This window comes from Eptesicus fuscus, chromosome 12 (assembly GCF_027574615.1).
Source record: "Eptesicus fuscus isolate TK198812 chromosome 12, DD_ASM_mEF_20220401, whole genome shotgun sequence".
Lineage (NCBI taxonomy): Eukaryota > Metazoa > Chordata > Mammalia > Chiroptera > Vespertilionidae > Eptesicus > Eptesicus fuscus.
Genome location: NC_072484.1, coordinates 30974193 through 31024965, shown reverse-complemented (window position 1 = coordinate 31024965; position 50773 = coordinate 30974193). Strand labels below are relative to the sequence as shown.

The window sequence follows — 50773 nt, the reverse complement described above, 5'->3', positions numbered from 1 at the left end:
GGCAATGGGTAGAAATATGCTTAAATTCTGTCTTCGTTTTAAGTGGTTTACTTTTCCCACTCTTATCTCAGAACATTTTAAGTTCTTGTTTCCTTTCTTGCCCTCTTTTTTTTTTTCTTATAGTTTCTTGTTTTCTCGTTTTTTTCCACTTTATGGTCCTTTGGAGTCTTATTGTTTCAACTTCAAACATTAATATATTGTTGAGTAAACCAGAGCATCTTGAAAAGAACAAAGAAATTCAACTCCTGGATGTAAATCAATAATCCCACACTTCTCAAATTCCTATGTTTTAGAAAAGAGGTGACCTGTGTTCTCCTTTCCTAGCTTGGCCCACCTTTTCCAATTCATTGTTTTTACCCCCTGATCCCATCTCTCTCTCTCTCTCTCTCTCTCTCTCTCTTCAGCCTCCCTCCTCTACTTATTGACCATATTACTAAGAGAACCCTTTATAGGATAAAATAATTAAAATGTAAACAGGGATTAGGGGTCAGGATACATTTAAACCAGGTGTGATTCACAATCTAATAGAGCTCTGTCATGTGTTTATTATTTTGTATTTTAAATAAGGGTTTCTTCTTTACAAAAAATAATTTGAATTGAATAAAACATTGAGCTAGAAGATAATCTGAGCGTTATTTTATAGAACAAATGAAAAGTGTTTTTGCTTGCTGTCAATTAGTGCTAAAAAGTTTTTGTAATCAAATTTTAAATATCTTTTAATGTTCTCTCTTGTTCACTAAATGCAACTAAGGAATACAGGCAGCATGTTCTACACACATGTGCTTATGAGTAAGCGAGGGCCATTGGCCAAAATCTGGCTTGCAGCTCACTGGGAGAAGAAACTCACAAAGGCCCATGTATCTGAATGTGATCTAGAGATAATCATTGAAAAGATTATTTCACCTAAGGTATGTTATTGTTTAAATATAGTATGTAGCCCTAACCGGTTTGGCTCAGTGGATAGAGTGTCAGCCTGCGGACTGAAAGGTCCCGGGTTCAATTCTGGTCAAGGTCATGTACCTTGGTTGCGGGCACATCCCCAGTAGGAGGTGTGCAGGAGGAGGCTGATCGATGTTTCTATCTCTCTATCCCTCTCCCTTCCTCTCTGTAAAAAATCAATAAAATATATTTAAAAATATATATAGTATGTATTTGCCATGACTTACAGAGAGGAAAGGAATTAAAATACATTATATCATGAAACATATTTCCAAGGATGTTTTATTTCTCAAATGGTCTCTCTTTTAGTTCCTATAGCATTTATCATGTGTGTGTGTGTGTGTGTGTGTGTGTGTGTGTTATATACATATATATATATATATGAACTGTTTTATGTTTATCATAAATAGGTTGGACTCTGAAGGATAACGGCCATGTCTTATACATATTTTGTAATCCTTTCTCATCCTCTATCAGATTACTGTGTACATAGTAGTATCAAATAAGTATTTCTTTTAAAAAATGAGTGAATAAATGAGAGTAGAAAAAAAAGGATTGAATATAAATGAGAATATGTATGAAAACACTTCATAAGCAATAAAGTATTATGTTCATTATAAAAACCATAACAAGCTATTAGAATTTCCACCAAAATAGTATTTTAATATTTTATAGGTTAAGTTTTCTGCTTGAGAGAAGGACAAATTATAATAAAAAAACCCCAACCATGTATAAGGCAGTGGATTAGGCTTTATGTTCATTAGTTTTTTAAATCTTCATAACAATCCTATTCGATGCACCTCTTTTTGCTTCAGTGAAGTATGGTATTTAAGAGTGTGGACTTTTAAGTTGGTCAAATTTAAATTTAATCCCTGTTCCATCCCTTAATAGTTGTGTTACTTTGGGCATACTACTTAACATATCTGAGTCTCAGTTTTTTCTTCTGTAAATAGAGGTTGTTGTCTAAATTAAATTAATTAATGAATCAAAAGCTCTCAGGACAATGCCTGGCACAGAAGAAGTATGTAATAAATTGTAGCTATTATTAATAAATTGAAGTTCAGGAGGGTTAAATGACTCAGCTTTAGCAGTTGAGCCAAGGCTTGAACCCAAGTCAGCCTGACTGCAGACTTTGTATTCTTCCCATAAAGCCCATAATAGCATACTTCACTTAATGCCACATTAGATTATCTTCATAGAAGAAAAAAAATGTTAACTATTTTACTAGGTGAGGTAGAAGTTAAGCGACTCACTTGAAATAAGAATACAAAATGTCTGATTTTAAAGAGAAGAAATTCTTATGGTTTTATAATTGTCAAAGAACAGAGTTTGTGAATCTAATTTTTAATATTCTAATACTTTAAAAATTATTGAAAGGTGAAAATTGCACTTCGAACTTCAGGACATCTTCTTTTGGGAGTTGTTCGAATCTATAATAGGAAGGCAAAATACCTTTTGGCAGACTGCAGTGAAGCATTGCTTAAAATGAAGATGACATTTCGCCCAGGTATATGTCTTGGTTCCCTTTCGCATTTTTATTTTGGGTGGGCTCTTTTAATTGGCGGAACTCCATAAATCCAGGTTGAGTAAGTGAAAGGAATCTTTCTTTTGACCGAACTAAATTTCCATGGTTAAGGACAAATTATATTCTTTCCTTCATTCTTCTTCTTTGTTTGTAAGAAAAGGTTATGCTTTCAAAAACGTGTAATGTTTCTGTGTGTTTATGTAAGAAATATACATAAAGCTACCACACTTATGCAACACACTCTGATGTTCAGTTTTAAATGTGTTACTTTGTTTGCCATATCTGTTTTTGCCTTTTGAGATAAATTAGAAATAGTGTAATTGACAAAACCTAGATATCAATAATTGTCATTGTTTTCAGAATTCTCAAGACTCCTTAAATAGCATGCTATTAATAAAATATTTTTTAAATATTTTGATATCCCAAAGTGCTAGAGATTTACATATAATATAAATATAATGTCTTTAAATTTAATTTTAAGAAATCATTTTCCATCTTGTATTATGGTTATTTAGTTACAGGCTTTGCCTCTCACACTGGTCTGTAAGCTCCTTGAAGGCAATATCTTTGTCATTTATTTTCTGAATTTCTAATAGTACTTTTCTCAGTGCCTTGTACATACTATTCCCTCAATTAATATTTGTTGAATCAGGATTGACAGGGTTTTTTCTTTATTTAAAATATTTATATAATCTCTATGTAGATTTAAAAATTATATTGAATATGGTTTATTTGTTCATTATTTCCTTTGTTCCACAAATGTTCATTGCCCCCATACTTTATGTGAAACACTATACTAGGCTCTGGGATACAAGGACAAACAAGACAAATAGGTCCCTTATGGTTTGGTGAGGAAATCAGATAATGAAGCAGTTTTTAAATTATTACCATAATTATAGATTGTGATTATGCTGTGAAGGAACATAAAAAGATTACTGCAACAGAAAATAACAGTACATCTTATTTTAGTTAGATTAGTCAGGAAAAAATTTTCTGAGAATAGAATTTAAGCTCAAACTTGAAAAATGAGAAATACCCAGTCATCTAAAAAGTCCCTGAGGGAATAGCATTCTGGGCAGAGGGAACTGTAAGAGCAAAGGTCTTGAGGCGAAAAAGTGCTTAACTTGTTCAGGGAACAAAAAGACCAGTATAGTGAGAGAGGGAAAGAGTGTCGTTAGATGATGCTGATAGGTTTGTAAGGCTGCAGAGGCCCTGATTAAAAATTGGGATTTTATTTAAATGCACTGGGAAAGTCACTAAATCATTTTAAGCAATGGAGTGATCTGATCTGATTTTGTATTTAAAATATCACTCTGGCTGCTTTGTAGAGAATGGACTGGAGAGAGGCAGGAGTGGGTACCAGGAAACCAGTTAGAGACTAAGCAGGAGTCCAGTGAGAGAAAGTCTTATTTAAATAAAAAAGATTTAGTTGGGAGTTTCTATTTTGCACAGCATGGTTACTTATTGAATGTGGTTTTTTATTCTTTTCAGGACTAGTTGACCTTCCAAAGGAGAATTTTGAAGCATCTTACAGTGCTATCACACTGCCAGAAGAATTTCATGATTTTGAAATCCAGAATGTGAAGTAAATTATTTTATTTTCCTTCAATTTGACTTTCTTGATGTTTTATTGTTTTCATCTTCAGATATCATGAATGCAAATGGAATGTAGTTAACTGAAGTAAACATATAGACTAAGACTTAAATTTAGTGTGAAATTTTAAAGAACTCCAAACAAATATCATTATATTTGCTAAATTTGCAATATTGATAGTATATTCATCCATTCATTCAGTAAATATTTATTGAGTGCCTTCTATATGCCAGACACCGTTCTAGGTACTGAGGAGATAGCAATGAGTAAACCATAGCTCCTGGCATCATGAATCTTACATTTTAGTTGGAGTAGACAGACAATCCTACCTAATAAAATAGTAATATGCAAATTGACCGCACCTTCGCTATGCCCAAGCCACGCCCATCAGCCAAAGCCATGCCCACCAGCCAATCAGGCGAGTATGCAAATTACCCAACAAAGATGGCGGTTAATTTGCATATGCTGAGGGAGGAGTGAAGACTGAAGACAACTTAGAAGGAAGAGGGAGGAAAAGCGGAAAGGAAGGTGGCTGCCAGAGGGAAAGCCCGGGCGGGGCGGAGCGGGGCGGAGCAGGGCGGGCGGCAGCGGCCCACAGATGCAGGCGTGGCGGCCACAACGACGGCAGCGGTAGCGCACGCGGCCGCAGCGGCCGCTTGCAGGATTCCTCCTGCAAATGGGCTACTAGTAAACAAATAAACAAGTAAATATACATTATGACATGAGATGATCATCATTATGAAGAGAAATAGAAAATAAAATAAGTAATAGAATGGTTAGGCAAGACTTTTCTAATAAGGTCAGAACAGAAACCTGAAGGAGGTAAAGGAACAAATCATTCAATAATGTGAGGAAGAATATTTCAGGTAGAGCAAGTGGAAAGAAAGGTGCTAAGGCAGAGTACACTGGGCATTTTCAAGGAGGCAGGTGAGACTGGAGTGCAGTAAATGAGGGTCTGAGTGGTAAGAAATGAGGTCAGAGAGGTAGCTGGGAATGCAGATGTAGGGTGTTGTAGGCTACAATAAGGACTTTTATTTCACTTGGGGAGCACAGGAGGGTTTTGAATAGGTGAGTGATTGCACTTGACTGGATTTCAAGTGCTCTCTTTGGCCACTCACTATGAGGGCAAAAGGGAGGAAGCAGAGAGCCTGTGAGAAGATTATTGCAGTAAGAAGTCCAGGTGAGAGATGACAGTGTATGTCATTAGTTCTCAGTCTTCATTTATATCAAGGCAGTAACAGTCAAATTATGAATACATTTTGAAGTCAGAGCCAACAGAATTTGCTGGTTGGATATGGCTTTAAGAGAAAGAGAGAAGTGAAGGATGACTATATGATTTTTGGCATGAGAATGGAGTTACCACTTAATGATATTAGGATAACTATGGAATGGCCGGTTTAAGAGGGACAGTGTGAAGGAAGTAAATTGGGTTTTGAACGTACGTTTTGAGGTAACTGTTATGCATCTAAGGGGAGTAGGTAGGTAGTTGAATATCTGGGTCTGAGATTCAGGAAAGAGGTCTGGATGGGATGTATAAATTTGGGAGTTGTGAATATTTAGATGAACTTCAACCATGAGTCATAGGATCTCCCAAGGGAGTAAGTATAGAATTTAAAGGGAAAGTGGGAGTATGGGAGAGAATGAGATCAAGATCTACAGACTGAGCGTTGGGTCATTCCTAATAATTAACAGTCTGGGAGATGAGGAAGGATAATAAAGGAGATGGAAAAGGAGCAGCCAATGGGATAGAAAGAAAATCAAAAGAGAGTGATATCCCAGAGGCCAAAAGTAGAAAGTTTTCATAAGGAGGGAAGTTAACATCTATTTCAAATGCTATTGGTTGGGGTAAGTAAATAGGACTGAAAGTTGACCATTGGACTTGGCAACCTGGAGGTCATAGGCATGTATAAGAAACTAGTGTTTATAAATAACTAGTGGCCTGGTGCACGGAATTCATGCACGGAGGGGGGTGTCCCTCAGCCCGGCCTGCACCCTCTCAGAATCTGGGACCGCTGGCTCCTAACCGCTCACCTGCCTGCCTGCCTGATCGCCCCTAACCACTCTGCCTGCCGGCCTCCTCACCCCTAACTGCCCCCCACGGCTGGCCTGCTCACCCCCAATTGCCCACCCCCCCGCCAGCCTGCTCGCCCCCAACTGGTCCCCCCTGCTGGCCTGCTTGCCCCCAACTGCCCCCCCGCCGCCAGCCTGATCACCCCCAACTGCCCTCCCCTCCTGGCCTGATTGCTCCTAACCGCCTCTGCCTTGGCCCCACCACCATGGCTTTGTCCGGAAGGACATCTGGAAGGTCTCCCAGAAGGTCTCCCGGTCTCATTAGCATATTACCCTTTTATTAGTATAGATACTATTGAGAAAATAAAAATCTTTATTTTTATAATAAAATCTGTTTTTTGTTTTAGGGATGTTTTTGTTGTTTTGCAATATACTACAAAACATGTTCTGTTCACATGTTTTCCTCAATTTTATATTCTCTATAGTGCTATTGGTGTTTTAGAAAAATTTACTCAGAACCAAAGCAGACCAGAAGAAATCACACTTAGAGAAGATTATCACAATGTCCTACTTTTCCAAGCTGGGAACTTTGGTGAGAATATTTGGAAAATCAAAATTACCTCATAATCAATTATATAGAATGTCCCAAAAAATGTATGTAGACACTTTGAATAATTATAAAGGCAATGTTTATTAAAATACATTTCATTCTTAAAATTGAGCTACCAGCTGTTAAAGTGTGTATGCATTTTGGGGGGACACCCTTTATTTGTGGTTTTGTATTGAAATCATGCCAATAGAAATAGCTACTTCTGTGCCAGTAGAAATATCCTTAAAATGAATCTTTTGATGTATAAATTTAACCCCTAATAATATTTTCCTCGCCTTTTTCTAGTATATGTGGGAAGAACGTGTCCTTAGTAGACCAACAAACCTGGGTTCGAATATGGGCTTTCTCTTTGGATTTGCTGTGTGATACTGGACAAATTACCTAACTTCTCTGAGCCTTACTACCCTATCCCTTACTGCTTTACTCCCCTAAATTGGGATACTCCTAGCAACATCACAGGGTTATTTTCCTTATACCCTCCTTTAATCCTTTCTACCAATAAGTGATATTTCTATTCTTCAAAAACTAATTTAAATCTAATGTCCTTCAAGAAATGTTTAATATTAATCCATCCTATTCTGATTACAATATAAGATTGAAGACAATGATTATTTCATTACTTGTTTTTGTGTAATCTCGGGTTCTTATTAGAAAATACACTATATTCCGTGAACTTACAGACAGAGAGACTAAAAAGGCAATCCCATTTACCATTGCACCAAAAAAATTAAGATACCTAGGAATAAACTTAACTAAGGAGGTAAAAGACCTATACACAGAAAACTACAGGACACTGAAAAAAGAGAGAGAGGAAGATGTAAACAGATGGAAGAACATACCATGTTCATGGATTGGTAGAATCAACATCATTAAAATGTCCATACTACCCAAAGCAATCTATAGATTCAATGCACTCCCCATTAAAATACCAATGGCATATTTCAAAGACCTTGAAAGAACTCTCCAAAAATTCATCTGGAATAAAAAAAGACCCCGAATAGCCACAGCAATCCTGAGAAAGAAGAATAAAGTAGGCGGGATCTCAATACCAGGTTTCAAGCTGTATTACAAAGCCACTGTTCTCAAAACAGCCTGGTACTGGCACAAGAACAGAGATATAGATCAATGGAACAGAATAGAGAATCCAGATATCAACCCAAACCACTATGCTCAATTAATATTTGACAAAGGAGGCATGAACATACAATGGAGTCAAGACAGTCTCTTCAATAAGTGGTGTTGGGAAAACTGGACAGATACATGCAAAAAAATGAAGCTTGATCACCAACTTACGCCATACACAAAAATAAACTCAAAATGGATACAGGACTTAAACATAAGACGGGAAACCATAAAAATACTAGAGCAATCCACAGGCAGCAAAATCTCAGACATATGCCAAAAGAAATTCTTCACTGACACTGCCCCTAGGGCAATGGAAGCTAAAGAGAAAATTAACAAATGGGACTACATCAAAATAAAAAGCTTTTTCACAGCAAAAGAAACCATCAACAAAACAACAAGAAGGCCTACTGCATGGGAGAACATATTTGCAAATGGCATCACTGATAAAGGTTTAATCTCCAACATCTACAGGCAGCTTATACAATTTAATAAAAGGAAGATAAATGATCCAATAAAAAAATGGGCAACAGACCTAAATAGAATCTTTTCAAAAGAAGACAGAAGGAAGGCCAAGAGACACATGAAAACATGCTCAATGTCACTAATTATCCGAGAGATGCAAATCAAAACAACAATGCGGTACCATCTCACACCTGTCAGAATGGCTATCATCAACAAATCAACAAACGACAAGTGTTGGCGAGGATGCGGAGAAAAAGGAACCCTTGTGCACTGCTGGTGGGAATGCAGACTGGTGCAGCCACTGTGGAGAACAGTATGGAGTTTCCTCAAAAAACTGAAAATGGAACTCCCATTTGACCCAGTAATCCCACTCCTGGGAATATATCCAAAGAAACTAGAAACACCAATCAGAAAGGATATATGCACCCCTATGTTCATAGCAGCACAATTCACCATAGCTAAGATTTGGAAACAGCCTAAGTGCCCGTCAGCAGATGACTGGATCAGAAAACTGTGGTACATCTACACAATGGAATACTATGCTGCCATAAAAAAGAAGGAATTCTCATCATTTGCAGCAACCTGGATGGAATTGGAGAACATTATGTTAAGTGAAATAAGCCAGTCAATGAAAGAAAAATACCACATGATCTCACTCATTTACGGATAATAAAGAACATTATAAACTTGAACAAAAAGACAGATACAGAGACAGTAAAGCATCAAACAGACTGTCAAATTACAGGGGGAAAGTTAGGGAGAGGTGGGGGAGATAAGAGATCAATCAAAGGACTTGTATGCATGCATATAAGCATAACCAATGGATGCAAAACTCTGGGGGGTGAGGGCATATATGGGAGTGGGGTGGGGGGTGGCAATGGTAAGATATGTACATGTATAATACCTTAATTAAAAAAATTGACAAAAAAAAAAAAGAAAATACACTATATTCCTAGCTCAGTGCTAGGAATATAGTGTATTTTCATAAATGTTATCTTATTGACCACGACTGATTTTGGGGAAGGGAGTGCTATCAAGCTGTACCTGAAAAATGTGGACATATTTTTAGTTCTTTTTGAAAGTCAGTCTTTTTTTTTTTTTTTTTTTTTTTTTTTTGAGCAAATCTTTTAGTCCAGTACAATGAAGGTTGCCTTTTTAAACTCTTACTTTCTGGAAGTTGTGTGCCTACAGAAGAATTTTCAATCTGAGTAGTACTTCATGATTTTATTTACTGACTAGCACTAACATGGGTTGTTAGAGGATTGATAGGAAAGACCAAGCTCTGACCCTCTGGGATTTCAGACTCCCGGACATAGAGATTTAAACCCAGGGAAGGGAAAGAATATGTGCTCTCAGTCAATCGGGAAGAAGGCTAGTTTGAAGCAGGGAGTTTATCTGGTGCTGTAAGTGTCTTAGGAGTTTTCTGTCATAAACTTCCACTTGGCAAAATATTTTACCAGTCAGAATTCTAACACTGATACTACCCTACCACCAGCTCTGCTGAGTTCAGATCCTGGCTTTGTCATTTATTAGAGTGTGACTGTGTGCACATTACAAAACCTTTGTGGGTGGGTTTCCTTGTTTGTACAATAAGGATTATAATAGTATCTTCCTTTGCAGAAGGTAATGCACATAATAAGCATTCAGTTAATGTCAGCTAATTTTTGTCTTTTTACTGTTTTATCTCCAATTCCCCGCATATTGCCTAATACCAGGTCATTCAATAGGTTTCTATTGAATGAATGTAGTAAGCCCATTCTTTTCATTCCTAAGAAGGCAAACACGTTTCTTATTTTCTAAACCCCCGTTATGGATAAACAACGCAAGCAAGTATCCTTGAAATAATAATTGGTCAAGCAGGACATGACCTACCTAAAGTAGAAGAATTATTAAACTGTACCACAGCTAAAAGCTCTATCCTGATGTTTTGGCTTTCTTTTTTCTTATTGTATTGGAAAAAGTGTTAGACTGGAAATCCAGTATCCACTAATTAACTGAGTGGCTTTAGTTTAATAATTCAACAAAGTGTTTTAGCTTTCATTTTTCCTTACCTGTAAAATGAGGGGAAGGGGCTATAGAAGATGATATATGAATTTCCTTCTAACCCGAAAATTCTGTGTTTTTCTGATTAACTCAGTATTCATGATATGTATGTATTTAGGGGTGGAAGCGGAAATCCTCAGAAGCCATAGCTTCTTTGATGACAACATCTTGCTGAATTCCAGTGGTCCTTTAGTTGAACATAGTTCTGGAAGCCTCAATGCAGAAAAATCTCTGCTCTATGACAGTGGAGATGGATTTGGTGATGAAGGGGCTGCAGGAGAAATGATTGGTATGCTGTCTGGTTCTATAGAAATTGGGTATTTGTTTCTATGAAATTACTAATGTATTAGTAGATTTATTAGATCCAACTAAAATTTTAGGTATGCTTAATATAAATCCACACATTTTTTACACAAGTTTTCAAAGTTTGTAATATATTTAAACATTTAGGCTAGGTCTAAGTAAATAGTCATCAGTTTATATGTTCTATATAAATATAATGTGAACTACTGCTTGTTTTAATTTTTAAAATTTTCTAATTTTTAGAAGGGAAAGAATGAGGTTAGTATAGTCCTCACAAAATATACTAGGTCATATACCAAAAACATTGTTTTCTTTAACAGAAATTGTGGGAGGGCTATTCTACGGGATCTGTCCAGCATTTTATGTCATTTTTTAGTTTTTATATTATATGAAAGTATAATAGGGTAGACAAAAACTAGGAAATCCAAATGCACATATTTTAAAGATATTAACTATTATACATCAAATGTTTTTTTTAATTCTCTGGCCTACATTAAAAGGCTGGTTATGGCAAATTTCTGGAATTTTGAAAATATGAAAAAATAGTGGCTCTACCTTAGATCTCTATCAAAGGAGTTTGAACACTTTTATTTCTTGATCTGAAACTAAACATGGCTTTGTAACAAGGCAACTATCTTAGTATTAGTATAGTATTTCCTGAAATCAAACATCTAAAAATGTATTTTAAATAAAGGAAAGAAAATTAAGTATATAAAATTCAATGTCATCCTGCATGAAATGTGATAATCTATGTATCCAATCAAATCTAATTAAGTAGGATTAATTTATTCTTGTATCCTTTCACAATGCTTTGCATATAATAATTCCAATCAACCTTTAGTGAACAAATGATAGATTCAACTCTGTATGACAACAGTATTTATTGTGTTTTTCAAGACAACCTACTACAAGATGATGAAAATATCCTGTTAGAAGACATGCATTTGAACAAAGAAGTTTCCATGCCTCCTGAGCCTCCCGATACTGTAGTGGGTATGTTGAAATTTTCTTTGTGTAGAAAGTGAACAGTGGCTAATATTCAAATTAAGCTTCCGAACTTCTAGGTTTAAGTAGCAGTATAGTATATTGGAAGATAATAAAAAATGTCCTGCAAACTCTTAGTATGAGAGTCAAAACAATGCAGAATAAGATACTGGGTTCTGAGAAAGACACAATAGTAGTTATTTAACAAGGTATGAGAGAACATTTGAATACTTTCCCAAAATACTGTGCTTTTGAATCATTAAAACAACATATGGCCGAAACCGGTTTGGCTCAGTGGATAGAGCGTAGGCCTGCGGACTCAAGGGTCCCAGGTTCGATTCCGGTCAAGGGCATGTACCTTGGTTGCGGGCACATCCCCAGTAGGGGGTGTGCAAGAGGCAGCTGAGCGATGTTTCTCTCTCATCGATGTTTCTAACTCTCTATCCCTCTCTCTTCCTCTCTGTAAAAAATCAATAAAATATATTTTTTAAAAAAACATATGTTACATGGTAAAAACATCATCAATGTTTGTCATTAATATGGTTATTAATTATATTAATGCCATATTAATATGGTTTGACAACCTATATACAATTTGAGAGAAATTACAAATGGGAGGATATTTTCTACTTGAAATTTATGTGAAGGTACCTCAAATGATTTGAGGTCTTTTAGTCTGCTTTATTTTTGAGCATTAAAAGTATTATTGGCTTCACTTTCATGTGATATTTGTTTTCTAACACAATAGTAGAAATTTAAAATGTTATAAGAGATAGACAATTATAATTTAGTTATGTTTTCATGGGTCAACTAATAATTAAATGATTTAATAGATTATAAAAATTTTAGCAGACATATAGTCACATTTAATTCAGTTATTTGTTATGGTTAGTAACACTGTTTTCACTTTCACTGAGACTATAGTCACAGTCACATCTAAGTCCAGCCTTAGATGTCACATGTGCAAAAGAGGGTGATGACACTTGACTCACCTAGACACTGTGGGTCCCAGATCATATAATAGCTGAGCCGCTTCAACTCTATTAAATACATGATTCTAGTAAGAATTCAGATGTGGCTCCAGATGGCAATATAAATATTCAATTAGTTTATCTTTCACTTTAATTTTCAAATAGTCCTCTAGCTATTATTTTTTATAATTCATTTTATGGTGATGTTGATTAGTAGAACCGGATAATCCAGAGTGTATACATCTACTGGAAAATGAAAAAATGTATGAAACCACATTATCAAATGAAGAGGAAGGATTTATCCTTGATCCAATTGATACTTCAGGTCAGTCATTCATGTTTTTATTTTTGACATCTACTATCTTATTCACTGTTAAATATTTGAATAATATATGAAATATTTTAGGAGGTTGTCAATCTAGTAATAACATTTGTAATATAAAGGGAAGAGTGTGAAGGAATTTTGAGATGACCCTTTCATTATATTCCGTTCTGGTCAAACCATATTTCCAGTTTGGGAAACTGGAAAATTTTAAACTGAGTTCAATTTCAGTAGTTATTGAGCCATTACTCTGTATTGGGCACAAATGAAGAAGGCATAGTTCTTGCTATTAAGGAAATTAAAATTATATACACTGAGTGGCCAGATTATTATCATCTCTGAATGCATAATAATCTGGCCACTCAGTGTATATCCTATATAATAAAAGGCTAATATGGAAATTGTCCCCTTGACCAGGAGTTCAACCAGCAGGCAGGCTGGCCAACTGCCCATGCCCCCTCCCCCTGGCCAGGCTGGCCGGACCCCACCCATGCACGAATTCATGCACCGGGCCTCTAATACACACATACACACACACATACACACACACACACACACACACACACCCCGAGTGGCCAGATTATTATGCGTTCAGAGATCATAATAATCTGGCCACTCACTGTATATATACATTTAATTTTTATATATATATACTAGAGGCCTGGTGCACAAAATTCGTGCCCAGGGTGGTGTGTCCCCCAGCCCAGCCTGCACCCTCTCCAATCTGGGACCCCTTGAGGGATGTCCAACTGCCCGTAGGATTGGGCCTAAATGGGCAGTCAGACATCCCTCTCACAATCCAGGACTGCTGGCTCCCAACTGCTCGTCTGCCTGCCTTCCTGATTGCCCCTAACCACTTCTGCCTGCCAGCCTGATCACCCCCTAACCACTCCCCTGCCAGCCTGATTAATGCCTGACTGCTCCCCTGCCAGCCTGATTGCCTCTAACTGCCTTCCCCTGCAGGCCTGGTCACCCCCAACTGCACTCCCCTGCAGTCTTGATTGCCCACAACTGCCCTCGCTTGCAGGCCTGGTCCCTCCCAACTGCCCTCCCCTGCTAGCCATCTTGTGGCGGCCATCTTGTGGCAGCCATCTTTGACCACATGGGGGCAGCCATCTTGTGTGTTGGAGTGACAGTCAATTTGTATATTACTCTTTCATTAGATAGGATTTAACACATAGACACAGACAAAAGTATGGTGATAGCCCAAGGGAAGTGGGATGGGGAAGGTTGAAGAGGGCAAAGGGGAGATAAATGAGGATGGAAAGATACTTTACTTGGGCAATAGGTGCATGATGATGTATACATATGATATTTTGTTGAGTTGTACACTTGAAACCTGTATTGTTAACCAATGCCACCCCAATAAACTCAATAAAAAAAGAAGCTTACAATCCCATCAGGAAATAAATAAACACATAAATGAATATCAAATAAGGCATAATAAAAGAATCAAAAGAGAGGTACTATCTTTTCTACGATAATGTTTAACCTCAAGCATGTTTTTAGGAATAACAATAAATATGAATCTAGTATATAACTAAACCTTTTAATAAGGCACTAGTTTTAAGTAACATATTTGATATGGATTTCAGTTTATAAACTGAGACATGTCAGGAATAAAGCATTCAAATTTTTCTTTACCAAATTCAATTCTGAGCCTCTATCCCATGGGGCTAGCAAGAATTTCAGGCCTCCCTTATCTGCCCGAAGCCATGTGGTATCAAAAATTGGGGGAAATATTTGACAAGTGGTAGGGAACCTCTGGTTATCAACCACACCAGTTTGTGGCGCCCACTGTCCCAGCCTGCATTCCTTCTGGAGTCATCACATAGCCAGCTCCTCTAGGATCCTATTCCAGGATTTTACTGAGGCACATCAGCCATCTGGTTTCTGTTCTTTCCGGCTCCATCTGATCCCAGATCTTCACATTCTTGGAAATCTAACCCTCCCTCCCCTTTTACATCTTTACTAAGGAAAAACGTGACTTTTGCTTTCTACCTAGTAAAATTTCCTATGGGAACGAGAGCCCATGGCTACCCACTTAGACTTTGTGTATGAATTTCAGTGGGGAAGGGAAAAATATGCTGGACAAATACAAGTCAATGTTTCAAAAGTTATTCTGTTGTGTATATATTTTAAGGAACCTCAGAATTGATTGACTTCCTCATCAATATACCCTCTGCTCTACATTTTCTCAGTTGTCCACTAAGTAGGTCAACAGAGTCTCTCCTCAGAGCCTTTGAGAAACTCCTCAAAGTGTGTGAACTCTTGGCTGCTTAGTCACTCTAGTTGTGCAAAAACTTTGTAAAGCATAATTTTCAGTAGAGAGAAGGGAATTTTCTCTCTACTGTAGGTTGTATTGTGGTAGACATTTCTTAGATATGCGGTGCCAAGAAGATTTTACAAAGCTGTACAATCCATCACATTTGTGCCTATTTCTTATATTTAGATATTGCCTGGAAAAGGAAAAACAAAAAGAGGAAGTTGCTCATAGATCCCGTCAAGGAGATCAGTAGCATAACTATGCATAAACAGCTTACTTTCTTTGCTGACACTCTCATGGTTTTGGAACTTGCGCCTCCCACCCAAAGACTGATGATGTGGAAAACAAGGGGAGGAGTGGATACACTTCTGTCATCTGCTACCCAGGACTTGATTCATACCGAACTGAAAATGGTAATAGTTTTCCATCCTTTTCCATGGGGGCAATGTTTAGTTATAAATAAATAAATACATATTTACACTCATATAGTCAAGAACTTAAACTTGTAAAAAATACCTCCTTATTTTTAATTAATTTGCTGGATGTGTGTGCATGAATTATAATTTTGACTTTTTAGCATATCTGCTTGTATTTATTGGATTGATTTACTTGCACAAAATCTAGAAACAAAAATGTGTATTTTTACAGTTGTTTACAAAATGCTTTCTGTCTTCTGGCTTTAAACTTGGAAGAAAATTGAGACAAAAGGAATCAATAAGGGAAGAAACGGGGGGCAGAAACATAGTAGGTAAGACATCCTACTTCTGTTGATGTTGAGGGGAACGTTGCAGAAACAAAAATTTCCTTTTACATTTCAAAATGAGAATGGGATCCATCTTTATATTCCAAACTACAAATGCTATCTCTAGAAGAATATTTGAATTTAAAAGAAATTGTTATGTAAGCATTGTATTTTTTCAGCTTTGTGGATTAATTTTTGTCCACAAAGCTACATAAAAAGATGAAGTTTATATACAGTGTGTACTACTCTTAATCCCACACCTTCCCACTGCCTCCACTCCAAAGGCAGTATTCACAAACCTCCAACAAAGAAAATTTTCATATCTAGTAGGATAATGTTTCACTTTAAAACAACATGAAAAGCCGAAACCGGTTTGGCTCAGTGGATAAAGCGTCAGCCTGCGGACTCAAGGGTCCCAGGTTCGATTCTGGTCAAGGGCATGTACCTTGGTTGCGGGCACATACCCAATAGGGGGTGTGCAGGAGGCAGCTGATTGATGTTTCTCTCTCATCGATGTTTCTAACTCTCTATCCCTCTCTCTTCCTCTCTGTAAAAAAATCAATAAAATATATTTTTAAAAAAAACATGAAAAAAGTCACTTAGTGATAAGAATACCATTTAAACAATATAGTTAACCTGAGACAGATATTTCCATACACCCAGAGGATACATGGAGTATTAACAGTTGCTGATTATTATTGTGACTATTATAAAGGAACTAGAGGCCCAGTGCACAAAATTCATGCATGGGTAGGGTCCCTAGGCCTGGCTGGTGATCAGGGCTGATCTATGGGGCGACTGGCAGGGTGATTGGGGCCCCTGCTCGCACCTGCCTTGGTCTGGCACTGCCCGCTTGCCGGCCCCACCCCCCACCGCCATTGGGACCTGCAGGCTGGGGGCAGCTCCTGCATTGAGCGCCTGCCCCCTGGTGGTCAGTACGTGCCATAGCAACCAGTCTTTCCGCTGGTCATTCCGCCATTTGGTCTATTTGCATATCAGGGTTTTATATAGATAGGTAATAAAACCAACTTATGTGATGAGTGAGCCTCTGCTTCCTGATCACCTTTCCTGAAATCATTACAATAAGCCAGTTGGAGAAAGATAAATATCACATAATCTCACTCATATGTGGGATATAATGATCAACATAATTTGATGAACAAGAATAGATCGATCTAGAGACAAATGGTAGGGGAGGGGGTTAGAGAGCAACTAAAGGACTTATATACATGCATGTTAGCATAAGCAATGGACACAGACACTGGGGAAGTGGGGGCTTGCCTGGGGTGGGAATGGCTGGGGTGGGGGGTTAATTGGAGAAAAAGGAGACATATGTAAGACTTTAGACAATAAAAAAAAAATCCACTGAATGATATACTACTAATAAGTGGGCTTGAACTGTCCATGTTGTCTGTGAGTAAATGTATGGGGGTAAGTGCTGAGGAGATAGTTGGTGCAGGATGGGGAGTGGAGGTGAAAAAGTGGCAGATGTGAGGAAAGGGAAGATAAATATGTGACATAGTTTGTACACACTTGTTTAAGTGGATTACAGTGTCAGAAGTTTTCTTTTATAACAATCATATTTGAATTTAAGTTGGAAAGATATTTTGGTGAAATCTTTTTTACTTCCTTAATAATTCAGAGACCTCCATGATGAAAGGTTCAAATTCCCAGCAAGTGTTAAGTCAACCCAAAACTTGGAAGGATGTGACTGAGGGATCTAATTATAGCTTTCATGAGGATACTAATAAAAATATTAGCTCTGAGGTAAGTTAACCAGAGAATCATAAAGATATTATTTTTCTGACAATATATATTAAAGGAATGTTGAGACTAATTACTATCTTCTTACATTTATAGTGTATATTTTCATCTCATACTATCCTGTAATTTCTTTAGTATGTAGCAGTACTACAGGATAAAACATGATTTTCATCTGTAGAACAGTATTTTCTAGAAGTTTAGGATAATCACAAGAAAAGTAGTTTCATACTGAAATAGTATTTTGTGTGGTGCATTAAATAAGTGATTGTACTTGAATCTGGTTATATGCCGGGAATACTACTAGGCCCCAGTCTGTCATGGAATCTTTTAGGACTCTAGACAATACACCTGTGTTTTGATTTTGATCTAAATTCACCCTTCCCTCCTTTAAGAATAGTATGTTTTGGACCCACCAGTTACCTTAGCTTTGTATCTGAAAGACTATCTAGAGATTCCATGACCAAAATAAAATTTTAAACATTTCTTTATTTGAAGACATAACTTTTACTTGAAAAACATTGTTATTTGAAAACATAGTTGGAAACAATGTACTATAAAATATTTTTTCAATTGTCACTTTATTGGCTGTACAAATGTAAATATTATAGCCATACCAAATAAAAATAAACCAGTGCTTTTCTACTCTGTCCCATCATCACTGTACTCTGATAACCACTCTGGGAATTCAGAGTCAGCCCACATTGAAACTGAATGCCCTGGAAGGAAAGACAATTTCATAATGCATTAAAAGAGAATGTGTTTTACTAAATATTAGATAACATACTGGATATTGAGATACTGGGATACTACTCTCTTCTTTATTTGGGCTCAGGCATTTCTTAGAGCACAACTACTGAAAACTGGGATTAAGCAAGCTTGTTTAGTTTATGACCTTTTTAACATTAATAAAATTGATTTCACTCTAGCTGGTTTGGCTCAGTGGATAGAGCGTCGACCTGTGGACTGAAGGGTCCCGGGTTTAATTCCGGTCAAGGGCACATGTCCAGGTTGTGGGCTCCATCCCCAGTAGGGGGCGTGCAGGAGGCAGCCAATCAATTATTCTCTCTCATCATTGATGTTTCTATCTCTCCCCTCCCTTCCTCTCTGAAATCAATAAAAAAATTTTTTAATTGATTTTCCCAAGTGTTGGAGTGAAGGAAAAAGATTGATGCACTGTTTTTTTTTAACTTTTACTCCTTTATCCTATGCTCATGCTTTACCCCTCAATTTCATTCTTATTCTGCTTCCAAAAATGGTAAACAGATGTGAAATATAGTCAGGAATGAGAAAACAATCAGTATGAAGGGACAGGAAAATATTGATCCTAATTAATCATTTTCAACTCTTCATAAAACAGAATTTTTATGTAGAGTAACTGAAGAATTGAGAGTATCTAAAATGTAGAATATTCATAAAAGTTAAGAGAGAAAAACATGTTTCCACAAATATGTATATTAAATAATAAAATGCAACTCCTTATATTCACTAAAGTTTTTTAAAACTGAAGTGAAAAAATCAAGTAAGAAACTGTTGTAGGAAGCTCCTAACTTAGTCAAGATCATCGATGACAGACACCTGGGTATGAAGCTTGGCGACGGGTTGAAGATGAAAAAGGCTGACAGCTCAATGAAAAGGGGAGAGGGTGGGAAATGAAGAATTCCTGGCTTGCTTTCTTTCCTTCTTCCTTTATGTCTCTGCTCCCCTTCTGGATATAGTTTTTCTTCCCTTTTGCCAGTGACAGCTCCAGCAGTGGTGGTACGAATCCTGTCATGGCCCTCGGGGGGATATAATATCCCTTTCCTCATTCTCACTCTCTCTGCTTGCAGATCTCCTCATTCTGCCACCTGGTACTGGCATGAGAATAGAGGTAGGGGTCTGGGGCTAGATAAAATGCTTCAAAGGAAAGTGACCTCAGCCACACAGCAGCACAGACTTTTGACATGAGATCTGCAGTGGCAAGAGAAATGGGAGTGACAAGGATAGGAAGCAAGGGGGCAGGGGCATGCAAGTTCTTCTTTTGTAGGAGGCATGTGGAAAACAGGAATATTTAAGGTGGCGGCAGCCTACCTGGGATATAGTATTTTAAATTAGTTTTATAAATGAGCATTCATGTGATTAAAACATTTAACAAAATGAGATTGTTCCTGTGATGATGACTACTACTGTGATAACTTACCTATTTTTTTCTAATTTGCTTTAGCAGGATATTGTTTCGTTGGCTGCTGAGGAATCCTCTTTAATGAATGTTACCTTGACACAAGGAATTGAAAATTGTTCAGTTGAATCGGTAAATATATGTATAGTCTTGGAAATGTTCTTAAAAACTTTGTTCCTAAATGTCTAACACCTTATTTACCTAAAAATTTGTTTTTAGAGTTATAATGTTACTTTCTAAAATTATAATTTATATTAGTTATCTCAACAAATGTGTGTGTGAGCCGTTTGATAATACAATTTCAGAATTGCTTTGGCTTTTTTATTTTGAAATAATTTTAAAGGAAGCTGTGAGAATTTATGCTTATCAAAAGTAGTAACAGATTAAAAAGGTTGACAATCACTGTTTTAAGTTATTCTTATAAAATCTCTAGAGAAAGAGTTATAGTAGGGGTGTGGCCTAGGGCATTGGAAATTTTACTTTAGGGGACTTCTGGTCAAGATAGTGGTGTAGGTAAATGCAATACTCTCATCCTGCCACAACCACAAAATTACAACTAAACTATAGAACAACCATCATTCAGAACTGACTGAAATCTGGCTGAATGGAAGTCCTACAACTAGGGAATTAAAGAAGAAGTCACACTGAGACTGGTAGGAGGAATGGAGATGCAGAACCAGCTGATCCCACATCCATGTCTGGCAGATAAAATCAGGAGGGATATCTTGGCTGAGGAGCAGGAGGTCCCAGCTCCAACCAGGCCCCCCAACCCAGGGTTCCAGTTCCAGGAAGGGAAGTCCCATAAGTTTCGGCTGTAAAAACCAGCAGGGATTGCCTCAAGTGAGCGTAGGCCTGCCCAGTGAAGGGTCTTGGGTTTGATTCCTGGTCAAGGGCACATACCTGGGTTGTAGGTTTGATCCCCTGGTGCATGCAGGAGGCAGCCAATCAGTGTGTCTCACATCTATGTCTCTCTCTCTCTCTCTCTCTTTCTCTCTCTCTCTCTCTCTCTCTCTCTCTCTCTCTCTCTCTCTGTTTCTCCTCCTGTCTCTGTCTCTCCCTTCTTCCTTTCTTCCCTCCCTCCCTCCCTTCAACTCTCTCTAAAAAGCAATGGAAAAAATATCCTCAGGTGAGGATTAACAAATAATAACAACAACAAATACAGCAGGGATTGAAGCTGAGGGAAAGGGAGAGCTACTGGAGTACCAGGCAGTTCCTCTTAAAGGACCCACACACTGACTTACTCAGACTCTCTCTGAACTCCAGCACTGGGATAGCAGCTTGAAAGGCACCAGGGACATGTGGAGAGGAACTGAATTGTCTGCCATCAGGGCAAGAGCTGGACCGATAAAGAAATCCCAGATAAGAAAAAGCTAAAGGAGTTCATCACCACCAAACCAGTATTGTATGAAATGTTAAAGGGTCTTCTTTAAAAAAAAAAAAAAAGAAGAAGAAAATTAAAAATATGAGCAATAAAGTGGCAATAAATACATATCTATCAACAAATGAATGTAAAAGACAAAATAAACGAACAAGCAGAATGGAAACAGACTCATAGATACAGAGAACATTTTGATGGTTGATAGAAGGGAGGGGATTAGGTGAAAAAGGTGAAGAGATTAAGAAGTACAAATTGGTTATTACAGAATAGTCATGGGGATGTAAAGCACAGCATAGGGAATATAGTCAATAATATTCTAATAACTAAGTTTGGTGTCAGATGGATACAAGATTTATCTGGTTGATCACTTAGTAAGTTATGTAATGTCTAATCAGTGGGGTGTACACTTGAAACTAATATAATAGTGTATGTCAACTGTAATTTAAAAAAATTTAAATGATTACAAAAGGAAATCCATATATATAAGAAGCCAGGGGTTGTCACGACTGAAACAACTGGATGGTCTACCGAACAGGCTTTGTGGGGCAACCAGGCTGGCAGGGGGGTTAGTGAGGGACAACCAAATGACCGAACAGCAGGCTGCATGGGGTGACCAGGCCAGTAAGGGGGCCGTTAGAGGCAACCAGACTGGCAAGGGGGGCAGTAAGGGGTGACCAGGATGGCAGGGGGGGCAGTTAGGGGTGACCTGGCTGGGAGCAGGGGGCAGTTAGGGGCAACCAGGCCAGCAGGCAGAGGTGGTTAGGGGTGATCAGGTAGGCAGGCAGGTGAGTGGTTAGGAGCCAGTGGTCCAGGATTGTGAAAGTTATGTCCGACTGCTGGTTTAGGCCCAATCCCTGGAATTGGGCCTAAACCAGCAGTCGGACATCCCCCGAGGGGTCCCGGATTGGAGAGGGTGGAGGCTGGGCTGAGGGGACCTTCCCCCCTGACCCCGTGCACGAATTTTATGCACCAGGCCTCTAGTTTTACTATATTTATCAAAAAATGTATGGGAATCTTTTTCCCAAAAGATTATATGGCTTAAAGCCTATATCTATATAAGACTTGTAAAGATCAGAGAAAGAAGATAGCCTGCTCAAAGGGCCACAAGTCAATAGCAAAACTATCTATATATATAAAAGCCTAAGTGACCAGCTGACCGGCCAGTAGCTATGACACACAATGACCACCAGGGGGCAGATGCTCCTACTGGTAGCTATGACACACACTGACCACCAGGGGGTAGACGCTCAACGCAGGAGCTGCAGCTCTCAAGTGACGCACAGGGAACCAGAGAGGAGGGAGCCCAATTCTGGGGTGTGTCATTCAAGAACCACCCTCTCACAATCCAGGACCCCTCAGGGGATGTTGGAGAGCTGGTTTCAGCCCGATCCCGCAGCCAGGCTGAGGGACCCCACCGGTGCACAAATCCGTGCACCAGGCCTCTAGTTATAAATAATGCTGCAGTGAACATCCCAGGCTATATAGATCTGTCTGCACCTCTACAGTTACTTCATGATATGAAATTATTAGAGCAAAGAGTATGATCATTTTTAGAACTCTTGATATATATTGACAAATTGGGGTGTTTTTTTAAAGAATTTTATCAACTTACATATTTATCAGGAGTACATGAAAGGGCTTGTTTTCCTGCAGATGTACCCTATTATTTTTTTAACCTTTACTAATTTGATAAATAAAAAATGAAATCACAGAATCACAAAAAAGGCAAAGCTAGAAGTAATGTTTGACCTGCCTAACTCAATATATATTATTATCTTCTTTCTTTAGTTTTTGTCCAGAATGCTAAAAGCATTTTTTAAGATTGTAATAAATTTTAGCAGAAGTTTCTTGGTAAATAATATCAAAACATTGAATGCTTGATATTTTAAATAATCATTATGATGAGTTCTAAGGTTATTAGATTAATTTTTTTCATAGGTGGGAAACAGACTGAATTCTCTGGATAATCTAGAGCAGAATAAATACCTGAACTTTTTACCTGAAACATTTAAATAGCTGAGCCTGAAGTGGGTTGATTTATGTTCTCTTTTCTCTTTGCCTCTATAGACACAGGTTATTTTTGAGCAAACCACAACACAGCACAAGTTCAGCTGTTTTAATAATCCACTGGGCTTTCTACACAAAGGATTCAGTTGTAGGGTGTCCAGATAGATCAAGTGGACAGGCTTCATTCACAAAGCACACAAACTATTTCTTCTGAGCCTTTTCCTGGTTAGTTTAGTTGTGCAATATAGGTCAAGCTTCAGTCTCATGGATCTTTAACAAAGGGTTGGACCATTGCTTTTTACATTTGAAAAATAGCATTTTGTGTATTTAACAATAAAAATCAACATTAGTAATTGGATGAGCTCATTTATCCAAGAACAGACCAGAAAGGAATAAACATCCATTGTAATTGGAGGGATTGGGAAAACTTTTCAGAATAAAGTGACCATATTTTCAAATTCTCTTTGGAATGGAAGAAAGGATACAGCATAGGTAGGATCGGGAAGCCATAAAGGCTGGTGGGGATGGGGACTCAGCAGTCCCCTTAGCCTCAAATAATTTAAAATGTCAGACAGGCCCTGGCTGGTTTGGCTCAGCAGATAGAGTGTCGGCCTGCTGACTGAAGGGTCCCAGTTCGATTCCGGTCAAGGGCACCTGCCCAGGTTGTAGGCTCGATCCCCAATAGGGGCGTGCAGAAGGCAGCCGATCAATGATTCCCTCTCATTATTGAGGTTTTTTCTCTCTCCCTCTCTGAAATCAATAGAAAATATTTTTTAAAAAGAATAAAATGTCATACAGAATATTCTGGAGTTTTCTGAAATCACCTTGGAGTCCATGTAATGGAAAACACTTATAGGAAGTACCCAGGCTCCAGAGACATACAGTGAATCCATGAAAAGGGTGACACAGATGCTGTTGTGTTGCATGGTCAGAGCTAGCCTAGGGAACGTATAAAGTAGGTCAGATTTGGGCCACTTTCCTTCCCCCAACTCTTTGTAGGCCTGCTTTTCTATCAGATTCAACAGCACCTTTCTTATGTCCAGTTCTGTTCTCAGCTCCTAAGGTGTTAGTTGATAAGGGCTTAGAGTGGGTTCCTGTGAAGGGATTTCAACTTTACAGTTTTTCAATACTGAGGTGTTGCTAGAGGTTTAAAAACAGAAAAGAATGAATCTGTTCAGATAACAATAGGCAGTGGGTTGATCTCTTTTGGACAAGGCACCCTCAAAATCTGAAAGGTTTCTAACCCAATTGTACACAAACTACTAAACATCAGTTATTGTTAAGAGCTGTATCACCAAGTTCAGATAAAGGCCTTTATAAGGCAGTATATATATATATAAATAAATAATTGATTTTTACAGAGAGGAAGGGAGAGGGATAGAGAGTTAGAAACATCGATCAGCTGCCTCCTGCACACCCCCTACTGGGGATGTGCCCGCATCCAAGGTACATGCCCTTGACCGGCTGGAATCGAATCTGGGACCTTTCAGTCCGCAGGCTGATGCTCTATCCACTGAGCAACACCGGCTAGGGCAACAAGGCAGTTTTTTTTATAGCTTTATGTTTACTCCTGTTAACTGAGTTAAATTAACCAGAGCTGAAATAAGTCCTAGCTAAAAGTGGTGATCTTTGCTGACTGTTTTTCAAAGCAAGGGTCCAATGCCCTGGATGCATTACCAGTAAAGTCAGCAGAATCTCCTACTCTGGGGCCCCTTATCAGAAGATTGCCTGGGGCAGATGACATGATACTGTATATGTAGAACTCTAAAGATTCCACCAAGAAACTACCAGAACTGATAAATGAATTCTTTAAAGTAGCAAGATACAAAATAAATATCCAGAAATCAGTTGCATTTATATACATCAATAATGAATTATCAGAAAGGAAAAGTAAGAAAACAATCCAATTTACAATTGTATTAAAAGAAACAATACCTAAGAATAAATTTAACCAAGGATGTAAAAGATCTGTATTCAGAAAATTATAAGACACTGAAGAAATACATTGAAGAAGATACAAATAAGTGGAAGTATGTACTGTGTTCATGGACAGGAAGAATTAACATCATTAAAATGTCCATACTATCCAAAGCAATCTATAGATTCAATGCAATTCCTATCAAGATTCCAATGGTGTATTTCACAGAACTAGAACAAATATTCCAAAAATTTATATGGAACACAAAAGACTCCAAGTAGCCACAGCAATCTTAAGAAAGAACAAAGTTGGAGGAATCATACTACCTGATATCAAACTATACTACAAGGCCATCATAATCAAAAATGCATGGTGCTGGCATAAAAACAGACATATAAATCAATGGAGCACAATAGAGAGCCCAGAATAAACCCACACCTTTATAGTCAATTAGTATTTGACAGCCTGGCCAGTGTGGCTCAGTGGTTGAGTGTTGCTCCATAAATCAGAAGTTCATGGTTCCATTCCTGATCAGGTCACATGCCCAAGTTGCAGCTCAATCCCCAGTAGGGGATGTGCAGGAGGCAGCCAGTTAATAACACTCTCTCATCATTGATGTTTCTGTCTCTCTCTCCCTCTCCCTTCTTCTCTCTGAAATCAATAAAAACATATATATTTTTTAAATGTTTGACAAAAGAGGCAAGAACATGCAATGAGGTAAAGACAGTCTATTCCAGTGGTCGCCAACCAGTGGTCCACTGGTGGTCCGTGAGATCCAAAAGGTTGGCGACCACTGGTCTTTATTCAATAAATTGTGTTGGGAAAATTGAACAGATAACTGCAAAAAAATGAAATTGGACCACTTTTCTTATACAGTACACAAGATAAACTCAAAATAGATAAAGGACTTAAGTGTTAGCCTTGAAACCATAAAAATCCTAGAAGAAAACACAGGCAGTAAAATATTGGACATTTCTCATAGAGATATTTTTTCTGATATATCTCCTCAGACAAGGGAAACAAAAGAAAAAATAAACAAATGGGACTACATCAAACTAAAAAGTTTTTGCACAGCAAAGGAAACCATCAACAAAATGAAACAGACTTGCCCTGGCTGGTGTTTCCAAGTGGTTAGAGCATCTGCCTGCACACTGAAGGGTCTCAGGTTTGATTCCTGGTCAAGGACACGTACCTGGGTTGCAGGCTCCAGCCCCAGTCCAGCCAGTCGGGACACATGCAGGAGGCAACCAGTCAATGTGTCTGTCTCTCTCACATTGATGTTTCTCTCTCTCTCTCTCTCTCTCTCTCTCTCTCTCTCTCTCTCTCTCTCTCTCTCTCTCTCTCTCTCCCTCCCTCCCCCCTTCCACTGTCTCTAAAAATCAATGGGAAAATATCTTCGGGTGAGGATTAACAAAAATAAAAAATAAATTAAAAAATAGAAGCAGACTCATAGATACAGAGAACAGATTGACAGCTGTCAGAGGGATATGGGGGTGGTGGGCTGGGTGAAAAAGATAAAGGGATTAAGAAAAAAACAAACAAAAAAACCCTCCTAATCACAGACAACAGTATTGTGATTACCAGAGGGGAAAGATGGGTGTGGGTGGAGGTAGAAGAGAGTAAAGGGGGGATAAGTGACTATGGAAGGAGACTTGACTTGGGTTGTGAACACACAATACAGTATACAGGTAAAGTATTATAAAATTGTACATCTGAAACCTATATAATTTGATTAACCAGTCACCCTAATAAATTTAATACCATTTTAATGAAAAGAAGGTAACCTGGGGAATATAGACGTAATACTACAGAGGTTGATCTATATTTGAATTCTAGTCTTGTTCTCTCTGTTAATCAGACTATAAGCTCCTTATTTGGCAAGGCCCGGTGTTATAATTGTGTTTCTTATAGCAGCTACCACCAAGCCTGAAAAATAGTAAACATTCAGTAAAATTTGGTTAAGTGAAATATTTTATCAATCATTCAAACAGGAGTCATTGGAAAATGAACAAAATATTGAGGCAAAGAGATGGAATCGGAGAATATTTTGGCTGTTAAATGATTTGCGGGTAAGATGGTAGGGTTTGTTAACCCTATTTTTATTTTTAAAAATAAGTAAAATGTTAACTTCAGTTTTCTAGAGGTCAGTAAAAATGAAACCATTTTTCATTATGTTTTTATTGAGGCCAGATTTACTAGAGTGAGATGATTTTGAGCAATATATGCAAGGCTAAATATGGGAGTCTGTTTTTTGTGCCTACATCAAAACAGTTCTAATTAGAAGCTCTAAGCAACTTCTTACCCATTCTCATGCCCTATCCATCTATTTTATGTCCCATTCTTATTTTTAGCATACTATTAACAAATATTCAATGTGGAACTTAATTTATAACAGTTTAAGAGTGAACCATAATTTTAAAATTTAACATATTTTTATCAAAAAAATACATGTATGTAATTTTGAAAGTTTAAATAGTACTGTGCTATGAGGCTGAAAAGGAAACACAGAAGTCCTTTGCCCTCCCCCTTCTTATCTCTAAGTCCTGCTCACCAAAAGCAACTATATTAAGCTGTTTCCTTTAGTATTTATGTCCATATTTCTAATGACTTGTTTTACTGCTCTTTCTTGATATTTTAGCTTTAAATTTTATGTATTTACTTCTTTCTAATGAAAATTTAGCTTAATTACATCTCACCCCTCCTCAGTATATTTTAGCCCAGTATTCAGTGCTTACAATGTTACTAGTATAATTGTAATAGTTACAAAGCAGGTTTGATTGTGACAGAGAGACTAAATATCAGTGGCTTCAAAAGATAGACTCTTTTGGCTCTCAGGTAAAAGTACCATCTGGCATGGCAGCTGTTCTCACAAACTTGTCAGAGACCCACCTTGCCCTTTATTCCATTTTCTTGGTCCTCATGATCCAAAATGGCTTTGCTGCATTCCAGTCAGCAGCAAAGTTTTCTTTAAGGGCACAACCCCGTTATTGTGTGTATCATTTTTCTCATTTCATTGGCCAGCTCTTAGTCACCTTGTCACATCTCGCTGGGAAATGTAGTCCTTGTCTGACAATCTTGGGCCCAGGTAATAATTCTATTACCAGGGAAGAAGAGGAGAATGGATATCAAGGGACAACCAGCAGTTGCTGCCACAAAGACTATGTTAAAAATTAGTTCACATCGAAACTTCATAGTGTAATTACATTTATTTTCTTGTCAACTGTATGAGGGGGTAGGTAATCATTCTTTTTTTTTCTTTTTCCTAGTGTCTATATATCCATTCATTTTATTTTTCTTGAAGCCATTCCTCCTGGAGCTCATCATCCTTTTGTTCTACCCTGGATTAGTTGCTCTCTAGGTCTGCCCCACAGTTTTTGTCTTGGGACATTCCTTTACCATAGCATGGGATTCCTTTGTCTCTTTCCTATGTTGATTCCTGTTTCTTGATACTTTGATTTTCCTTTGGCTAGCATCCTCTCATAATTTCCTGAGATAAGGAGTGCATAGGAGACCCTACATACAAGACTGAAAATTTCTTTATTTTACCTTTAACTTGTTTGGTTGTCTTTGAACATAGTTTGAAAATGTTATCTCTCAGGTGTTAAAGGCTTTTGTAACATTTCTAGGCTTCTTGGTTGTTATTGAAAAGTCAGATGCTGTTTGGTTGGTGATCTTTGTAAGAGACCTTTATTTTCTCTCTGGAAACTTTTAGATCTTTTCTTTATCCGTATTGGTCTGAAATTTCATGATGATGTGCGTTGATATGAACCTTTTTTCATTTATTGTTCTGAGCATATAGCAGGTTTTTTATTATGAAAGTTCATGCCCTTAAGTTCTAGGGAATTTTTTTTTCTTGGATTTTCTCCTTGTTGTTAATCTATCCTCTCTTTCTGGACTGCCCAATGGGACCAGGGGGTCAGATGCAGGATCTCCTAAATTGCACCTTCAATTTTTAAAAAATCTTGTGTCTCCCCTTTATTAATTTCCTTTGTTGTTGTTTTTCTACTGTTCAGATTTCTTTATCTTTCAATCTCTTGAATTTTATTTTTGCTTTTACCTTTTTTTTGTTTTCTAGGAGTTTTTTCTTAGGTTTTAGGTGGGATTTTATTTATTTGTTTGTTTGTTTTATAGCATCCTAATCTTATTACTTATTTTTTTAACAGCTTTATTGAGGTACGATATATAAGAACCCATACCTATTTAAAGTATGCAGGTAGATAAGATTTGGCATATGTATATACCTATGAAACGATCACCACAATCAAGATAGTGAACATATGGACCTAACCAGTTTGGCTTAGTGGATAGAGCATCAGCCTGCAGACTGAAGGGTCCCAGGTTCAATTCCGGTCAAGGGCATGTACCTTGGTTGCGGGCACATCCCCATTAGGGGGCGTGTAGGAGGCAGCTGATCGATGTTGCTAACTCTCTATTCCTCTCTGTAAAAAATCAATAAAATATGTAAAAATTTTTAAAAAGATAGTGAACATATGGCCCTCGCCGGTTTGGCTCAGTGGATAGAGCATTGGCCTATGGACCAAAGGGTCCCGGGTTCAATTCCAATCAAGGGCATGTACCTTGGTTGCAGGCTCCTCGGGCCCTGGCCCTAGTTGGGGCTTGTGCAGGAAGCAACCAATCGGTGTGTTTCTCTCACATCAATGTTTCCCTCTTTATTTCCCTATCTCTTCCACTCTCTCTAAAAATCAATGGAAAAATATCCTCAAGTGAGGATTAACAACACAAAAAAAGATAGTGCACATATGTACAATCCCAAAAAGTTTCCTTGTGCCTCTTGATAATCCCTTGTCCCATCTCTCCCATCCCCAAGCAAGCCACTGCTCTGCTTTCTCTCATGTCATCCTAATCATTTTTACAGACGTAGTCTCTTTTCTTAACTTTTAGAGGTTATAATTTTCTTTTGCTCCCTGCATTATTTCCGTTTCCTTACTGATTCTCTTGAATTCTTTCATTTTTGCTCTTGAGTGTCGGAAATTTTACTCAAATGTCTGATAGACCTTAGGTTACCTGTTTTTATTTAAGAGTGAAACACCAAAATCTGATTGAAAGTTATATAAGCACTAGAGGCCCGGTGCATGAAATTATGCACTGGGGGGGGGGGCATCCCTCAACCCAGCCTGCGCCCTCTCGCAGTCCGGGAGCCCTCGAGGGATGTCCGACTGACGGCTTAGGCCCACTCCCCCGCTGTGGGAACACACTGACCACCAGGAGGAAGCTCCTGCATTGAGCGTCTGCCCCCTGGTGGTCAGTGTGCATCATAGTGACCAGTCGTTCCACCATTCGGTCAATTTGCATATTAGCCTTTTATTATATAGGATGGGTGGTGCTTGTAGACTTGTGGTCTTCATCATGAGGTAATTGGGTGGTTTCCAGCCCCCCTTCCCCCCCACACACACACTGATGTCATTATCTATAGGTGTTTTTTTCTCAATATGGACAGTTTTCCCAGCTTAATCCTCACATCTACTGCCTAGCATGTATAAGCATGATGCCCATGTTTTGGGAACCAAAAGTGGGTCAGGGAGAGGCTGACTCTCTTATTGTTTAGAGTACACATTACACTTACCCCTCGTCTGTGGTTTGACACTTCTCTACCATCCACAGTGCCTGGTGTCCCAAGGCTAGAGTCTCAGCCCAATGGTTGGTGTCTCCAGAAAAGCATCTTCCTGCCTCTTTCATTTTAGAGGGGTTTCTGGGGGAAACAGAGTAAGCACGTATGTTCAGTCTTGCACATTTGCCCCCTCAGGTCATTTTTCAAAAGGGTTCTTAAAGTTGAAAGGACTGTCCCTGCTCTCTCCCAGGGGAAAGAGCCTGCTAGGGTGTAGCTGTGTCTTGGTTCTGTGACTTGGTGGAGTGGACCTGAGGGTCTAACAGCTCCCAAGTAGACTTCCAAGAAACTCTCCTGTTTTCAGCTTCACTCCGTATCTCCAGCTCATCATACACTGTTGCCTCTAATCCCCGAGGTTCCCAAAGGTTCCATAGCTCAAATTGGCGTGCTTTCTGTTGGCTTTCCTCCCTGTCGGCACTTGGGTTTCAGCTTTCTCCAGTCTGCAAGGTCCATCAGTCTTCCACTTCCCTTGTCCTTATTTCCTTTCTTTGTTACCTTTTATTTCTTCTCCTTCATTTTAGAGGGGTTTCTGGAGGGAACAGAATAAGCCCATTGTTTAACCTTACGTATTTGTCCACTCAGAGTGGTTTTCAGCGGATTCTTGAAACTGGAAGGGCTGTCCCTGCTCTCTCCCAGGGGAGAAAGCCACCTAGCTCACGTCGTATCTCCTCAAGAGCAGGAATAAACGAAGGCTTGTCATGCCCTCTCTGAAAGGTCGCCAAGCCTGGGCCACTTCTTTGGTTGAGATAAAGTATTTAGCTTATTAATTTGTTAAATGGTATGAACTGGTAAAAAAAATACACTTGTATATGATATTTCTAAAAATGCTTCACAACTACCCAAGAAGTACGGTACTCACAGGGAAACATGGCCAGCATTTCTAACTAAAAAGTGTGCTTCTATTCTAGGAATCTGATACCAAGTACAAGTCTTCATAAAAGGAGTTCTCTTCATCCATAATTTAAACACTTTATTTTACCTCAATTTTTTTCTAGTAGGTTCACAGGTACCCTATGATGAAACCAACATCTTTTTAACCTGTGCAAAGAAACTGGGAGATGTGTATATAGTGATATTGCCCCGTTACTGAGATATACAAATAGAATTCTATATTTACTACCAGAATTTCATCGTCACCACCATCCCCCAGTGCCTTTAAGGACGAGGAGCCGGATAGCTTATAATCTTCGTTGCATTAGGAGCCTCCCAAAGTCCTGTGGCTTTTTTTCTCCCTGCAAGTCTAAATTAATTACACTTTCCACAGGAGCCATTTATGTTAACATCAATTTTTTAAAAGACCTAACAATTGTGTAACACGTTAGGGATTTGTATAACGCTTTAGAGTTCTTTTGCATGCATTTCTCAATGAACCAAGCTTGTGCTCAACGACCTATATGGTTTTTAAGCTTACTCATGAGTCATTTGCATTTCTCTGTGTGAGGATCATGCCAGTATTTTGTTGCTCATTGTGCATGCACGAGCCTGCTCTACTTCTAATGACCTTGTTTGCCTTTCCTTTTCTCTTTTCTAATTCTTTTCCCAGGAATCCCACAAGACGGGGATGAAGTACTTTAGTCTGATGACTCTCTGCAGAAATAGTGACCGAAAACAAGCTGCTGCCAGATTTTATAGCTTTCTTGTCCTAAAAAAACAGCGGGCTATTGAGCTGAGCCAGAGTGCCCCCTATGCAGATATTATCGCTACAGTGGGACCAATGTTCCATAAAATATGAAGGAAATTCAGGACATGCAGATTTATGTCATCATTGGAATTTCTGTATAGATTGTTCGATTTAATGCAGCAGCCGCCTGGAAGCAGCGGAAGGTCTGATCCCTTTCATAGACAAGCCAAACTCCCCTTTCTTCTTTGTAAGTTCAGAATAATCATAGCCAGAGCTGGAAACGAATAGGTTCACAGAAATACTAAATTATAGCTGAGTAATAGTTTTAACTTAGCTGACTTGAATGTATACCATGTACCATTTCCCTGACTTGAATTCTGCATTTAGAATACATTTTGAAAATATTATATGCCTTCAGGAAACATTCAAGGATGTTAAAAGGCTACTTTACATTGGAATATTTATTTTAAATTTATGGGACTGATTAATAATTAATACTTTTTTATTTCCCCACAGACAATAATTTACTTATTTTTACATTTTTATTTATTTCAGAGAGGAAGGAAGAGGGAGAGACAGATAGGAACATCAATGATGAGAGAGAATCATTGATTGGCTGCCTCCTGCACGCCCCCTACTGGGGATTGAACCCGTGCCTGGGCATGTGCCCTTGACCAGAATTGAACCTGCTGGACCCTTCAGTCCATGGACTGATGCTCTATCCACTGAGCCTAACCGGCTAGGGCCAGACAATAACTTATTTGATTCAAATGCATAGCATCCTTGATTTGACCTAGTGCCATGGTTTTCAATCGAATATCTTAATTGAAGAGTTATAAAATTCATCTTTGTTTTAACTTATCTGAGTGGCTGTTAGTCAGTCTATTTATAGGTCATTTAACCTTTTTGTTCACTACTTAATGATTATTATAATCACCATTCATGTGTCAGTAAAACTAAGTATATTTCTTATGTTAAAAATGTTAGCAGATATGTTGTCTGCAGCTGGAATTCAAGTGAAGGTTACTAAAATAAATGTTCTTTTACTTGGTGTTTACTAAGCATTTCTTACATTAAAACAATTTTTTTTCTTATTTGGAGTTTGCTAGGAAATTTTCATATAATGCTCTGTGAAGCCTGTGATACTCTCTAAAATACTGTTATGCTACAAACTAAATTCTAAATGGCTTCTTTGAGTATATTAACCATAAGATTTAAATGTCAAATTGCCTTTTTTTAAATTTAATATACAGAAAAATTGACTTTTTCATTTTGGTGCACAGTTCTTTCCATTTTAACACATATGTAGGTTCCTGTGACCACCACCACAAGCAAGATGCCAACAGTATCATCAACCAAAACAACTGCCTTGTGCTGTCCCTTCCCAGTCACAGCTTTCTCCCGTTCTAACTCCTGGCAACCACTCTACTACAGGACTATAGTTTTATTTTTTATTTTTCCGTTTCCATGTAAGTAGAATCATACAGTCTATAATCTTTTGGAGACCGGCTTATTTCACTCCGTGTAATATCTTTGAGATGGGTCTGAGTTGTTACATGTAGCACATAGTGCTGCTTAGTTCTCAGCATCTTTGCTTATTTCCTGTCATTTTGCTGATTTCCTGTTGCTGAGAAAGGAGTGTCCATGTCTACAGCTGTCATTGTGAATCTGTCTGTTTCTCCTTTCAGTTCTGACAGTTTTCGCTTCATGTATTTTGAAACTCTTTTATTAGATGCGTTCACATTTATAATTATTATGTCTTCCTGGTGAAGTGGCCCTTTTATTGCTGTATAATGGTTCTCTTTATCCCTAGTAATTTTCTTTGCTCTGAAGTCTTTCTTTTCTTTCTTTTTTTAAATTGAAATATAATGGGCATACAATATCCTATTAGATTCAGGTGTACATTATAGTGATTTGATATTTACATATAGGGTGTTCCAAAAAATGTATACATATGCTTTGAGTAATTATAAAAGCAGTGTTTATTAAAACACATTTCATTTTGGAAATTGACCTGTCAGCTGTTAAAGTGTGTATACATTTTTTGGTATACCTGTACGTTTACAAAATTATCACCACAATGACTTAGCATCGATCACCAAAGTTATTACAATATTACTGACTGTATTTCCTTCCCCATGCTGTACATTATATCCCTATGACTTACTTTATAACTGGAGTTTGCACCTCTTAATACCCTTCACCTATTTCACTTATACATCCATTCCTCCTCCCTCTGGTAATCACCAATTTGTTTCCTGTGTCTATGAGTCTGTTTCTGTTTTGTTTGTTTGTTTTGTTTTTAAGATTACACATGTAAGTGAAATCTTATGGTATTTGTTTCTCTCTGCCTGTAAAGTCCTTTTCTCATATTAAGCCATCCAGCTTTCCTTTGATTAGCATTTGCATGGTATATCTTTTTCCACCTTTTACTACCTATCCTATATAATAAAGAGCTAATATGCAAATGGTCATCATACCCTCACACCGTAATGCCCTCACACAGTAACAGCTCAGACACTCAACATTGGGGAGAGAGGAATGGGGACCAGCCAGGCTGCAGCCCAGAAGAGGGACAAGCCACCTGCCCCACAGTCCTGGGCGCCAGCACCTGCAGCTTCGGCCCTGGTGAAGCCACCTGCCCACAGTTCCCTGCAGCTGCAGCCAGCCCGGGCCAAGCCAGCCAGGTCCTGGGTGCCTGCAACCGGCCGGAGGAGGGAATCCTCAGTCCTGGGTGCAGAGTGAGGCAGAGGCAGTTAGGGGTGATCAGGCCAGCAGGGGAGCAGTTAGGGTTGATAAGGCCAGTAGGGGAGCAGTTAGGGATGATCAGGCAAGCAGGCAGAGGTGGTTAGGGGTGATCAGGCAGGCAGAGGTGGTTAGGGGCCATCAGGCAGGCAGTCAGGCGAGCAGTTAGGAGCCAGCGGTCCTGGATTGTGAGAGGCAGTCGGACATCCCTGGAGGGGTCCTCGATTGGAGAGGGTACAGGCCAGGCTGAGGGACACCCCTCCCCCCCACGCCGTGCACAAATTTCATGCACTAGGCCTCTAGTATCATTATATTTAAACTGAGTTTCTTGTAGATAGCTCCTAACTAAGTAATTTTTATCCATCCTGATAATTTCTGTTTTAACTGATGTGTCATTAAACTATATATTGATATTGATATGGTTGGGTTTAGACCTACCATTTTATTGTTTGTTTACCATTTGTTCCTGTCTTATTTTGGAAAATGTGAACATTTTTCTAGAATTCCATTTTAATTTATCTGCTGATTTTTACTATATCTTTTGCTATATTTTTAAATGAATGCTCTTAAAAAACTACAAAACACATGTTTTAACTTTTCACATTTACCTAGAATCAATATTTTACCACTTCAAGTGGAGTGTAGAAACCTTGCATCACATAAGTTCCTTTATACTCCCTCCTTTGTATTGCAATTAATTTTCTTACATTTTACATCTACTACATTGAAACCCCATCAGACAATGTTGAGAGTTTTGCTTTCAACTGTCAAACATATTTTAAAGAATTCAAGAGGAGAAGAATAGGTTATTAAATGTATCCAGATATTTACCAGTGTTATTGTCCTTCTTTCTTTCTTCCTGATGTTCCAAGTTTCTTTTTATATAATTTCCCTTCTAACCAAAAAATTTTCTTTAGCAGTTCTTTCAGAGCAGGTTTTCTGGCGATGAATCCTCTTACTTTTTCTTTATCTCAGAATGTCTTTACATCATCTTTATTTCTGAAGGATATTTTTGCTAAGTATGTAATTCAGGACCACAGCTACTCTGATGGGAGAAGTTTCTTTTCCCTCAGAGCTTCAGGCACCTATCGGTCCCTGTTGTCACAGCCACCACTGCAGGATTGGAGGCTGGGTCATGAGACAATGGAGAAGAGACTAAAACAGAAAAGAATAATTATTTCCTCCACTCACCCTGAGCATCAAGGGGTCTCCTTTCCTGATCCTCAAGTCAGAACTAGGGAGACTCTTTGAGAGCTCTGTTTATTCCCTAAATTCCAGATTTTGGCTGCCTTGGAACCAGGCCAGGGGATACCAGAGGATACAAAAATGGTAAATTCACTAGTTCGGTGGCCTTCTTCCCCAATTTGCCTGCTAATATTTTCTCTTCAGAGTCCTCAAGTAGTTGCTCTATGCATTTTGTTCAGGTTGTATTACGGCATTCAGTGGGAGCAGTTTGTGCTTAGCAGTGGAATCAAAATCGCTTTGAAATTAAACAAATTTAAGTATTTCCCAATTAGTACAAAACAAAACTACTGATTTCTTTAGAACAAGTTTGCTTTACGCTTAAAATCCTCATCTGCAATTTACATTATAACTTAGCACTAGTTCTTTGTTTAATCACATGTTTTATGACGCTGAGGAGAGAATTATTTATTGCCTAACGCCATTCCAGATGGGAGTATTGTGGGTGAAAGTACTCTAGCTTCAGGGAAATTCCTTGTGGAGATTTCTGGGAAATGTAGTCTTCTAAGCACCAAGCAAAAATACATGGGGGTCAGCCAAAAAGGTATATTTTTAATGAGGATCAGAAATTACCTCCTGATTTTAAAAAACAACAACACATGGCTTCCTTTGATTTTACTTTAAGTGTAAAAAGGTCACTTATATAATTTAGGTGGGCCTTAGGGCAGATAAAACATTTCATCAATTAACTTGCTAATATAGCAATAGGTGTTTTTTTTTAGACATCAGGACTCCTTTCACATGCCTTTTTCCACTACTGTTTCCTGTAACTGCTACAAATGCTGTACATGTTTTCACACAAAACATCTAGATATATAAAAGTTTAAGTGAACGTTACAACTGAACAACCGGAATGACAGGTCGACCAGTCACTATGACACACACTGACCACCCGAGGGCAGACGCGCAACACAGGAGCTGTCCCCTGGTGGTCAGTGTGCTCCCACAGCCAACCTCCCACGGCCGCTCCCCACAGCCGGCCCCCATCGCCCCTGATACTAAAACATTCGTAGAAGACCTGCTTTTGGGTCGGGGTTTCCTATGTAGCAGAGCAGCTCCCTCACTGCAATCTATTGAAAGTCAGCCCTCGACACAAGGGTTTGTCTCGCTCCCATCCTCTCCCTTCCCCGGGGGCCACCTGCCCACCGTGGTGGCGACACGGAGGTGAGAGAAGGAGGAGGGGAGGCGGGGAACCTTCTGTGCCCAGCCCGGCAACTGTTGCCTCCTCTCCCGACCCCGCTGGGGCCTTTGGGCCTGGGCTGGGCTGGGATGGGAAACCGGGGGTGGGTGGTGGTCAACGCAGCCCCTTTCCCAGGGGGGCCCGAGGGCCAGCTCCCTCCTTGGGGCCAGTGGACAAACTGCAGTCCCTCCCCTCCCCCCCATCAGCCAACCTCCCACGGTCCCTCCCCCCAACTCCCCGTGCACGAATTCGTGCACTGGGCCTCTAGTAATGTAATAATGGTTATCTTATAGAATTCCATTTAATTGAATAGAGGGGGAAAATAACCAAAGCCAAAAAAACAAATTATAGGCCTTTATTACAAAATTATAGGCATTGTTATAGAGTGATTTACCACAAATTAGAGCTACAGAAAAAGATTTTGCTTTGAGGCGGGCTCTCTCTGGAGCACGCCCACAACTTTCTTCCCTCTCAGGTGTACATCTTTACTTTTCTCTCCTAAACTCTAAGGGTTCCCATGAGACTTGCAACCCGGGGAGCAGTAGGCAGCTCGCCCCCCGTTTACACCCTGATTCTGTTTCCAAGGCCTCCTTTCCTTGGACTGTTCAGTGAGCTCACAGCAGCCCCACGGCGGCTCACTCTCTGTAACGTTTCTAGAGAGCCAAAGTGAGCACCACCTATCTCTCTCCTGTTGCTCCTTCTATGCTAGACTTTTCAGTGAGCGAAAAGCAGCCCTGCCCAGACTCACTTCTCTCACTGCGACTTTTACCTCTCGGGGAATTCACACAGCCCAGCATGGCTCATTTCTTTCTTATAACATTTCTAGAGAGTAAACGCAGAGTACCACCCAGGCTCTCTCCTGTTGCTTCTTCTACCCTCCGGCCTTCCTTTGTTTCGCTGTCCTCAGCTTAATAAACGTACTCTCAAAATCACCTGGACTCATGTTGTGAGATCTTTCCTGCATGAAGTCAAGAACCCACACATGACTGGCCAGACCAAGAAAGATCCACTCCAAACCCGTTTTGTTTTGTTTTTTTCCTGCAACAAAACTGCATTAAAGCACTACCCAACCACTTCTGCAAGCAACACACTTCAGGGGCAGGCTCAGTGGGCACCAGAGCCCGGCTGAAGTAAGTCCTGCTCCGTGGGGAGGGACCTTGCACAGCTGATCCTCCATGATGGTCACAGCCAGCCCTTGCAGCTGACCAGCCTGGGGGGTAAATCACTTCCAGTGATGTGCCAACAGCAATCAAGGCTCAACTACAAGAGGAGGGGGGAGGAGAGAAAAAAAGATCTAACTTTGAAAAGTAACAGTTGCCGAAACCGGTTTGGCTCAGTGGATAGAGCGTCGTCCTTTGGACTCAAGGGTCCCAGGTTCGATTCCGGTCAAGGGCATGTACCTTGGTTGCGGGCACATCCCCAGTGGGGGGTGTGCAAGAGGCAGCTGATCGATGTTACTCTCTCATCGATGTTTCTAACTCTCTATCCCTTTCTCTTCCTTTCTGTAAAAAATCAATAAAATATATTTTTTTTTAAAAAAAGAAAAGTAACAGTTAATTGAACATTTATTTTATTTAATTATTATTTCTTCATGTACATTAGAAATATTAACCAGGCCAGTATTGCAGAGTCACAATATAAAATCAGTGGAGTAACTTCACAAATTCTTCTGAAAAAGTCAGCTTTGGGTGGAGAGTAGAGGGTACCAAGTTCAGCCTCGCCACCAGTAGACAGAGACGTAGGGACTTAAGAGGCCAGGATGGCAAATGACCTAGTGTCCTTATAGAAGGCCAGGGCCTGGCACAATGTGTGCTTGCTCTCTCATTCACTTAGATTTATTGAGCACCTAATATGTGCTAAGCACAGAGGGAGTGGGGAAGAGGGAGCTGTTGTTTTATGCAGGGAGGTCAGGAAAGGCCTCCTTGAAACAGTGACACTTGAACACAGTCCTGGAAGTGAGGGGTGGTTTTGAGCAGAGGAATGACGGGTCAGATCGTTAGGGCTGGTTCAAAAGGAGGTAGCCCTTTCCCACTGCTCCCCACCTCCCACATGAACCACGTGAGAAACCAGGCCCACAGAGTGAGTTAACTTATCTCCTGTGGAGAGAGCTCTTGTTGCACAGCCAGAAGTGAAAGGGTGAGCCAGACAATCCAGTTTTCTGGACTTTCCCCCCATGCTTCCCCCGTGATAGTGATGGAAGGCAGTGGGAAAAAAAAAAAAAATGTTTCATGAACACTTATTTTTAGGTTGTGCTTGTTTCTCTTTCCATCTTTCCAATGATTCACCATCTTAACTTCAAAGAAAAACATGTTCGTTTTCAGATATGTAAGATTCTTGCTATCCTTTTCCGTAATAGTCCAAGCGCAGTTTGCATTAAATAACCCTGGGACTCAGAAATACTTGGTCTGGGGAGTGAAATGTGTCCCTAAAGGAATCCAGATCAAGTTTTTATTTCGTGTAAGCCAACTGCGTGCCCGGAAGCCAGATCGGTGTCATTATCCCACGTTACAGAGCAGAAAGCTGAGGCCCAGAGAGGTTAAGGCACTCGCCCAGGGTCACACAGCCGTGCAGTGAACCAACGCACTTTCCGCGATGCCCCACCGCCCAGGACAGACGGGTGTGGAGGTGACAGAGGGCGCCCCGCTGCGTGCTCCCGCGTCCGCTCCCACGCCCTCTGGAGCCAGGTGCCAACTATCGCTTTAAGACGGAAAGTGAAGACCAGCCGCTTACGCAGCTGCCGGCGAGCCGCCGACTGGCTCATCCCTTCCATCCACCTCACCCTCCCCGCCCCGCCCTCCCGGCAGCCCCAGCCCCGGCGAGCACCCGGTTAGCCGCTTCCAGCAGGGGCTCCGGAGAGCAGGTCGGCAGCCCTGGCCCGGCAGCCGAAGCCATGGAAGCCTCCACAGGTGATGACGGGGTCTCCGGGGACCGCCGAGCCCACCGCCCCGCTGCGCCCGCCGCAGCCCGGGGTGTCCAGTGCGGGGTGGGGGGAGGGGAGGCGCGGGCCGCCAGCCGGAGCGGGCCGGGTGCCGGGTGCCGGGTGCCGGGTGCCGGGCGGGCAGCCCGCCCTCCCAGCTCTCCGGCTGCGGCGGCCCAGCTGCCGGCGGCCCGGGGGCTCCACGGCCCGGCGGCCCCGCCCGCGTTCACCCGCACCTGTCTGCCTTTTTCCCCCGCCGCCGCAGGTTGCTGATCGCGGCCAGGCGGCTGCAGCAGCGACTGCAGAGGCGCTGCGCCAAGCCGGGCCGGAGCGGTGCGAGCCCGGAGCCCGCGCGGCCGCAGAGGGCGAGTGGACTCAGGTGAGGAGGCCGCGGCGAGCCGGGAGGGGCCCCGGCGCTGCACCGCGGCGGGGGGCGGGCGGGGGGCCCTCTCGCTGCGGTAGAATCCTCAGGGGGCACCGGCCGAGGAGGGGTTAACTGTGACTCATTCATCCCCCTCCCTCCATTCCCCTACATCCTTCTAACTGCACCCCACCGCCGCGAAATTCACAGCCAGAGGATGCTAATTGCAACGAGGAAGATGCCCAAGGTGGGCGATGAAGAGGACTTTAGGGACTACCCCCATGGCTGTTCGTCTTCCTCGCCCGCATTTGGCACACACTCACGCCTCTTTCCTCTTGGAGGAGGAGCAAGGCTCCCTGGGGGTGGAAGAAGGCTGGAACCCCACACCCCACCCAAGGTCAAGTGCCAGTGACTGCCTCCTTCCCGCCTCCCCCTGAGAAGTATCTGGGCCCTGCAGTAGGTCTGGAGAAAATGCCCATGACCTCTAACGCGGGAGGTCCTCGGCCTTCCTCTCCCTGGAGCTTCCTGGGTGGGATGCTTCCTCCTTCCACTCCTCGGCAGGGAGCTGGGCTGTTGGAGCACCTACTGGCCTGAGAAGCCCCGTGTTCCCTTCCTCGGCCCTGCAGGTGAGAGGGGCCTGGGTCCACACTGCCTGTTCCCTCTGCCTTCTCTGCCCATCGGGTGGAGTGGGATGAGCTGGAGTTGCTTCCCCAGAAAACAGTGGTCTCTGCAGGCCCGGTCCGGTAGGGAAGGTGCCAGAGATTGAGCTCTAACCCTTAGCTTGCTAGTAGGCTACTAGTAGCCATTTTAAAATTCTTTAGGCGTGGGTGTCTGTCTGCTCATCTGTTCATTGCAGGAGTTGGATTAGATGGTCTGTACAGCTTTAATATGCCACTCAAGCAGCTTTAACATGGCAGGAGACCCATCTCCTAAAGCAACCCGGGATTTAAACGGGAGTCTATGAAATAATTGGCGTTTCCTCAGTTGATCTCTTTTGACTCTGGGCTTCTCAAGGGAAACACTGACCTTGTGGGTCTCGTGGAACTGGAGGCATCAGGCAGCCCTCGCTGACCATCCCTGTGCCATCCTTAGGGTGACCTTTGTCAAGTTACTCCCCCTCCCCAAGCTTCGGTTTCCTCATCTGTACATCGGGAAGAAGGATACATGTCTCAGAGGGTTGATGTTGGGATTAAAGGAAACACTTAAATTGTACCTGCGCCTGGCACATAGTAGGTTTTCAGAGACACGGGACTTAGGAGATAGACTGGGGAGAGGGAAGAGGAGTAGCTGCTTTTAGGCCTCTTCTCTCCGCCTGGTACCCCCACCCCACCCCAGCAGCCTCTTCTGCATCCCTGCGGATGGTGTCCCTGCCAGGGGCTAATGATGCTGGAGTGTGTTGGGCTGCTGAGCCGAGGGCCTAGGAAGCAACATTCCCACTGCAAGGGCTATGACATCATTTTAGCAAAAGATGGTCCCAAAGAGGCATAGATAGCCCAGCACTGGGTTTGGAAAATCTTGGCATCTGAGGGCAGAGTCGCTAAGGGAACAGAAGCATCAGAATCGTGCGTGCCAGCAGGGGATGAGGACCAAGGCTTCCCGGTTTCAAATGGACCCCCTGCTGCTCCCTTGTCCTCTCTGGAGTCTCTTACCAGAATCTCCCTGAGACAAGGCAGTCAAGTTTTTAGTGTCCGTATTTTCTATTCTTTTGTCTTCTTTCCTGCTGTAATTTTCAGGCTTGCACTTTCCCTTTCTTTCTCCAGCTTATTCCACAGATACCCCCTGCCTCTTGCTGGCACGATAAAGAAGGTGCCCCGTGGGGTGGGGCGGGGATTTTGCTGCTGTACCCTTTGGGTCGAAACAGGTTGAGGTGCCTCCACCTGCCCTGCATCCTCCTGGCAGAGGCCCTGTCTTTTTCCTCTCTATGTCCTCAGCCTCTGGTCTGTGGCTAGGCGCAACGTAGGTCTTCAGGAAGTTCGAGGAAATTATGTCCCTAAGCCAACGGGGTTAGGGAGAAGTTTCGGGAATGTGTTGGTGGTGCAGGTGAAGTCACCTTTAAGTGCAGGGCATTGTGCAAGTTCCTGGTTCTCACTTCTGTTATTAATTCTGTTGTTATCGCTATTGCCAGTGGCCAACAGCGGTTTTACCTTCTCACGTCAGGTTTAAAGGAGCTAGCTGTGCCTGGGAGAGGGGTGTCGTTGGCCAACAGATGGTGCTAAGATGAATGTGAAGGGAAGAGGATTGGGAAGAGAGTGATTCCAGCCACTTGCTGTGTTTGTGGGATAGAGGCAGATGAGAAGACTCAAGTGAGCCAAAACGGGTGCAGAGTACAAAACCAGGAGACCCAGGTCCCAGCTCTCATTCCACCAGCTCACTGGTGACCTTGGGCCAATCTCGCCTCCTCTCAAGATCTGGGTCTCCCGCTATAAAAAGAGAGGACTGGACTACATGATCCCTAAGGTCCTGACCTTTTTAAGTGGATTTTGTTAAGTAAAAATGAGACTATTATTGCTCTCAGTATCCTGTAATCCTCATAAAAAAGTATACCCGTTTGAGAGAGGATGAGGCTGAGGCTTAGAGAGACTGACGTGCCTACGATTGCACAGCTGGAAGGCGCAGAACTATTATCTGACACCAGGTCCACCTGACTCGAAAGAGCATGCTCTTGTAAGAGTCTCACTGCCCCGAGTCAGACCTGCTGTCATCGCTGTGAGCGTGTGTACGCTGCACGTGCGCACAGCCGTTTGGAGACGGGAGAGGCATTTCCCTGAAGGGATTACTGCAGAGGACGTGCCGGGTTGCAGCGTGCATAAATCGGTCTTCCTTGCACCGTGAGCTCTGCTGAGCTGGTGGGTGGTGGGGGCCCCTTTACCGCGGAGAATGGCTCGGAATGAATGGCAGTCACGACAGACACCCTTTTTGAGCGCTTCCTGTGTGCTGTGTCGTTCACACAGGGGCTCTCCTTTACTCCTCAGAAAACCCCATTATGTAGGCACCACAATTTTACCCATTTCCCAGTGAGAAAGTCAGGGCAGACAGGCAAAGGGTCTTGCCCAGAGTCACACAGCGAATTTGTTGTGAAACCTGAGCGAGTTGAGCTGGAAGTGCGCTGTCCTGGGAGTCAAAGAGTGGCTTTTAGTCTGTGCCCTCTCTTGACTGAGCAGCTTTGGGTAAGCCAGTTTCCCTCTGAATGTCGGTGTTCCCATCCCACAAAAGGACTGGCTGAATCCACTGGCTGTAAAAGACCTAAATGCCACCTTGTCCCAGAATAGGAGTGAAGGGGATTCCTTGTCTAGAGAAACGTTAATCGGCATTTGTTTGTTATTTATTAGCCCCCGGGTAAGTGCAGGGGATACAGGAAAGAGGGAGAGTTGATCTTCAGTTTTAAGAAGCTGACAGAAGAGACAAATATCTAAACATGTGGGTATGATACCCCGTCTAGGAACGTGATGATACTGATATGGGCTATGATGGGCCTGGGAGTGGGAGGGATCATCTTTTCTACTCAGGGGCCAGGAAAGCATCAGCGAGCTGATACCATTGTCATCTCCTTATTTCCGGCATTGAGTTTATGCAAGAGGATGATGATGACGATGATGACGATGATGATAAATGTTCTACCCAGCTTAGGATATTTCCAAACAGTTTTAAAGTCTTGTTGGCTCTTGATCCCAGCAACCCAAAAAGTAGCCACAGGCATCTGAGGGACAGCTCAAGCTCACTGCGTGGCACACTCCAGTGGGGCTACCCATGTGCCCCAGTTGGGCCTGAAGCTTTCCCTCCTCAGGTGCTTATGGAGGCGGGACTCTGACATTCCTCTTGGGAAGCCTGTCAGGTGCCTACAACCATGCAACAGCCTTGGGGAATCTTCCTCCCGTCTGTTCTCACCACTCCTCCTGTCTGCAGCACCTAACACCTGGAGAGGTAGAGGCATTTACCCACGATCCCTCAGCAAGCCTGGGATCATAACTCTGGCCTAGTAGGAATGGCATTTCTCAGCTGCATGCAGTCATTCTACATCCAGGTCACCAGGGGCCTGAGGGGCCATTTCTTCATTTGATGGGCAGCTCACACTGAGTGAAGGTTTGATGCAGGTGAAATGAAGCTCGGGCTGAGGGCCCTGGAGGGGGAGAGGCCTGTGTTCCCTCCGCTGCTTTGCACCTCCTAATAGACAGATCTTTACAAAGCATCTGTCACATGCTCAGCGCTGTCCTCTGAACCGAGGTGCTGAGTCAACCCAAAGGGAGTGTCTGGGAAGCGGCCTGGTGCAGTGGAAAGAGCCAGCGCTGAGCTGGGAGACGCACCTCGCTCTGCCAGCAGCGCCCTGGGTGGCCCGCGGCGAGGCCTTTGCTTCTCCACACCTGCAAAATGAGAGCCAGGGGTGCTCTCTGAGGGCTTCCCGAGCTCCCACTGGCTGACAATTCAGCCGCGCTTTCTTCTGTTCTGTAGCCACTTTGGGGGGCACAGGAGTGGATAGGATACAGATAACTGTAACTCGAGGAAGAATGAGATAAATATAACAAGAGGCAAGAACAAGGGCTCTGTGGGTTTGCTGCAGGGACGGGGCTGGGGAAAGGCTCCGTTAAAAGCTGCCTCTCCAGTGATGGGATGGGATGCGATGCCGATAAAGTGGCTTGGGGGTGTTGAGCCAGGGGAGTCGCCGGAGCAGCCTGTCACCCTGGGACAGGAGGCTGCATAGCAGAGCAGCGGTCCCCTGACTTAGATTTCAAACACCGGTACATTGGGGAGTCTGTGCTAGGCTAGCCAGCGCTCTATTTTGCCATCTGAGGACATTCAAAGGGCAGTGAGAGTTCTGTTTACTATCGCTATCACACAGTGAGAGAAAGAGCACTTTAACACTTCCAGCTCCCACAGAAGGAAGGCCGTATAACATCAGGGGGGGAAGGACTTCTTCAAATTGAACGCATGTTGCTTTACTAAACACTGCACTGCCCATTAATCTTGCCGCAGACGCGTGTCCTTGTGGTTTGACTCGAGCCAGGCTGCTCAGGTTCGAATCCTGGCCACGTTACTCGTTCTCTCAGAGCCCCTGCTTCCTCATCCGTAAAATGGGGGAATGATGCCATCCACCTCGGAAGGCCATTGGGAGGTCTGTAAGCCACAATAAAACCAGTAAAGCGCGGGACCTCCAACCCAGTTGTCTACACAGGCAAACCGGGTTGGGCTGTGGGGGCTGCGGCAAATGGGAAGGCGCTTGAAGCTTGCAAGAGGCAGCTGCCAGCCGGCTCCTGGGCCCTGTGTTGCCAGATCTTCTGACTCATAAAACAGAAATCTGGATGTTCCTTCGTGACATCTCTTGATTTTTTCAAATGTGGTCAGCATGTTTAAGTGCACATTCTAGAACGTGAGTGTGGTGGGTCATCGGTTCGTGTCCTGCGATGTCCAGTGCCAGGTGCCGGACACGAATGCTCCGTAGCTGTGAGCTGAGCGTGAGGTTGGAGAAGGGAGGCGAGGCGGGAAGGGCGTCCCTGTCCCGGGCACGCCTGTCTGCAGGGCTGGGAACACGTTACTTTGGCAGCTGGTGATCTGCTCCTGGGCCTCTGGCGTCCAAGGCCCTGTGTGTGTGCCTTCCCTCGGGGCAGCACTGTCGGGATCGAGTCCCCAGGGACCGAGGCCTCCAGACACCTCTGTGCCCCCTTGACGTTGGCACTAGCCGGGCTTCCCTACCCCTGGTCTTTGGAGCTTCGTCGGCAGCCTCAAAAGAGGGAACTTGGCTGGCGGCCTGAGGAGCCTGGCAGGGAAGCCGCCTGGAGAGGTGGCTGGCAGCTCCTCGGTGGGAGGGGCGGTTCCTGTCCTTGGAAGCCTGGCTGGCCTTGCGGCCGGCCGAGTTCTGCCGCCTTCTGCTGGGGTCATGGTGAGGGCTGGACAGGAAGCAGTCTCTCCGTACGTACACGGCTCTGCCACGCGGCTGCCACGGAGGCGATGCCGGGATCTGGCTGTGGAGGAAGCCCGGAGCGTTGTCCGAGAAAGGCCTCAGAGGAGTTCCGAATTAGCGGGAGGAACCCCACGGACAGGTTGCAGGGCGTTCTGGGATTCAGATGGAAACCTCTGATGACAGCTTCTCTTTTGTGGCTCCCGTTAATCAAATATGCATCAAGCACCTTCCGCGGTAAGGCGCGATCCCGGCCTCTGGGGGGGATTGCAAAGCAGTATTTACAGTATGTATATCCATTCATCCCACCAGAATGCCCCGAGTGCCTGCTCTGAGGCAGGCGCCAAGGTGTGGTCCCTGCCCTCGGGGAGCTGCTCAGCCTGATAAAGACAAAGGGCGGCTGGCTCAGAGAAATAGTAATAACAGCTGCCATTTGATTGCGGGCCTTCCGAATGTCCGTACTCGCCGTGTAGCACCTGTGTGAGAGGGTGGATCTGGGGGTTGCTGGCTGGTACCCGGGCCTACAGCCCACCTGAGCCAACTGCCTTCTGAAAGCCCTTCTCCACCCTCGCAGGAGGGGCCGCTGAGGGCTCTGTGCCTGCGAGAGGAGGAGCCTCGGGTGGGGTAGGACGGCAGGAGATGGTCACGGGAAGGAATCCCAGAGGTCAGCATCCAGATGGAGGAAACCAGGGTCCAGATCTAGACGGTGGCAGGCCCTTTGCCCCGAGCGGTCGAGGACAGAAAGCCCGGACTTCGGAGGTGGACACGCTTGGGCTGCCATCTCGGTCTCTACATGGACTCACTTTGTGACGTGGGCGAGTCACTTGATTTCTCTGGCCCTTGTTTCCTCAGCAGTAAAAACAGGCATCATAATCATAACTCCAGCCTCTTAGGGGCAACGCTGGCATGAGAATTAAGCCCGATTAGAAGTCCCACATGTGCAAAGCCCCCTGCACAGGGTCCCGCTCGCGGTAGGTGCTTAGTAAATGCCACACCCTTCCATCCACAGTTAGAAAGAACTCTAACTTCTCTAATTTTCCAAAGACCCAATGCATCCTTAGTTGGTAGGGAGCTCCCCTCTCGCTGGAGGTATTCAAACTGGGCCTGAGGACGGTCAGAGAAATGGAGCTTCAAGCGGATGGATGTCGGGCTTTGAAACCTTCCGAGTCTTCCCTACCCCGAATTCCTGGGATCCTGTGAAGACTTGGCTCAGATCTCCTTAGTCCGTTATTAGAAATCAGCTGGGGTTTGGCTTGGATGTGTGTTCAGCACAGACAAAAGACAGATTCTGCTGGAGAAGTGCGCTCATGGAGGCTTCTCCCCAGAGGTGGCAAGGCTAGAAGCGAAATCAGGCCCAGGAAGAGCTCTGAGAGGCCCTGTGAGGGGAGAAGGGAGCCCGCTGGGGCGTTTGGGGCACGTGGCTAAATGTTCTGGTTGGATTTGGGGAAGGCTACACCATGACTGATAGCATGGACGGCCCAGGACACGGACTGGGTTTGCTTTCCCTCTGAATCCCAGGGCCCAGCACAGCCAGGCCCACAGGAAGTTGGGGAAAGAAAGTGAGCAGAGGAAACGTAGCCTCGGGTCCCTAGCAGATAGAATCCTGGGTTGAGAGACTCGTAAGGACCCCGAGAGGCCAGGTGGCAGCTTCATACTCCACACACATGTGTGTGTCTGTGTGTGGGCCTGGCATCCTACGTAAGACTCGCCCCGCTTGCTGCTGCTCCTTCTCCTTCTCTTTCCCCTTCCCCTCCTTCTCCTCGTTGCAGCTTTATTGAACTACTAGGGGCCCAGTGCACGAATGCGTGCACCTTGAAAGGAACTGTGGGCCACGAGGCTGCGGTGGGCTCAGGGGTGGGTCTCAGCCCATCCTCCATGCCCCGGCCCGGCCCCTCCCACCCCAGCCCCCGGTCCCCTGTCTGCCGGCAGCACTGCTCCCTCCGCCACCGCTCCCACGCTGACTGCGCCGAGCGATCGGGGCTGGTGCCGGGTGCCGGCAGCGGGTGCGAGCAGTGGCTCTGGTGCCAGCAGTGCGTGCGAGCGCCGGGCGGGACTGTGGCATGGGGGAGCAAAGAATTTTCAGTAACCTCCAGAGGCTCGCCCCGACGACAGCGACTGGCACCCTGCCTTGGTCTGATGCCCCAACTCACCTGCTCCACCATTCCGCTGCAGCCAACGCCCGCCATGTTCTGCACGCACCCCCTGGTGGTCAGGGCACATCATAGCGACCCGTTGTTCGGTTGTTCCGCCTTTGGTCTATTTGCATATTAGGGTTTTATATATACAGTCAACACACAACAAGCTGCACATATTTAAAGTGTACAGTTTGGTTAGTTTTTACATAGCATCTAACCCACAAAGCCCTCATTAATAATGAACGCATCCATCATCCCCCAAAGTTTCCTCTTGCCCCTTTGAGTTCCTCCCTCTTGTGCCTTTCCCGCCCTCACCACATCCCCAGCAACCACTGATCTGCTATTACCATAGACTATTTAGCATTTTCTAGAATCTTATAGAAACAGAATCATACAGTATGCACTCTTTTTTTGGTCTGGCATCTTTCACTCGGCATAATTGTTTTGAGATTCATGTTGTTGTGTATATCAATAGCTTATTCCTTTTTATTGCTGTGTGGTGTTCTATTGCGTGGAAGGGTAAACCCTGATTTGTTTATCTCTTCATTTGTTGGACATTTGTTTTGGGGTTGTTTTTTTTCCAGGTTTTTTGTGTTTAGAAATAAAGCTGCAGGAAGCATCTATGCTAATAAAAGGGTAATATGCTAATTAGACCAGTTAGACAGGACATCCTTCCAGACAAAGCCACGGTGATGGGGACCGAGGCAGAGGTGATTAGGGGCAATCAGGCCAGCAGGGGAGCACTGTTAGGGACATCAGGCAGGCAGGCAGAGTGGTTAGGGGTGATCAGGCAGGGAGGCAGGTGAGCAGTTAGGAGCCAGCGGTCCCGGATTGCGAGAGGGATGTCTGACTGCTGGTTTAGGCATGATCCCTGAGAGATGCCCCCTCCCCCCCACTGTGCACGAATTTCGTGCACCGGGCCTCTAGTTTGTGTATAAGTTGTTGTGTGGGCATATACTTCCCTATTCTCTTGGGTAAATACCTAGGCATGAAATGGCTGAATTATTCGGTAAATATATATTTAACCTTTTAAGAAACTGCCCAAATAGTTCCCACGTGGTTGTAGCATTTTACGTTCCCCTCATCAGTGTACGAGAGCTCCGGCTCCTCCACTCCTCGCCAGCACTTGGTATGGTCAGTCTTTTTAACGTTAACCATCCTAACAGGTGTGTAGCCCTATCTCCTTGTGGCTTTCATTTGCATTTTTCAATGAGTAATGATGTTGAGCATCTTTTGTGTGTTTGTCATCCATATATCTTCTTTGGTGACGCGTCTGTTTAAATATTTTCCCCACCTTTAAATCTTTAATCATTGCGTAGTTGGTCATCTTATTATTGAGTTGTAACAGTTCTTTATGCATTCGGGATACAAGTTCTTTGTCAAGTATATATTTTCTCCCAGTCTCTGTCTTGCCATAGAGGGCCCTGTGGGAGCTTCAGATTCGGTGTGCATATGTGTGTGCACGTGTGAATGTGCAGGTGTGAGAGAGGGACTGGCTTCCTGTGAGAGTCCTGCTTCTGGATTCAGTTCTTCTCCACTAACAGGCAGAATCACGGAAAGACAGCACCGAGGGAGCAGGCCCAGGGCTGGGTACCTGGATTTCTCTTCTTCCTGTGACCCAACCAAGTCAGGTCACTTTTCTGAGCTTCTCTCACTTTGTCTGTAAAATGGGCACAGCAGTGCCTTCCCGGGGGTGAGAGGCCGGGGCAGACCCCTCTAGCTGACCATCCCAACTTCAAGCACCATCTGTTGCCATCACAGGCCCGGGAGGGGGAGTCCTGTGTTCATTAAAGAAGGTGTATTGAGCTCCACTCTGGCTGGGTCTGGGGATGTGTGGCTGGACCAGCGCTGGGGAACCTTCTCTGCTTTGCTCTGGGCTGTGAAGAGCCTGGTTGAGGGCATTTCACCCCTCTGCACAGCTCAGCTCACCAGCAGCAC

General features: G+C 42.6%; 1 protein-coding gene across 2 annotated transcripts; it reads left to right on the top strand.

The window, feature by feature from the left end:
* Nucleotides 1–764: 764 nt before the first annotated feature.
* RAD21L1 (RAD21 cohesin complex component like 1) lies at nucleotides 765–32476 on the top strand. 2 transcript variants are annotated; one of them, XM_054724253.1, is made up of 13 exons: nucleotides 765–908; nucleotides 2317–2446; nucleotides 3956–4049; nucleotides 6554–6660; nucleotides 10427–10597; nucleotides 11509–11604; nucleotides 12781–12891; nucleotides 15341–15567; nucleotides 15803–15902; nucleotides 17539–17663; nucleotides 19864–19947; nucleotides 27110–27187; nucleotides 32288–32476. In XM_054724253.1, exons 1-13 carry the CDS (start codon nucleotides 765–767, stop codon nucleotides 32474–32476), a joined length of 1656 nt encoding a protein of 551 aa, XP_054580228.1. The 2 variants fall into 2 exon arrangements, with proteins under 2 accessions (XP_054580228.1, XP_008139215.2); XM_008140993.3 differs by having other exon boundaries at nucleotides 19861–19947.
* Nucleotides 32477–50773: the final 18297 nt, after the last annotated feature.

What these genes read in the sequence shown, in the direction of transcription:
- RAD21L1 (XM_008140993.3), top strand. Translation starts at nt 765, where the DNA reads ATGTTCTACACACATGTGCTTATGAGTAAGCGAGGGCCATTGGCCAAA. An exon ending in TTTGAAATCCAGAATGTGAA is followed by an intron (nt 4,050 to 6,553) that starts GTAAATTATTTT and finishes TATTCTCTATAG; the next exon opens with TGCTATTGGTGTTTTAGAAA. An exon ending in GGGGGGCAGAAACATAGTAG is followed by an intron (nt 15,903 to 17,538) that starts GTAAGACATCCT and finishes TTAATAATTCAG; the next exon opens with AGACCTCCATGATGAAAGGT.